The sequence below is a fragment of the Euwallacea similis genome, unplaced genomic scaffold, assembly GCF_039881205.1.
Source record: "Euwallacea similis isolate ESF13 unplaced genomic scaffold, ESF131.1 scaffold_57, whole genome shotgun sequence".
Taxonomy (NCBI): domain Eukaryota; kingdom Metazoa; phylum Arthropoda; class Insecta; order Coleoptera; family Curculionidae; genus Euwallacea; species Euwallacea similis.
Window position 1 is genome coordinate 197,459 of NW_027098682.1, and position 72,089 is coordinate 269,547.

At 37.5% G+C, this 72,089-nt stretch overlaps 3 protein-coding genes, 1 long non-coding RNA gene and 1 pseudogene across 5 annotated transcripts; 4 read left to right on the plus strand and 1 right to left on the minus strand.

Annotated features, from left to right (window-relative positions):
• Window positions 1–24,137: 24,137 nt before the first annotated feature.
• On the minus strand, window positions 24,138–29,438 carry LOC136419017 (uncharacterized). Its single transcript, XM_066405205.1, has one exon. It carries the CDS (start codon window positions 29,436–29,438, stop codon window positions 24,138–24,140), a length of 5,301 nt encoding a protein of 1,766 aa, XP_066261302.1.
• Window positions 29,439–45,802: 16,364 nt separating this feature from the next.
• LOC136419023 (uncharacterized) lies at window positions 45,803–46,472 on the plus strand. The gene is made up of 3 exons (XM_066405208.1): window positions 45,803–45,874; window positions 45,925–46,258; window positions 46,372–46,472. The coding sequence occupies exons 1-3, from the start codon at window positions 45,865–45,867 to the stop codon at window positions 46,457–46,459; spliced, it is 432 nt and encodes a 143-aa protein (XP_066261305.1). The 5' UTR covers window positions 45,803–45,864; the 3' UTR covers window positions 46,460–46,472.
• A 477-nt stretch (window positions 46,473–46,949) lies between these two features.
• Window positions 46,950–53,291, plus strand: LOC136419018 (laminin subunit gamma-1-like; annotated as a pseudogene).
• A 304-nt stretch (window positions 53,292–53,595) lies between these two features.
• Window positions 53,596–56,964, plus strand: LOC136419021 (uncharacterized). 2 transcript variants are annotated; one of them, XR_010753044.1, is made up of 5 exons: window positions 53,596–53,643; window positions 53,694–53,794; window positions 53,845–54,041; window positions 54,095–54,310; window positions 54,359–56,964. It is a non-coding gene; the product is annotated as an uncharacterized lncRNA (long non-coding RNA). The 2 variants fall into 2 exon arrangements; XR_010753043.1 differs by lacking the exon at window positions 53,596–53,643 and having other exon boundaries at window positions 53,651–53,794; window positions 54,359–56,963.
• Window positions 56,965–69,715: 12,751 nt separating this feature from the next.
• Window positions 69,716–71,630, plus strand: LOC136419020 (uncharacterized). Its single transcript, XM_066405206.1, has 3 exons — window positions 69,716–69,857; window positions 71,000–71,161; window positions 71,229–71,630. Exons 2-3 carry the CDS (start codon window positions 71,084–71,086, stop codon window positions 71,628–71,630), a joined length of 480 nt encoding a protein of 159 aa, XP_066261303.1. The 5' UTR covers window positions 69,716–69,857; window positions 71,000–71,083.
• The last annotated feature ends 459 nt before the right edge of the window (window positions 71,631–72,089 follow it).

Here is a 72,089-nt window from a genome sequence, read left to right on the forward strand (position 1 = left end):
TTCCCTCACTGTCGATACATCAGATTACGCAATGGGAGCGGTCATCGAGCAATTTGAAGAAAACATTTGGAAACCTCTAAGTTTTTTCTCTCGCAAGTTCTCAGATACCCAAAGGAACTACAGTACATACGATCGGGAATTACTCGCCATCTATTCGGCAGTCAAGTATTTCCGATATCTCCTAGAAGGCAGATTCTTTGCAATTTTCACTGATCATAAGCCTCTTACTTTTGCTTTTTTCCAAAAGTCGGATAAAGCTTCTCCAAGGCAAGTCAGACACCTTGATTTCATCTCGCAATTCTCCACTGACATTAGACACATCAGTGGCAAAAGCAATATTGTTGCTGACACGCTCTCCAGGATTACTTCAATATCCACACCTCAAGCGATAGATTACGAAGCTCTAAGTCAATACCAGTCCACCGATACTGAGTTACAAGAGATCCTCAAAAATCAGAAAGCAACTTCACTGCAGCTCAAACAATGTAACATACCAGGTTCTGATTCTTTGATCTACTGCGACGTTAGTGGTTCTAAGATCAGGCCTTTTATCACAACAAATCTCAGAAGAACGATTTTCAGCAAGTTTCACAATCTCTCACATCCAAGCATTAGAGGAACTACTAAGCTCATCACCTCACGTTTCGTTTGGCCTGCCATGAACAAAGACATCCGTGACTGATCTAAAGCCTGCACCAATTGTCAGAAGGCTAAAATCCACAAACACACTGTCACCCCATTGAAACAATTCCAAATTCCCGATGCTAGGTTCCAAGACATTAACATTGACATAATTGGTCCACTACCCCCTTCTAATGGTTTCGTATATTGTCTCACTTGTATCGATCGATTTTCATGCTGGGCCGAGGCATTCCCCATGAAAGATATGTCGACCGACACGGTTGCCAGCACATTCTACAACAATTGGATCTGTAGATTTGGTACACCCCGCAAGATCATCACCGACCAAGGTCGTCAATTCGAAAGTTCTCTCTTTGCAGCATTGTCCATACTTCTAGGTTGCTCACGAGCCCGTTCCACCCCATACCATCCTATGACCAATGGTAAGGTGGAAAGGTGGCACCGTACTCTCAAGGCAGCAATAATGGCCTATGCAACTGAACGCTGGACTGAAGTCCTGCCTACCATCCTGATGGGTTTACACGCCACCTTGAGAGACGAAATTGGTGTCTCCCCAGCAGAGATGCTGTATGGCACCTCCCTGCGTCTTCCAGGAGAATTTTTTGAGTCCGCTCCGTCCTCCACAGATCCCACTTCATTCGTTTCCCAATTGAAGCAGAGGATGCAACTTTTACAACCAGTGCCCAGCAAACACCATAGCAAAAGGAAGATCTTTGTGGCTCCAGAAATCAACAACTGCACGCATGTTTTCGTTCGTAACGACGCAGTCAGGAAGCCACTACAACCCCCATACGAAGGTCCCTTCCCTGTTGTTAGACGAGCTGACAAATATTTCTCGATTTTAATCAACCATCAGGAAGTCAATATCTCCAAAGACCGACTCAAACCAGCATTTATCCTAAGTCAAGACCCTACCTCCCATGATCATTCTTATGCCCAATCGGACCCTATTCACAACCCAAGTTAGAAGCGGGTACGATTCAACTTGTGCTAGATTTTCGCTATTTATGCCTGTTGAACTTCCAAATGTAAAAATTTGTAATAGCTTTAGGCATCCTAGTTATAAGTGACATTTTCTATTTTGGGGTTATGTAAGGCGGTACTCCGTATCTGGGAGGGGAGTATTGTGGCGGAGACAGCAGCACTGTAATGGATTACTTACTCTACAGCTATGGATTCCGGGAACATGCACCGACGAGTGACACTCACTCGAGCGACACTGGATAGGTGACAGTACCCGGAAGTGTAGAAAGGGTTGGTTGCCTTTAAAAGGAGCAACAGCCCTGTGGAAGCTCTCTTCTTCCTCAGACTCTTGATCCGACCTTCGTGCTATACACGTCGCTGCTGAACGCTTACTATTCTGATTGACTTAGTCAGTTATCTTTATTATTTCAATATATTTATTTTCGTTATAAAATAAGTGAACGATCCTGTGTCGTGTGTTTTGATCGCCCTAGCCACTCCTAGACAGCCGATCTGAAAACCCCACGTAGACCATCAGGACAAGGAGCAGGTATGTCATTCGCCTAAGCTCGTTGTCTACTGACAATAATACACATGTGGTGTATAGTTGTGTTAATGGCCATGTTGATAGTAATTGAAATCCTCTGCACTTGCCTGATAATCAGGGTGCGGGCGCCGTTCCTTTGGGTGTCGTGTTTTGTAACTTGGAGGTGTTACCTGCGGCCCGAATGACACGGATCGGTCGGGATTGACCAATAAAGTCAATCCCTCACCTTTCTGTTGGGATTCTGCCTATTGGCCACAGGTGTGAGTTCGGGGGAGCCTATACTCGTTTTAGGGGGGCACTAGCTAGTTGTCGAAGATACTGATATTAATTAATGCGTGTAACTAATGTGAAGTAACAAGATGAGGACATCTACTGTTAGCGAGTGACGTAGTCACGAGGTAGAGTAGGGGGCCATACAACCCCCGGTGAGTACACCATAGTCCTAATTTCCCTGCAGTACAGTAATCGAGAATTACACTTGTTTTCATGTACTCCCACCTGATCGGGACACCATGCTACTGGAGATGAATTTGCATTGTGATGACCCATGGAGCATTGTAAAATTGTAAGGTAATAGAGCTTAAGGATGGCTCGACTCCACCAGGGTGGAGTCCCCATCAAGAGAAGCACTCGTTTTTACAGGATAAGGTTTTGTTTCTTCTGATGCAAGGAGAACTTATTTTTGCTACCATGGCAAAGCACCGTTTTTATAAACGATCACATCAAATTCATTGTTGAGGTTCTAATATCTAAGGAAGTAGGAAACGTCAAAGATACCCACCATTTCTAATCCAGTTTCTCCGCACATAAACCAAAAGGGCAAAGGAAAGCCCGGAAGAGGTCAATTCAGTCAGACATGGAAGTGTGTTTTCACATTTATGCCAAAGATGATGGATCCTCATGCCATGTCCAAGTACATCACGGGTCTTTTTAGCCAAATACAGAGCAAGTCCAGATTTCTGCGTGTATTATTCTCGAAAACACGTGGCTCCACGTAATAGAAGTTCCCCGTCTTCCTAAGGAGAAAGATTAGTTTAAATTTGTAAGACAGCAAAGTACCAATTGGAAATTAAAATTGCCCCTTTAAAAGGAAAGTCAAGAAGGTAAATAATAACGGCCCTTATCCGAGGTATGTCGACGGAAGTTGGGCCTCAATATTTTTGTATTTAAGACCTTGGGAATATTTTTAAATTCCTTTGATCAAATTATCTCATTGACATGCACTTCGTCAAGCAGGGTTTTGATTTTTTTAAGCCCATTTGTGGTGCATTACTTAACTTAAGCAAAACAAATTACTTCGTAAGTCGTCTCGGTGTTTATCGTTCCAAGAGCCATCTTACGAATGTCGAAATAGTTTGCCCGAATCTGCAAAGAAATTACCTTCTAATAGAAATCGTAAATTGGGGATTATTTGCCGAAGGAAACCGTTCACCATAGAATCGCGACAAGTTCCCTATTTTTTAAAAGGTAATTTCATCATTAGATTATCTGAATTATTCAACCCTCGAAGTTATAAATTGTTTAACAACTTAGAGCAAATATTTTATCAGTCCTTAAGTTTGGCAAGGTAGCGATAAACTTCATCATGAGACGAAGGGTAGGCGGACAGAGCATCTTTAAATAAAGCAGCCAAGAGTGGGAAAAGTCCTCGAAAGAAAGGGACTAGCAAGTACCCTCCTTTGGGCAAGAAAGACTCACCGGTATTGGGAAAAGTTAGGAAAAAAAAAGAAATGGATAGGGCGGAAAGGGAGTCGAGTTGTAGGGATTTGCATTTCTTAACTCCCCAAATTATTAAATATTGGGAAAGTCAATAATTGTACCCCTACGTATTAATAGCGTAAGAAATTTAAAATTGGTACCGTCCCGGTAGATGTCGGAACTTTTTTGTCAAGAAATTGTCTTTGCGACAGAAAAGTATATTTTATATCTGGGGATACGTTTGCAAAAGGAAAATGCCTTTTTTTCATTTTAACAAATTTAGAAACATCGCACGTGTCGTTTCTAAGCCCGATCAGCTGTACCTGGACAAAGGGCAGGTAGTACCGATATCGCTTCATAGGTGAGATGATCCGGTCGAGTATTATCGCGGTGACGAGCAAGACCGGTGGTAACGCTCGCGGTGTTAATAATCGAGATAATCGGGATTTCTTTTGTTCTAAAGACTGGTGAGGTACAGGGTTTAACACGTTCGGTGAGTGAGTGAGTAAAACTGGAAATAGTCGGGGTTCGGAAGTAAGTCTTGATGTCGAGAACGAAGTATTTAAAAATTTAATTGAAACGGCGGAAAGTCGAATATTACTTGAAATTTAGGTTCTTCTAGAAAGTACATTAAACCCCCTTTTGGGTCGTGGCCAAAGATCACGATATCGCAATTCGAGCCGTTCGAAAGTTATTTTTGAGCGTTTTGATCGTCGTTTATCGGTGTATTCTGCAGCTTCGAGTTGAAATCGAAGCAGGGTTTAAGATTTACGAGCGTTTGGAATACGTCTTTCAGGAGGAATTAATTTCGTTTCTTTGACAGAAATTTCTTTTTTGAATTACGAAAAGTATTCGTTCGAGATAAATACTTTCGTAAATCAATCGAATAAGGAAATACGTAGCGGGTTATCGATTTTTGTCGATAGTGGCGCCACCCGCGAAGCCGGGTACGCAAGTATAGATTTCAATTCGTTTCAGTTTACAGACGTCTTTCGAGCCATCGCAGGTTTCTTTCTTTTGTGCTCGTAGCGCCAGTTTTGCAGAAACGGGTTTTCTGTGCATTATGAACGACAATAGTGCGTGACGTACGTCAGTAATCGACTCGTCACAATTTCCCATTCGTTTGTTTACTTTGTTTATGTTTGTAGTGGTTTACTTACTCTACGGCTGATGATTCCGGGAACATGCACCGACAAGTGACACTCACACGAGTGACACTAAGTAGATAGGTAACAGGAAGTGCAGAAAGGGTTGGTGTAATCACTCTTTTCCTAACGGTCTCTCAACGGCTTTGCATCCTTGTATCTAGACATCAAACTTCACACAATATGACCTCTTAATACCATTGTACCAAGCTGTGATAAATTGTGTAGTCAGTGTAAATAAAGTGTTAAGTTGGGATTCGGTGTATTTGTGTTAGGGATCGGTTTCGTTGTTGGGTTCGAATGCCGATCCCTTTCGACGTGTGCGTACAGCGACGGATCACAAGAATTACCCCTTCAGCTCCAATCGCACCCGATAGCGTACTTACACTTAATCGGTACCCGCAAGCGCCTAACTAACCCGACAATATTGACTAGTGAAATCGTCGTCGGGTCTATAGGTGCTTGCGTATACCCACCACTGGGTGTCGGTAGTACAGTAGTACGGCGTGCAATTGGAGCTAACCCGGGGTAATCCGATGTCCGGTGTACCGAATAATGACCGATTCCTCCACGCCGCGGGGGAATCGATATTCTAACCCGACGAAGAAACCTCGATCCTCGATATTAATACACACCACTCCTATTTAACCGCTTTATTTACCCAAGAATAATACCCTGTGTGCGTAAGGAAAAATTACGGCTCGAGTAGGCCAGGATTTATTTGACGACGACGACGACGACATTGATGTTTTGACTTCTCGTTTACGATTCGTTATGTAAATAGTTATCTCGTTTAATTGGTGCACTACCATTATTTGTATCGTGTAAATTTGTAATGTAAACTGTAATATACCTACTATAAGTTAAATGTAACGATACGTAACGTAAATACAGGGTGGCCCATTGAAAACGAAACAGAGGCATTTGCGGGTACTTAGAAATGTATATTTGAAAAATGCTCGGACACGTAAACTTTATATTCGAGGGGGACACATTATAAACGTATACTTGCTCCTTTCACTTCAACACCCTAGCCGGGGTGAGTTAAACCCTTAAAATCTTAAATGGAAAGTATGGTCGAGTAGCACCTTGTTTGAAAGGTCTTTCGATTCTCGTTATAATGATACCCAAATTAACTAACTTTTATTCAGTAGTTTTCGAGAAATTTGGAAAAATGTGATTAAATTGCCAACAAGTGGAATGCTCTGTTAGAATCGTAAATTAGGAAAATAATCAGTAGTGACTATTAATTGTAAACTGACCAGATTAAGTTTAGTTGTACTATTTCACCAATTGTTATTGCTTTCGAATAATAAAAAAAAATCTACTACATCCTATCAGGTAGGTAGAGGAGGCAGAGGAAGTAGAAAAAGGCGAATGGAATTTAAACTTTGAATACATTTAAAAAAAAGAGAGATAAAATATCACCGCAGCTATTGCAGTGAAGTATTCAAATGTTAGATACCGAATAAACTTCAGCATCGAGTTTAAGTGAATTAAATTTGAAAATAGGAAAAATTTTACAATGGCGTATTCTGTAGAGGAAAGAGTGGAAATAATTTCTCTTTATTTCAAAAACAACGAGAGTGCTAATCGCACTGCGGGTTTGTTCAATGAACAATATCCAAACAGACATGTTGGTAGAAAGTACATTTTAGAGCTAGTTGCAAAATTTCGACTAACCGGATCAGTACTCAACAAAAAACGGGATCCTGAACGTGAATTTACAATTAGAAATGAAGCTGTCGAAATTGAAATTTTAGGACAAATAGCTGCAGACCCAACTTTGAGCACGAGGAAATTAGCTACAGTTAGTAACATCGCTAGAACAACCATTCAACGAATTTTGAAACATCATAAATATCATCCATACAAGATTCATCTAGTGCATCAATTGAATGAAGATGATTTTGATCGGCGGATGGAGTTTTGCGAACGTATGACTGCAAGGATAGCTGCTAACGGAAATTTTTTATTCAATATCTGCTTTTCGGATGAATGTACTTTTTTCTAAACTCTACTGTCAATCGTCATAATTGTCGCTATTGGGCAGATAATAATTCCAGAATTTTTCACGCTGTCCACACTCAAACTCCCCAAAAATTAAATGTTTGGGTAGGTATTTTTGGGGACCGTTTGGTTGGACCAATCTTTCTTGATGGCAATCTGACAGGGGAGACGTATGTGGAATTACTGGGGAATACTGTTTATCCCTTACTCATTGACATTGTTGAACATGATGACCGCTATCAAGACAACCAATTAGTGTTCCAACAAGACGGAGCTCCTCCACATTATGCACGACGTGTTAGGGAGTTTTTGAACAAAGAGTTTCCAGAACAATGGATTGGGCGAAGAGGTCCTATAGAGTGGCCGGCTAGGTCTCCAGACTTGACTCCGTTAGACTTCTTGTTATGGGGCCATTTGAAAAGCAAGATCTACGCAACAGAACCGGAGTCTCTGGAAGAATTGCGACGACGAATTGTTAATGAATGCCGTCTGATAACTCCACAGATGCTTCAAAATGTTAGGACTCGTTTTGAACAGAACTTGTATTATTGTATGGAAGCTAATGGTGAACAGTTTGAGTATCTTATCAATTAAAAGAACTTTTGTTAATGTATTACTATTAATTTTCCTAATTTACGATTCTAACAGAGCATTCCACTTGTTGGCAATTTAATCACATTTTTCCAAATTTCTCGAAAACTATTGAATAAAAGTTAGTTAATTTGGGTATCATTATAACGAGAATCGAAAGACCTTTCAAACAAGGTGCTACTCGACCATACTTTCCATTTAAGATTTTAAGGGTTTAACTCACCCCGGCTAGGGTGTTGAAGTGAAAGGAGCAAGTATACGTTTATAATGTGTCTCCCTCGAATATAAAGTTTACGTGTCCGAGCATTTTTCAAATATACATTTCTAAGTACCCGCAAATGCCACTGTTTCGTTTTCAATGGGCCACCCTGTATAACATGTAATATATGAGTATAGAACATTTCTTTTTTTTTTCAATCGAGTTCCCACGCCAAAACAAACGCGCGTTCGCACACAGAAAGAATCGAAGTTTTTTCAATGCTATAACAATAGGACATAGCTTTTTTTTCGATTCAGTAACCCTACGCAAAAAAAACGCGCGTTGGTACACAGAAAAAATTGACTGAAGTTTTTTCAAAGCCATAACAATGGGACATTGTTTTTTTTTTCGATTCGGTTCCTACGCCAAAAGAAACGCGTGTTCGGACTTAGAAAAAAATCACCGAAATTTTTTCAACGTCATAGGTATAGGACTTTGCAATTAAAAAAAAAATTATTTATTTCGCTCCTTAAAAAATCGTGCGTTGGTATTTAGAAAAAGTTAGCCGAATTATTTTCAAAATTAGTATAAAAAAGTATAGGAGTTCGTAATTTTTAAAAAAATTCAACGGAATCATCAAAGAAATTATCGACGTTCGTCGATAGTGGCACCAGCTGTGAAGTCGGGTACGCAAATATAGATTTCAATTCGTTAGAGTTTTTAGAGATGTGTTTTTCGAGACTTTGCAGGTTTCTTTCTTTCGTGTCCGTGGCGCCAGTTCTGCAGAACCGGGTTTTCTGTGCATTACGAGCGACAACAGTGACGTATGTCCCGTCGTCGACGTATGGAATCCCTAGGCGTTTTCCGTTGGGCGTCAGAAATGGGATTACCACACAGAATTCGTGAAACAGGAACGTTACGTGTTTTATTACTAACTTGGAATAAACTTATTTTAACTGTGTACAGAGAGTGATTATTGTCCGTTGGAGTACGCGTGGAGGAGGCGCAAAGTCCGAAAGAGAAAAGAGACCGTTGGCGGTGTGACCAACGGTTTTATATCATTTTGGATCGAACTATCCAGAACGTATTCCCGGAAACTGTTAAGAAAAGAAGGTTTTTTCACCGTTGTTGTTAGTTCTCTACAGAACCGAGACGTTGCTCTGGTTCGCAGTGCGCTGTCACCGTCATTATAGACGGGTGACACACAATTTTCCGTTCGTTCGTTTTCTAAATTCGAATTTAAATTAAAACGTTTAGTTTGGCACAAAAATATTGTGTCTAAGGAAAGTCGAGAAGTTAAGGTTAACCTGCCACCGAAAGAATAACTAGGCACCAGCTGCTAAGGAAATTCTAATAATTCTCCACCAATTCGGTAGCCGTTCTAGTACCGATAGAGTATACAAAGTCTAGTGACAAGTTTTTGTTTCTTCTGATGCAAGGAAAACTTATCTTCGCTGGCACGGCAAAGCACCGTCTTCACAAACGATCGCATCATGTTCGTTGTTGAGGTTGTAACGTCTAAGGAAGTAGGACACGTCAAAGATACTCACCTTTCCTAATCGAGTTTCCCCACACGTCAGGCAAAAGGTAAGAAGGCCCGGAAGAGATCCATCGAATCTGAAATGGAAGTGTCTTTTCGCATTTGGGGCAAAGATGATGGATTCTCGTGCCGTGTCCAAGTACATAACGGTTCTTTTTGGCCAAACACAGAGCAAGTCCAGATTTCTGTGTGTATCGTTCTCGAAAACATGTGGCTCCACGTGATAGACGTTCCCCGTCTTCCTAAGGAGAAAGTTTAGTTTATATTTGTAGAACGTCAAATTTAAACCGATGGGAAATTAAAAGCGCCCCTTTAAAAGGAAAGTCAAGAAGGTAAATAATAACGTAAAAGTATTTAAGACCTTGGGAATATTTTTAAAATCCTTCGGTCAAATTATCTCATCGACGTGCACTTCGTCGAGCAGGGTTTTAATTCTTTTAAGCCCGTTTGAGGTGCGTTACTTAACAGCGAAATAAATTAGTTCGTAAGTCGTTCCAGAGTTTAAGGTTCCAAGAGCCTTTTTACAAGTATCGAAATAGTCGCTCGAATTTGCAAGAAAACTACTACCCTTCATTTCAAAGTTACACTCCTCGGAATTACCGGCAGATAATAAAAAATAAAAATTTATCTTAAGGTAAAGTATAACTACCCCACCATGTAAGGGGATACAGGAGAAGAAAAAGGGGAGCGTATTCAACAGATCGTGGAAATACCGATAAGTACTTCATCCTCGGATTTAGGGGCACAAGCCTTCATTTAAGTTTATTATTTATCATCTGGCAATAATTAAGGGGGGGGGGGGGGGTGTAACTTTGGAAGAAACTAAAATGGACATACAAGTATTGGGAGTTTTCTACAGGAAGAAAAGGGAATTTTGCGCTTCTAAAATTTGAACATAAAGGGTACTAATTACGAGTGAGGTGCATTAATACCGTAGAAAATTCTCTGGGTAACGGGAAATGTATATTTTATCATATTTTCAGGATAAGGTTTGCACAAAGAAACTGTCGTATTTTTCTGTTTCAAATGGAAATTGAAGCAGTGTTTGTGAGTGTTTCGAATTAATTTTTTGAATTACCGAAAAGTATTTATCCTAAATAAATAGTTTAAATAAGTTTCATAATTCAATCGAACAGGGGAATAACCGAGGAGTTATTGATTTTTGTCGCTCGCGTCGCCATCTGGGAGCCGGAGTACGCAAGCGTACATTTCTAATCGTAAGGTTTTACAGATTTCTTTCTCGTCTAGGTTTACAGGTTTCTTTCGCTGTGCCGGTGGCGCCATTATTGACAAAAACGGGCCTTTTGTGCACTAGAACGACATTGGCGACATACGTCATTTTCCGTTCGTTCGTTTCGTCAAAGTTCGAATTTAAATTAAACCGTTAAGTTTAGCAAAAAAGTATCGTGCCCAGGGAAAATCGCGAAGTAGTAAGATAAATAAGTAAGTGCAGAGGGGCGCCAGGCCACCGAAGGAAATCTAGGAGACGAACAAAGAGGTGCGACAAAAAGAAACCACTCCTCGCCAAAAGAATTTCCAACAATTCTCCACATCTAACACTCGTTCTACCGGGGATAAATAATAGAATCTAGTAATCAATTTTCGTGTCTTCGGAAGTAAAGAAAACTCATCTTTTAAACCGTGAAAAAGCACAGTTCTTACAAATTAAATAACACATCAGTAGTTATACAAGGAGAGCATGACATTACGTTATTTCGTTGTCGTTCCGTTAATGCGAGAGCTCCTTATGCATTGCGAAAACTCCCGGAGTGGCGGGAATGACATTTGTTAAGAGTGAGGTGTATGGAGTAACAAGAGTGACATCTGACAGGGGTGACGGGAGTGACAGGAGTGTGTGTTTTTTCCGAGTACAGGTCCGTCGTTAGGGGATTTATGTACCGTGGTGGTGGTGCAATCAAGAGTGACAGGAATGACATTTGTCAAGAGTGAGGTGTGTGGTGGTTTACTTATTCTACAGTGTTGATTCCGGGAACATGCACCGACGAGTGACACTTGATAGGTGACAGTACCCGGAAGTGCATAAAGGGTTGGTTGCCTTTAAAAGGAGCAACAGCGCTGGGCAAAGCCCCTTCACCATAAGTTTCTCACTAGCTCTGCATCGTGGAATTTGAGACAGTAAATCACACACAACGTCACCCCTTAGTACCGTTGTATCAAGTTGTGATAATTGTGCAACCAGGTTAAATAAAGCGTCAAGTTGGGTTTCAGTGTATTTGTGTTCAGGATCAGTTTCGTTGTTGGGTTCGAATACTGATTCCCTTTCCACGTGTGCGTCCAGCGACGGATCATAGGAATTACCTCTTTAGCTCCAATCGCACACGATAGTGTACTGACGCTTAGTCAGTACCCGCAAGCGCCTATACTAAACCCCGACAGGTGTATGGAGTAACATGAGTGACATCTGACAGGGGTGACGGGAGTGACAGGAGTGTGTGTTTTTCCGAGCACAGGTCCGTCGTTAGGGGATTTATGTACCGTGGTGGTGGTGCACAGGGGCGTCGGACTGGGGGTAAGTAAAACAAAAATGTTGTCCTAGTTTTCTATATTTATTTTTTAATATTAAGTTAACGAACAATTGGATATTTTTTGTTTAGAAGACTAATTGCTACTACTATCGGAACCAGTTTCATACGTCGATCGAAAACGAATTTTCTTAATATGAGAATGTTCATGCATTAGCTCGTTACAATCATCTTTGGACATAATTAGGAATAAGAGTTCCTGAAAATAACTCTGAGACCAAAACGGTTTCTTTTGATATACCTTTTCGACCAAATCCTGCGAATATCGTGAAATATGAAAATGTTGGTTCCGAAAACGGAATTTATACGTGGAATTTTTATTAAATATTTTAAAGTCATTGTAGCAAGATTTATAAACAAGCATCTTGATATCATAGATTTTATAATAATTTACCCATAAACAATAGTTGTCTCGCTCTTCGAAAATGTCTTCCCAATCTGAGCTGGAAAGGATGATATTTCTATACTTTACTGGTATGACCTTATCGTAACTAAATAAGTACAAAGTCAATAAGTGGTGAAGTCGTCCGATCTGCAGCACTTGCGCTATATTGACAAAACTGCTTTAACGCATACATCCTTTAGAGAATCCATCTACGAAACAAATGATGACATGAATTAAAACCAACTAATTCTATAATAGCTCTTTGAATATTGCACGTACATTTACGGATATTTTCTGAAATGAGAATTTTACTTATCTTTGTCAAGCAATTAATTTATTATAAATATATTCAAAAAGTACTTTAACATTTCTATTACTACAATTACAAGATTTAAAAGCATGGTTGTTACAATTGTCTGTGCTAGGTCCTAATTTAGGAACTTGATCAGCGTTATCGTGTTCCAGGTTAAAAATTCGTAAAACATTTGTAAGATGTTGTTTTAAAAACTCTAATTTCGCCTGTCCCTTTACAAATATTACATCAGCATCTTTCAGGTTATCTTTTAAAACATGTTTGAGTTTCTCGTATTCAACATCCCCCGAATCAAAAGGAATACCGTGAACGTTATTATACAGATATGCAGCCGTTTTCCGATCATTTGAATATAAACAAGAATAGTTAATTGGAGATTTAAATAAAAACGATTTCAAACTTTTACCATCATAGATGGCAAGTTCTTTAGCGGTAAACTTTTGGTTAATTATATATCCTTGGATGTCCAATACGATAAATTTCATTTTCGTATTCAAACTGTATAAATCAATAGGGCATTGTAGACAAGTAGTGCTTTGCGCTAGACAAATATAGGTTTCCAAAATCCGTATCTAAGAAATAAAATTTGTCGCTAATTGATTAAAAAATAATAACTACTTACTTTGTATACGTACAACTGCCCACACTGCAATACGAAGTTGAAAGTACTCTCAACTAGATAGGTTTCCAAAATCCGTATTCAATAAAGTTCATATAAAATTTTGTCGGTAGCTGATAAAAAGTAACCCCTTGCTTTGTAAACTTACGGCTACCTAGTGTAAAACTGAGGTACTATGTTGAAAATTAGTACATTTATACCAGACGTCTTTTTGGTAAAAAGAAACGAGCGGCTGCTGCTGTCAATTAATAAAATTAATCACGGTATGGTAGAATATTTATTTTGAACCCAATCAATTGAGCATCTCCTTTTTGGGGGAACAAGTATTTTCACCTTCACTTCAAAAAATTATTTACAAAGTGTGTTGATCAACAGTTGAATCATATTTTTAGTTGTTCAAATTTTAGGAAAGTAGATTTCTTGATTGAATATTCTCTAATCTGTCGTTTAATATTTCGTAGGTTTTTTAGAAATGTTTCTATTCTTTCAAGTTTACTTATCTTTCTTCGACTTGCACAACCATTTTAAACAATCTTTCAACTGAATACTAGGGTTTTTTTTTATCACATAATATATATGTTATATCATAAAAACCCCTTAACCTTGCTACACCATGCATCACCCGACCGAGACCTTCTCTAAAAGTTATTTCGCTGCGTACTCAACAACACTGGCGCCCGCAACCTTCCTACAGAAACAAAGCAGCACGTAGTAAACAATTGAGGAACCATATAAACAGACCGAATCGCAATGGAAACATTCATTATTATAATAAGTATTGTTAATCAGTTACCTAACATAAGTTCATTTCACTCTGTTACTCATCATTCTCATCTACACTGTCAAATACTCAAGAAATAAAGTTAGTTTTCTACATTAAAAAGTGAATACCCAGAAGGGCTGTTATAACATATAGGGTGTCCCGTAAACCTTCGACAATACTTCGCCTGATGAAAGGCCCATCCTTAAGAAGTCAGAAAATGAAAAAATAGCATTAATGAAAATATCATAGATGTCGAGATATTTACACTTTTTTCAAAATCGACAAAAACTGACATAACTTGATATTTCGTATTATCACTGTTACATCACTCCATATAGAAAAGCAAAATTTCCGTATTAGTTTCGTCAATGGTCATAGATCAAAAGCGTATTAAAAGATTTTATATGTATGCTTCGAATTTTTAAAAAACATCCTTATTTTAACGTAGTCCTTAGAACTCCATTTCTGTTATGTAACTTTTGCTCTCTACTATAGTAAAGGATGTACAACTGTCTTGAAGCCCATAGGCTCAAAAAGTAGCGCCATTCTTCTAGATTCTGAAATAGTATAATAAGTACGTGTTCCTTAAACAGTAAATATTTGTTAGACCTGTTAGATGAAATAAGTACAATTTTTCTACTACATTACAATACCGTTTATTTACGCTACTAATGAAAATCGAAACTTAATAATACTAATTGATGCCAAAAAAACTTAAAGCAAGTGTTCAAAATGATCCCCATTGGCTCTTATGCACGCTCGGCATCTTTGTATAAACGATCTTTTTATTGAGCGATATTGAGCTACGTTAATTTCCTGCGCTGCTCTAAGGACCTTTTGTCTTAGCTCTTCGCGTGTGTTGGCTAGCCGTGTGTAAACTTTTTCTTTCAAACAACCCCAATAAAAAAAATCCATTGGATTTAAATCCGGCGAACGTGATGGCCACAAAATAGGTCCTTGACGTCCAATCCATCTATCAGGAAAAACGTTATTTAGGTGTTCTCTCACAACTAGTGCATAATGGGCAGGACAGCCATCATTTTGGAACCACATTTGTCTTCTTATTAACAGAGAAACGTCTTCAAGTAACACTGGTAACTGATTCTGCAAGAACAGCAAATAATTTTCAGCATTTAAATTTTCGGGTAATTCTACTGGTCCTATAATTTTGTTGTTGATTATCCCTGTCCAAACGTTGATTTTAAATTGATGCTGAAAATTATTTTCCCTAAAGGCATGGGGATTCTCTATTTGCCAACTGTGAAAGTTATGAATGTTGAAAATACCACCTCGCTTGCAAGAAGACTCATCTGTCCAAAGAATGCGATCGAAAAAAGTTGGATCTAGACGCATTTTACGTAAAATTCGTCTACTAAAATCCACTCTGTGTTTGAAGTCTCTTGGAAGAAGAGCCTGCACTCTTTGGACATGATATGGGTGCATTTGATTTCGCTTTAAAATTCGATGTACAATCGATTTTGGAATAGCCGTTCGACGTTCGATGTCTCGTACTGACGTAGTTGGATCCCGATGTATTTCTTCCAACACCTGTTCATCATCAACCACGTGAGGTCTCCCTTCTCCAGCACGTCTTCCTGGCAATCTTCCTTCAGAATAGGCGTTGTGCACAGCAGTGAAAACGCGTGGTCCAGGATGATTTCGAAATGGAAATCGTTCTTGATAATGTATTGAAGCATTATTCGCACTACCTCCACATTCTCCATAGATAAAATGAATTTCTGCATATTCGCGAGAGGTGTACTGCACAAAGGGCATGATAAGGATAAAGGGTAATCCTATACTAGGATAAACTCAAAAAATTACAAAATAATTAACAAAAAAAAATTGATAGATGTCAAAATTTGTAGTTGCGTAAATAATGCAATAAAAACAATCGAGATACGCTGCATAAAGGTGATGTGATGTGCTTTGCAAGTTAATAAATTGCCATTAACCGGTATTATAATGTAGTAGAAAAATTGTACTTATTTCATCTAACAGGTCTAACAAATATTTACTGTTTAAGGAACACGTACTTATTATACTATTTCAGAATCTAGAAGAATGGCGCTACTTTTTGAGCCTATGGGCTTCAAGACAGTTGTACATCCTTTACTATAGTAGAGAGCAAAAGTTACATAACAGAAATGGAGTTCTAAGGACTACGTTAAAATAAGGATGTTTTTTAAAAATTCGAAGCATACATATAAAATCTTTTAATACGCTTTTGATCTATGACCATTGACGAAACTAATACGGAAATTTTGCTTTTCTATATGGAGTGATGTAACAGTGATAATACGAAATATCAAGTTATGTCAGTTTTTGTCGATTTTGAAAAAAGTGTAAATATCTCGACATCTATGATATTTTCATTAATGCTATTTTTTCATTTTCTGACTTCTTAAGGATGGGCCTTTCATCAGGCGAAGTATTGTCGAAGGTTTACGGGACACCGTATATAATCATTTGGCGGTAGTGGTGGTGGTGGTTGTGGTGGCGGCGGTGGGACATTTAAAGTTGTTTTACAATTTTCGTAAGTGGATTGTAACTAAATATTTTATCATGAATAATGAGACAATAGGCTGTCGTTTTACCTGGTGTTTTTTCTGCAGTTTCCTTAAAATTGTTTCATCAATTAGAACATTTTCTTGAACGTTTATATGATCCATTTTTTAATGTAAATCCTAGGGAAACAAGAAACTGCTTATTCAAAGGTGTTAACCCTCTTATGTATCTTTTCGTACTATCGAGTTGTCGCCGCTGACCGGTGGTATTAAGCCTTTTGACGAAATCAAAGTTTGTTGGCGTTCTATTATATAGAATTACCATTGTGAGTCCAAGCGTTTAAGATGAAGCCTTACTGTCACGGTTTCTTCTCGAAAATTAATCAAATCACCCTCTTGATCAACTAGTTTCACCGTTATTTTATCGACAACGTTTGCAATTACAGGAAAATAAATTACGTTTTGAGGGGCTTCAATTATTTTAAAATCGGGCGGTACACTAGGAAAAAACTGATGTATTACATGAACTGGTGTACCATTTAGAAAAGACCCTTCAGCTATACTACAATCGATATTTATAGCATTCACCTTAAAGATGTCTGCAGGATGCTCGGATACAGCCAAAGTGTTAGCTGGTATGACTTGATAATCGAACCCCAAAAGTTTTGCTATTGTTCCTTTTTCAAATTTAATTTCTGCAGATGAAACAAGATGTATTCTAAGAGTATTATTGTTTGCAATTAACTCTAATGTATCACTGTCTCCAATATGTTTTTTTATATGCTTAGTAATATCTTCTATCTCGTAACAACCAGGTGATATTGTAATATACCGTCTATCCATGACAAATAAATTAGATCCATCCTCAACATTTGGAATTGAATTAAACGTCTCAAAGTTGACTAGACCGATTACGTGTTCGAAATTGTCATCGAGATATATGGGAGGGTTAAAGTGTGCAGTGAGATTTGAAGACTTGCCAGTCAAAACAAAACTGTAAGACATGACTCTACAATATTGAAATTAGAAATAAATCTATTTGGCCTTATACACATCGTTATAAAGGAATTCTAAACAGAGCTGACCACAATTGTTTTGCTCATCGGTTTGATGCCTCGTATAATTATACTTTATATAATTCTTGAACCCATCACTCTTGAAATACTTAACTAACTCGATTGGAGGTTTTAAGTTCCCATAACTATCGAAATATGTAACGCTTTTTTCGTTTTTAGCATAACAAATCCAATGAGTCCCCTGGTTGGTCGAATCATCCAGGTTCACTATACCACGCTCGTTCTCCTTAATTTTCTTTGGTAATTTATTTCTCATGAAAATACCCCGAAAATGTGGAATTTTTAATTTTTTGATATATTTTAATAATTGAAAATTTGTTAGTGATTTTCGAGGTATTTTACTTAGTAGTTTTTTGAATATGGTTTTAGGTAAAGTCCACATCCCGATTTGTATGGCTTCAGATATAATCCGCTCCCTTTTTTACCAAGTGCTATAGCTTCCATTGTTTCGTTGTGTCTTTTCGCTTCTTCTAATTTTTGAGAAGCTGCTTTCGCATCGTTTACCGCTTTTGCAATACCAGCGGCTCCACCCCCTAATGCACCTAATGCTGATAAACCTGCAAAAAGGGGTATCAGAGGCAAAAATCCACCCGATTTAGGAATAGGAATAATTCTTGTTTTTGGGGGCGAAATCTTTCCGTTCTTTTTTGCAAGTGCTAGGGCATACTTGGCACTAGCTTTTAAGTCTTTAAACTTTTGTCCAATGAGACCCTTTCTCACGTTTACAATTGCTTTGCTTAGAGCAATTTTTTTATTTTCACCTCTTAAACCTTTTCCTGTTTTCCTCTTTTGTCGCAGTCCCATTCCAAACTTTGTTTTCACATTCATAGCTCCACTAACACCTAAGGCTGCAATTTTTTCACCGATTCCCGAATCACTTGCCTTGAACCGCGCTAGTGCTTTTGTCGCTAAGATTTTATCTGCTTCGTGTCTACTTTGTAAATCTTTGCTCTCGTTGTACGCTATGTCGTGCTCTTTACAAGCTTCATCTAACAGATTTACGCCCGTATCACCTCTAGCCAGTCTTTTCTGCAACTGTGTGCCTGGGCCGCAGTACCTGTACCCTGGAATATGCAATTCAACGGGTAGTTTGTTTATCAAAGTATTGACAATACTGGTTCCCCTTTTTTTGCTAGTTTTTGCACGAATGATGTGATGACTGCCAAAGTTAATCATTATATAACGCTATGTCGCGACTAATAGGCATTCACTTTTTATGTACTTTAAGTACCCAAAAGATGCGTCTCGAAAAACAGCTACACTCGGTAAATATTAAAGATTACGAATCAACAAATAACAACACTTTCAGGAAACGTGGCGACTTATTTCAGGGAAGCAGTGAAAGGGGTTTAGTTATTGGTCCATCAGGATGTGGAAAAACAAATATCATGATTTCTTTAATTGAGGATCGCAACGGTCTACGTTTTAAAAATTTGTATATTTATTCCAAGTCATTGTATCAGCCAAAGTATGAGTATTTGAGAGCACTTATGCAGCCTCTTAAACAAATCGGTTTCTACCAGTCAGATAATGCTGAGAATATTGTAGATCCAAGAGAAATTGAACTTAATTCACTGATTATTTTCGATGACATCGTCTGTTGTGATCAGAACATTGTTAAGGAGTATTTTTGCTTTGGAAGACATAAAAACACAGATTGTTTTTATTTGTGCCAGACATATTCTTCTATACCTAAACAATTAATACGAGATAATGCGAATCTACTTATCATATTTCAACAAGATATCACAAATTTGAAACATATTTATCAAGACCATATTAATGTTGATATGACATTTAATCAGTTTAAAGACTTGTGTTCGTTCTGTTGGAAAGAACTATATGGATTTCTAGTAGTGGATAAAGATTCAAATTTACAGTACGGCCGATATCGAAAGGGATTTGATATATTTATTTACTTATAAAAGGAGCGTTTTTCAAAGTTATATCATTTCACTTTTACCTCCTCCAATATGGATGATGCCCGTTTAAAGAGGGAGCTCGTTAAATCAAGAAAAGCAGTGAGAGAAAAGTATCAGAGTCTAAAAAATGCAGAATTTGAGGCACAAGCTAGATTAGAGCAAACCTACAAACCACTAACCCAACCTTTGGAAAAATTAATTTCAATCGTTCATGGGAAAAGCGAACCACTAGATATTAAAGCTGAAGAAGAAGAAGGAGACGACCGGTCTTTTAATGTCGAAAGTTCGGCATATGAAACTTCAACTCCAAGAAAACAAAAAAAATTCAAAGAGAGAACTGGGAAAACTCCAGTCTTACCTTCACAGATGCCCTCCTTCTTGGACCGCAGCTCAATATCGAAAAGCCAATTTCCATCTTTTCTGCAATCAACGGTGATTGGCGAAACTACACCACCTCAAGAAGAGTCTAGTGAAAAGACATTAAATTTATCGGATATTTTGGAACAATCGAAGCTGGCAATACAACCGATAATTAGTACTCCTGCTTATGACGAGTGGCTCGATACTTTCCACGAACTACCAAGAAATTACATTGATGCAAATATAAAAGATACAAAACGTAGTTTCGATCGTCAATACGGTATAATTCACGATATTGAATCGGACAAGTTCTTTTTAGGCTTAACTCAAAAACCTGTGGAACTTATCGGTAAAGATGTAAAAGTCGCAGGAATCACATACCCTGGTACTGTTGGATTATATGAACTATTGTTTAAAGTAAATCCACTCGGCTACAAAAAAGACGATTTAGATAATTACATGGATATATTGACAAGGACTAACGCTTATAGAAGGAATTATGATCCCAATGAACAAGTTCAAGGCACTAAATCATCCAAATACATTACAATAATAGCACCATATTTGCAGGAAAAAGGTATAACGAAAACTAAAAATGTAATCTCTTCCCAAAGGAGTTTCAGTAGACCTGCTCTTCCGCTCAGTAGGCCCAGAATGAAAAAAGGATCAGGACTTATTTTAAAAAATCTCAAACCACAAACGGATTATGTATATTGGAATGATTTGAATGAACTGGTTGACAGGCTTCGTTTACTCATGGCTTCCACGACAGCCGGTCACACGGGTCACAATAATGAAATAATCTCTATTATAGAAGAACTTAGAGAAGCAGGTGTCATTATATAAAACAATCTCCTTTTTCATTTGTATTATATTTTCAAGATGACTATTGATAAGTTTGGTCGACACATTTCCAAAAAAACGGTCGCTGACCATTTGGAAAAACACTCTGTTAAAATTAACAAGCCACTTTCAGATTTAAAAAGAAGGTGAACGAAATAGAACAATGGTTTACAACTGAAATGAAAGATTTGTAGTGTTTGAGCGAAGAGCTGAACATTATGGAAGTACTAAAAGAAAGCGATAAGTCGGGGTAGCTTAATTATGTCATTTACACCAAAGGAGACTGTTGCTCACGAGCTACATAAACCAGCTAGGAAAAATTATGAGAGGCGAAGGGTAATCGTTAAAGGGTTGCACGATTTGTGGCAAGCAGATCTCGTAGAAACGCAACCGTGTGCCAAATCAAATAAGGAATTTCGATATATCCTGGTGGTTATAAACGTCTTTTCAAAATATATTTGGGTAATGCCTCTAAAAAGTAAAAAAAGTGCAGATGTTGCTTTGGCATTTGAAACAATTTTACAAAAATCTAAAACTTCTCCGAAAAATTTGCATACAGATCTTAGTACCGAATTCTACAATAGGAACTTCAGTGAACTTGTGAAAAAATATCAAATTAATCATTATAGTACATTTTCTAACTTGAAAGCAAGCATCGTTGAGAGGGTGAATCGTACGTTGAAGAATATTATGCGGAGACAATTCACAATTCGAGGAAATTATAAATGGCTCGATATTTTAGAAAAAATTGCGCAAAAATATAATAACACCGTTCACCGAACTACTGGTTACAAGCCCAACAATGTCAATAATAAGAATGCCGAGGAAATTTTATCAAACTCCTACTCTCATTTAAAAACGTGGTGGATCCCAAAAAGTCAAAATTCAAAATGAACGATTTCGTGAGGATTTCTAAACGCCGAGAAGCTTTCGATAAAGGTTATACTCCGAATTGGTCGAGTGAAATATTCCAAATACGAAAAGTTCAGTTGACTAATCCCACCACGTACTTGCTGAAAGACTACAATAATGAAGAGGTTCAAGGAGGATTCTATGAAGAGGAACTGCAGAAAGTTAAATATCCCAACGTTTACTTGGTTGAAAAAGTCTTAAAACGAAAAGGAGATAAGGTCTGTGTTAAATGGCTCGGTTTTAGTAACTCAAATAATTCTTGGATTTCGAAAAAGGACATCCTGTAATAAACATATTTCTTTATTCACTAAATAAGACTTTAATTAATCCTCGATAATTTTAATATTAAACCCATCGTTCTATGTACATTCGATGGTATATAAGAGTCAATGACTTTATATAAACTTGTATGAACTTGTTTCAACTTGTATACTGACAAATTGGAAGACGTAGTGGGAGTGTTCGTTTTATAGTGTTATGGCATATTATAGTGTTACCGTGGTATTATGTGTAAGTTTGTCTTATAGTATTAACGTGCCATTATTGCAAAATGATTTCTCATCACAGTGTAAGTTCTTCTTCTTGTTCCGATACCTCCTCCCCGATTTGTTACGACCGTCAACTTGAGGAATGTCTGCAAAAGTTCGAAGATGCTGCTAGAAAAGAAACTTTTCATCTGTTAAATACAGCATATTATGCGGATGCATATCGAATTGAATGTGGTTTAAGTCCAGCGCGAACATTCAGTTCAGCTATTACATTGACGCAAACATCAAAAATGGGCAAAATATCATTCGATGAATTTGAATGGGCCACATTTTTAAACGTGCTGCAAGAAAAGCTGTGTGACTTTTTCAACGATTCCACGGTTTCAAGTGACGTGGTAACCTTTCCATGTGGCGATTTTATTGAAGTGACTAAAATGACTGGATTTACTAATACTGATGGACGTTTTGGAAAAGTATTGAAAATATTAAAACATTCTGTAAGTTTCTATTTAACGGAAAATGATGTGCATCAAATAGTTCACATTGATTTACATCTTATTCGCCCACGTGTGACCATCCTGAATGATTTGCGATTTTGTACTTATTATTACAATATTATAAATGTACTTAATTTTTGGCGCATTACAAACAATATTAATGAAACAGCGCTATTAGAATTGTATAATTTAGTTTGCGATAAATTATGTATGGGGAACACGTTACTAAGTAGCGCCCTTAAGGAATATCAATATTATTATTACGACAAGTTGCGCAGGACTTGCAAAATGAATAAAATGTTGTGCCATATAAAACTTTTATGTAATTAGTTTCCGAATCCCTTTTTGTATGTGTTGTTTTGCTTCACCCCTTCTCCCATATGTTTCCACATTATTTATTTTCTTTAAATATCGACAATTTTCCAACTACGTCAACGGTAGTAGATGTTCTGTGACTGACAACGATGGACGCAACACAAAACTTGGTGAATGTTTTAATTGGAAATACAGATATTAAACAATTGCAAAGTGAAGAATTAAAATGTCTCCCGCTTGAGTATTTTTTGAAACAAGTACGCTGCCTAGATCTTTTAAATATTTGGAGTAAGCTGCCTTATGAATATTGTTGAGCGATATGCAGGGGTTCCTTCCTTTGAGGTTGGAGACACCACCCGCGCTTATTATACGAGAGCACTTACACGCTAGCACTATTTACGACACTTGTCGGTTCGCAGTATCGACGTTGTACTCCTGGTTGCGAGAGTCCAGGACGGACTAGCTTCTTGCTTAGCAAGCAAACACGTGGGATTTCCCGAAAGCCTTGGAATTTAGGACAACACTTTCAACATTAACAAGGTTTATTTACTAATTGTAACACATAGGTATGACTAAAATTTAGATGAGGAAACACGAGATTGGACGATCGCGATTCCGGTGACAGGTACAATTTTCGGGTACGAGTGGATTGCCGAGGTATCGGGACAACCTCAACGGTTCAACGTGATCGTGATGAGAGAGAGATCCTTGCTTCTCCCAGCCCTTAAGTACTGGGAGATGCTGGTCAGCAGACATAGGCGTGCCCCTTTTCGGAGCTCATTTTAGTTGAAGAAGGCCCATTTGGGCAGGCCTTATGGCCAAGGGCAAATTATCCCGTGACCGGAATATTGCTTTCATCCTGAGTGGGACGTGACGGAACCCCCAATTACAACCACCGCCGAAAGGTAATGGTGGGGAATTCCGATACCCAAGAACCACCTCCGATGCACATTTATGACTTGATTGCCTCGCAGTTTAACAAGTACAAAGTCGAGGAATTTGAATCATAAACCATTTCGAGTGAATTTAACGGATCGCGGCATCTGGAAGGCAACAAATGTAAGATGTGCAGGGGCGCAACTTAGGGTTTTAGCTTGATCGAGGAAGATATCAAGACTCAGTTCACCAACTCTTAACATCCTCCCCCCCTTGAAAGACCGTGCTGCGGCTTTCAATGGTATGTGGTAACGATATAATATGTACAAAAGATTGATGTGATTACTACTAAACTATCCTTAAATGTGCGTAGAGTCCACAACTTAGTCTATTGGCAGCAAGGCCACTCGCGTGACGGCTCTTTTGAGAGTTCCGTTTTTAGTCTTCACACTGACCACCCTCACTGCACTGTCCTGCCCAGGGTGGACGGCCGCGATTCGGCCCAGCGGCCAGCACAGGGACGGCACGTTATCTTCCTTCAGCAGGACCAAGGCTCCAACATGCACTTCGGGATTGGTCTGGAACTGCCACTTGTTTCGTTGCTGCAGCTGATGGAGGTACTCCTTTCGCCATCGAGACCAAAAGTGTTGTCCGACGCGCTGGAGATGCTGATATCGCTTGCCGAGGCTGATCTTGCTATCGGTGTAGTCCCGTTCGGCTATGGCCGTGATTTCTTGCCCAATCAGGAAATGGGCAGGAGTGAACGCATTTAGGTCATTGGGATCAGGACTTATGGGAATTAAAGGTCTTGAGTTTAAAATCGCCTCGATTTGAGTAGTTAGTGTGTAGAACTCCTCATAATGAAACCGAGAGCCATTCAAAACTCGCTTCAAGTGATGCTTGCAGGATTTTACCGCAGCCTCGTGAAGCCCCCCCCAATGCGGGGACCTTGCAGGCATAAACTGCCATTTTATGTGCGAGTTTGTCAGGAAATTTTGAAACGTGCTAGATCTTACGATGTTTCGTATCGCGATTAGTTCGTTTTTACAGCCTACGAAGTTCGTAGCGTTGTCGCTGTAAATAGAAGAGCACAGGCCTCGTCTCGATACAAATCTTTTCAACATGCTCAAAAACCCGTCGCTAGTCAAGTCCGTGACAACCTCGATATGCACAGCCTTGACTGCGAGACACACAAAGATACAAATGTACCCCTTGATTGTCTTTCGCGACCGCGTTTTTCCATCCTTTAGTTCAAATGGCCCGGCGTAATCAACAGCAACAGCTGAAAATGGGCGCGACGGAGTAACGCGAGAACTAGGCAGTTCACTCATCCTGGGAACGAGGGAGTTATTTGGATTGGCCTTAAAACAGACCACACATCGTCGGACGTGTGCCTTCACTACTTGCTTACCATTTAGGGGCCAGTACCTTTGTCTGACGTGAGCTAAGGTACATTGGGTCCCTGAGTGCAGGGTGCGTTTGTGCTCGCGGTCAATAACGAGGTTGGTAAATGGATGTTTGGCCGGCAGTACGATAGGGTGTTTTACATCATAAGAATAGCTTGAGTTTGTTAGCCTACCCCCAACTCTTATCATACTGTCCCGATCAATGAATGGAGATAAGGCCTTTAACTTGCTCTTGGTCGAGACGCGATTTCTCGTCCTTAAGTCATGATTTTCCGCGGGAAACGATTGTGACTGAACTACTCTTATGAGTTGCCATTCAGCCCGCTGCACTTCACCTGAGCTCAGAGGCCCCGACCCCCTTTCACCCTTAGGTAGCCTCGTATTGCTTCCAAATCTTGCACAATAGGCCATGACGCGTATTAATTTATGCAGATTCGAGAATCTGCTAAATATACAGTCTTCGGGATATTGTGCTACTAGCGATACCTCCGGCACTGGCCTAAATCCGGGAATGTCGTTCGTTGGAGTCGCGAATCTCGAGATGGACGGGTCTTCAGGCCACATATCTGGTTCCACGAGGAAGTTGGGTCCGTGGAACCATAGCCGAGAATTTTTTGAGTCCTTGATGCTTGTACCGCGCGATATAATGTCCGCGGGGTTCTCCTCAGATCGTATGTGATTCCAATCATCAATGGCGGTCAATGACTGTATCAGCGCCACTCTATTGGCGGTGAAGGTCTTCCATCTTTTCGGCTCATTTGCGATCCAACATAGAACGATCGTGGAATCGGCCCACAAAAACATTCTGGTTATGGGCTGCTTTAGAGCGTGGATGGACCTCTTCACCAGTTTTGCCAACAGCACAGCTCCGAGGAGCTCTAATCGCGGTAACGAGAGGGACTTTAGGGGACTGACGCGAGACTTTGCGCACAATAAGTGACTTTCAATTTTTCCGTTTTCGTCCGTTGATCGCAGGTACACGCAACATCCGTAGGCCCTTTCGCTGGCGTCCGAGAAACCGTGAACTTCTATCGATTTCGGGTTATTGACGAGAACATGGCGTGGGACTTGCAATAGACCTACCCTTGCTATTTCGCTTCTTAAGCCTAACCATTCCGAGTGCAACTGGCTTGGAATGCTCTCATCCCAATCGATTTTTAGCTGCCAGAGACGTTGAATCAACAATTTCACGCGCACCGTTAAGAAACCCAAGATTCCCAAAGGGTCGAAGATTTTTGCGACCCATGATAATATGATTCGTTTCGTGGCTCTGCTGTGAGTCTCCGCGAAGTTTTGCGAATTATATTCGAAAACGTCAAGACTTGGAATCCACGAAATTCCTAATGTCTTGCTGCTCGAGTTATCGCTTATGAGGTACTTGTCGCTTTCGTGACTGTCCCTGGCGATGTCGTCCAGTACCTTGTGCGCGTTTGATCGAAATTTTCTTAATTCGAATCCGTATTCCGATAAAACTCGGCGAATGCCTTCTCCCAACTGTTTAAGGGAGTCGAGATCTGAGGACCCAGTCAGCAAGTCGTCAACATAGAAGTCAGTCGCTATTATGTCAGATTCGCGCGGCCGTTGTTCGGCCACGTTTTTTGAGATCTCGAGCAAACAACGTGTTGCGAGGTACGAGGCTGAAGCGGTGCCGTACGTGACCGTGTTGAGTTGATAGTGCCTGACTTCTTCATTGGGCGTATCTCGCCAGACTATCCGCTGAAGGTTCCTTTCGTGCTTGTCCACCAATATTTGTCGATACATTTTCGTTATATCCCCGATCAAGACAAAATTATGTTTTCTAAAGCGTAGTAATATCGAGAATAGATCATTTTGCATCGTGGGCCCGACCTTTAGGACATCATTCAGTGATGAGCCCTTTGTTGTTTTGCACGCGGCGTCGAAAACTACCCGTAGCTTGGTCGTCATGCTCTCCTGTTTTTGAACGCAATGGTGTGGTATATAGTAAATCGGAACCTCCGACGAAGTTGGTTTACGCGGTACTTCTGTCATATGCCCGAGGTCCTTGTATTCACGCATGAAGGTCCGGTAGGAAGTTCCGAGTTCGCGGTCTTTTGCTAGTCGTCTTTCTATCGCGTATAATCGATTGAGCGCTGTTTGCTCGGAATCACCTAAATCCGTGACGCTAGATTTTAATGGAAGCCTTACTATAAACCTGCCATCTTCATCGCGAGTAGTTGTCTTGACGAAGTGCTCTTCGCATTCGCGTTCTTCCTTGGTCATGTGACTTAAAGAATGCGAATCGACCTCTTCGACAAGCCAAAATCTCTCCAAGCTCCCTTTTAACGCGTTTTGCGTGAGAAGACAGGTTGAGACCATTGCCTGCGTTCCACGAAGCTTGCCTGATTGGCACGGGACTCGGCCGGCTATTATCCAGCCGAGTAACGTCTTTTGCAATGTTGGAAGACTTCTGCCTAGTTTCAATTGTCCTATGCAGAGAAGGTCTAAAAATACTTCACATCCCAAGAGCATGTCGATTTCAGAGGGTACGTTGAAGTCCGGGTCGGCTAGTATTAACTCATCGGGAATATTCAAGTTCGATTTATCAAAATAATTTTGCGGCGCTACCTCCGTTATTTTCGGCACGACGAGAAAACTCAACCTTGTTCTGAAGGCCGTGGTTCGAGATGCAAATGATATTTCAGTGGCGTGCGATATTCTTGTCTGTATTTGATTTATGCCTAGGACGGGAATGTCAACCTTCGACGGTGTTAGTTGCAATCGTTTAATCAGGGCCATGCTAACGAAGTTAGATTGACTAGCTGAATCCAACAGGACTCTGCACGGAATTCGGGTTTTGTGCTTGCCGTGGGTGTCTACTACCGCCGTTGATAACAATATAAGGGAATTCCTCGCGTTTTGACAGGTATTCGCTAGTATCGGATATGACGCGTGCCGTTCCCCGGTACCTTCGGGTGGATTCGAGTCATCATCGCGAGAACTATTACCGTCGCCCCGCTTGATGTTTGCGTCATCAGCCCGCGAAGGTCGTTGCGGTTTGTGTAACAAAGTTGCATGCCCTTGCCGACATAATTTGCACCCCGACGAACGACATTCCGATAGTTTATGCCCGTGTCGTAAGCAATTTGTGCATAGATTCATCCCCTTCACCCTTTCAAAGCGATTCGAGATTGATAATTTTTTGAACTCCTCGCAGGAATATATGAAGTGCTCGCCCTTACAGAACGGACATGCCGGACGATATGTGCTACTTGTGGTGGCAAATGATCTGGACTCGTTAGATTTTCTAGAATTTGACCACAACCTTGCGTCCCCCGCTTCCAATACCTGGCACCTCTGCATTAAAAATTCATTGAACTGATCGACTTTCGGCGAGTTCATGCCTTGGGAATACTTCTCCCACTCGCGCCTCGTGCTGACGTCTAACTTTGACGCCAGAATATAAATCCACATGGTGTTCCACTCACGTACCTCTTCGCCCAAGGACTCTAACGCGCGAAAGTTCTTAAAAAAGTGGTTTGAGAAGTTTCTCAAGGCTGCGTACGATTCCTTGGTTAACGCGGGGAACTCCATGATCTCCCTTAAATGGGAGTGGATGATAAATTTTTTATTTTGGTATCGTCTTTCAAGAAGATCCCAGGCAATGGTGTAATTCGCGTTGGTAGGGGCCAGTGATGCTAATAATGTTTTTGGTTCGCCTCGAAGAGATGCTTCCAGGTAGTAGAAGCGTTGAGCATCCGATAATGCGTTATTGTCGTGAATTACCGCTCTAAACATATCTCGAAATCGTTGCCAATCTGCGTAACACCCGCTAAACTCAGGTAGGGTTAGAGACGGAAGCTTGATGAACGAATTAGCCGAAACACTCGATTCACCTGGGCTGGCGATTGCCTGTAACGATGCGCTCGTTGATGGTGACCCCGCGTTTCGACTCAAATTTGCGCTGCATTGCTGTTGATTACGAAAATGCTTATCTAGAACACTTTGCGCCATGGCCAAGGATTCGAAATATCGAGTTTCAAACCTATCACGTTCTTCTTCTAGTTCCCTTTCCTTGTAATTACTGGGAAAGTCACTTATTAGTAACTCCTCGTATTCTGTTTGGATTGACTTAAACTTGTCCAATATTGATTTTGCGCTATCATACCTAGCCTGAAGCAGTTCGATGCATTCGTGCAAATCGGCCTTATTTAAAAAACTTGCGAAGCGCGTTAGCTCACCTTTGATTTGGGCTTTGCTATTTTTTAATTTCTTTAAAACGAGTTCTGGGGCAAACTGTTCATCATCTATGAGAGACATCACACTACGTTCACAGAGTACAGACTAACGTGAAACCGTGGCGATATAAAATCAATGTCGAGAGGAAATCGGTGAGGGATATGGGTTGAGGGTTGCAAATATTGAAAGACTGACCTTTAAGCTGCTGTCCACTCCTTTACGAAGGCTTTCTCGGCGTCGCTGGGAAGATCCGGCTCGAAGGACCAAATGTTGAGCGATATGCAGGGGTTCCTTCCTTTGAGGTTGGAGACACCACCCGCGCTTATTATACGAGAGCACTTACACGCTAGCACTATTTACGACACTTGTCGGTTCGCAGTATCGACGTTGTACTCCTGGTTGCGAGAGTCCAGGACGGACTAGCTTCTTGCTTAGCAAGCAAACACGTGGGATTTCCCGAAAGCCTTGGAATTTAGGACAACACTTTCAACATTAACAAGGTTTATTTACTAATTGTAACACATAGGTATGACTAAAATTTAGATGAGGAAACACGAGATTGGACGATCGCGATTCCGGTGACAGGTACAATTTTCGGGTACGAGTGGATTGCCGAGGTATCGGGACAACCTCAACGGTTCAACGTGATCGTGATGAGAGAGAGATCCTTGCTTCTCCCAGCCCTTAAGTACTGGGAGATGCTGGTCAGCAGACATAGGCGTGCCCCTTTTCGGAGCTCATTTTAGTTGAAGAAGGCCCATTTGGGCAGGCCTTATGGCCAAGGGCAAATTATCCCGTGACCGGAATATTGCTTTCATCCTGAGTGGGACGTGACGGAACCCCCAATTACAACCACCGCCGAAAGGTAATGGTGGGGAATTCCGATACCCAAGAACCACCTCCGATGCACATTTATGACTTGATTGCCTCGCAGTTTAACAAGTACAAAGTCGAGGAATTTGAATCATAAACCATTTCGAGTGAATTTAACGGATCGCGGCATCTGGAAGGCAACAAATGTAAGATGTGCAGGGGCGCAACTTAGGGTTTTAGCTTGATCGAGGAAGATATCAAGACTCAGTTCACCAACTCTTAACAAATATATTAGCAATTGTAAACTACAAATAAGACTACCATGCTTCATTCATCATAATCGACCCGAAGCTCGCGTTCATGTCGATGGTCCACCGTCATCTCAAAAGATGTGTCCGCAGTGTGTTTATAGACTCTAAGTTGTTACTCTGTTTACTTTCCATAGAGAAAACTATATCAACTGTATTGGAAATAAATTGATACAATGTAAGATGATATGTACATTTCGTCTGATCATTGCAAATATTAATTAGCCCCCTAAGGCGTTCGCGTGTTTTCATTCGGTGACTTAAGTGACACATAAAAAATGGTGATCCATTTGGCAGTATAAATATTTTAAGGAAATTGACATTATACCGATCGATTTTGCTGTATATAAATCTTTCCAAATTAGAATACATACTTCTAGCAAAAGACTTTTTCTCAATCAAAAAGGAAAACAAGACAAATATGAAATACTTAATCTCACTCGCACGATTGGAAAACAGGTATAAATAAGTTCATTTTGAATTTAGTAAAGAAGTTTACTGAAGCCACTGTAACCAATACTAGATACGGGAAAAGTATATTGCTGCACCTGGAAAGCAACCTGGTCTTCCTACCTCGGAGAGTGACCGAAACGTTTGCGCTCCAAGTACATAATTTCATTGAAGGCAAATACGCATTGATCTTTAGGGGCAACAAAGACGTTGGAAAGCCTAACCCACTAATTTTGTTTGAAATCTCTTTGACATCATCATCATCATCAGAAACGGTGAGCTAATAATTTGTAGAGCATCATGAATCCGACTGAATTATTAAAACATTCTATAAATGTAACACGTTTTAAAAAAGTTAGACAGCAAGGTGTCGCTACATTTTGTAAGAAAAGCCTTACTATTTGGTTGAACCGTGTACAAAAATTGATTACACTTTGTGATAATTTAATCGGTAAAGGCGATTTGTCATATCATATGCGTCGCAAATTGCAGACAAAAGCACAACAACTTAACGTAATTAAAAAACTACTTCAACTTAAATTACATAATATCAGAAGAGGAGGAGGGTTATCGAATCAAGAAACGAATAGAGTTGAAAGTAGGGTTTCGTGGCAGAACGTAGGCTCATGTTTCAACCAAAATGTAACAACAAACATTATTATTAATTTAACGCATAAAGATGTAAATAAATTCCTAGATGATTCTCTTCTTTTATTTGAAGAGAAGATAAAACTGTTGTTAAAGCAAAATCCAGTTCTTAAGGTAGGTTCTACATTTTGCGGGGATTTTATTTTAAAAAAAATTGATGATAAGGAAATAATTGACACTTTATATTTTAACACAAAATATGCAATCATTGATGTGGGAACAAATTTACCTAGCTGGTTTCACATAAATATTCAAGACCAAATATTAAACCAACTATCGGAATTTCAAGAACGTGATTCAGGCTTTGCTCTGCAAAAAATAAATTATTTAGAAATTAATATTAATAAATTTGCAATGCGTAATGGCTCGACTTTAATCAAATTACCTAGTGAAACTTCGAAGAAACGCGCTTGCATTAATATTCAAAACAATGATCAAGCCTGTTTCTATTGGTCAATTGTGAGTGCTCTCTATCCTGTAAACGGTAAAAATAACAACAATCGTATTAGTTCATACCCACATTACAGAACTGTTTTAAACATTGTAAATTTAGAAATACCTATGCCTTTAAACAAAATATATAAATTTAAAAAATTAAACAATATATCAGTAAATGTTTACGGCTTAGAAATGTCAACGGTTCTAGAAAAGAAAAAGCCATTCTATACAATGGTTCCAGTTAGATTGACACGTCCAAAATTAAATCAACATATTAGTTTGCTTTTAGTTCATAACAAATATTATCCTAAACTAAATGGCTATGATCCGATTCCCACAGGTGCAGAAGAAGAAGAAAATGTTAATATCACTTATCACTATTGTTGGATTAAAGATTTATTACGATTAGTATCCCAACAGTTAAACAAACATAACGGACGTAAATTTATTTGTGATAGGTGTTTAAATTATTTTTCCAACCAAGATAATTTATCAGCACATGAAGTATTGTGCGCCGAGTTGAATGACTATCAAATTTTGTTTCCCAAATATGACTTTATAGAGTTTAAAAATTATGCTTATAAACAAACAGCTCCATTTGTTATTTATGCAGACTTCGAAAGCCAATTGGAAAATGTTTCAAATGATAATGATTTGGGTAAATATCAAAAACACGTTCCTTTTAGTGCAGGATATTTCGTCAAATGTACATACGATGAATCTTTATCCCAATTCAAAATGTTTCGAGGCGCAAACTGCGTAAAATGGTTTGTTAATGAAATGATTGAATTATCAAAAATTATTTATAACGAAACGAAAAAGAACATTCCCATGAACGTCCAACTCGACTTAACAATGAGCAAAATTTGCCACATTTGCGAAAAACCGTTTTTCCCTAAAGATGAAGTTGTTCGAGATCACGATCATTTCACAGGCATTTTCAGAGGATTTGCTCATTCGTTGTGCAATTTAAATTTTCGTAAACAATTTGTGATTCCGATAGTCTTTCAGAACTTTTCTGGGTATGATTCCCATTTTTTAATCAAACTTCTATGCAAAAATGGCTGTTTGTCTGTACTACCTATTAACAAAGAAAAATATATTTCATTTACCCATCATGTGACGCAGGAAAATAACATTAAATTTCGCTATATCGATTCGTATAGATTTTTGGGTGCTTCTCTTGATGAACTCGTAAAATCAATGCACACGGAAAATTTAAAATTCTTAAAAAGTCAATTTTTAGACGTGGCGGAAGAAAAATTTAAACTCTTAACGTGTAAAGGTGTATTTTGTTACGATTACATCGATAGTATTGATAAACTTGATGAAAAGACTTTGCCATCCAAAGAACATTTCTATAATAAACTAGAAGATTCTCACATCGCTGACGACAAATATAAGCATGCGTTGAAGGTGTGGGATTCTTTTAATATTCAGACATTAGGAGAATATTCAGATTTGTATTTGAAAACTGATGTCCTACTTTTAGCCGATGTTTTCGAACATTTCAGATTAAATTGTATTTCAACGTACAATCTTGATTCTTGTTGGTATTTTACCATGCCTGGATATACTTGGGACTGTATGTTGAAGTACACTAAATGCAAGTTGGAACTATTGCACGATATCGATCAAATAATGTTTATTGAAAAGGGTATTCGCGGTGGTGTTTCTGTATGTAGCAGTCGATATTCGGAAGCAAATAACAAGTACATGTCTAATGACTATGATCCTCTAAAACCCTCTAAATACCTTCTTTACTTGGATGTAAACAATTTGTACGGCAAAGCAATGTGCGAACCGTTACCATACGGAGGCTTCGAATGGACGGAAGATGTCAATTTTAATGTGCCAACTATTTCTGACGACTCACCCATAGGGTACATTTTAGAGGTAGATTTAGAGTACCCGAAAAGTATACATGATAAGCATAAGGACTTTCCTTTTGCACCCGAACATCTTAAACTACCACATTCCAAATTGTCAAAATTAATGACCACTCTGTTTCCTAAAAAACAATATATTGTTCACTATAGGAATTTGAAGCAAATGTTAAATCATGGATTAGTACTGACAAAGATTCACAAAATTTTAAAGTTTAACCAATCGCCATGGTTAAAATCCTATATTGAATTAAATAATGGGCTTCGAACACAAGCCAAATCGACTTTTGAGAAAAATCTATTCAAACTCTTTAATAACGCGGTGTTTGGGAAAACGATGGAAAATATTCGGAAACATCGGGTAGTTAAAATTGTTAAATCTTGGGAAGGGCGTTATGGTGCAAAAAATTTAATTTCAAATCCTAGGTTTCATAGCAGATTAATTCTAGATGAAAACATTATTATTATTGAATTGAAAAAATCTGTCATCTGCTTCAATAAACCGCTCTACATAGGCATGACAATTTTAGACTTGTCTAAAATATACATGTACGACTTTCATTATGAGTATATGCAATCCATAATGGGGGTTGATCGTTGCAAGCTCATGTACATGGACACCGATAGTTTTATTTACGAACTCCGTTGTAATGACGCCTACGAGGAAATCATAAAAAAAAGATCTAACAAAATTTGATACCTCCGATTATCCTATTAATAATCAATACGATATCCCCCTGGTAAATAAAAAAGTCTTGGGGCTAATGAAGGATGAAGCAAATGGGCGAATAATTTCTCATTTTGTAGGACTTAGATCGAAAATGTACAGTTTTAAGCTTCACAACGAAGACATTACCACAAAAAAAGCGAAGGGGGTGAAATATTCTATTGTACGTAACAAATTAACGTTTACAGACTATATAGAGTGCTTAAAAAATTACGACATCACATCGGTAACCCAACGGTTTATTCGTTCCTACAATCATGAAGTTTATAGCGTTGAACAAAACAAGATTGCATTAAACCCTTATGATGATAAACGACAAATTTTACCAAACAGCTTTGATACCCTACCTTACGGACACTTTAGCATCAGTAGTAGTAGCAATTAGTCTTGTAAACAAAAAATATCCAATTGTTCGTTAACTTAATATTAAAAAAATAAATATAGAAAACTAGGACAACATTTTTGTTTTACTTACCCCCAGTCCGACGCCCCTGTGCACCACCACCACGGTACATAAATCCCCTAACGACGGACCTGTGCTCGGAAAAACACACACTCCCGTCACCCCTGTCAAATGCCACTCATGTTACTCCATACACCTCACTCTTGTCCCGTTGTCGAGGTGTGGAAAACACTAGGCGTTTTCCTTCAGGTGTCAGAAATAGGATTGCCACACAGAACTCGTAAACAGGAACTTTGTGTTTTATTACTAAACTTAGAATAAACTTAATTCTACTATGTACAGAGTCTGATTGTTACCAGTTGGAGTACATGTGGAGGGTGCGAGGCCCGAAAGAGAAAAGAGACCGTTGGTGGTGTGGCCAACGGTTTTATATGGTTTTGATGGAACTATCCAGAATGTATTCCCGGAAACCATTATGGAAACAGTTTTCCCGCCGTTGTTTAGTTCTCTACAGAACCAAGATGTTCTGGCTCGCAGTGCACTGTCACTGTCATTGTAGACTGGTGACACTGCACGCGCTACTGGCTCCGCCACACTCTTGACAAATGTCATTCCTGTCACTCTTGAGTGCACCAGTACCACGGTACATAAATCCCTAACGACGGACCTGTACTCGGAAAAAACACACACTCCTGTCACTCCCGTCACCCCTGTCAAATGCCACTCATGTTACTCCATACACCTCACTCTTGACAAATGTCATTCCTGTCACTCTTGAGTGCACCAGCACCACGGTACATAAATCCCTAACAACGGACCTGTACTCGGAAAAAACACACACTCCTATCACTCCCGTCACCCCTGTCAGATGTCACTCTTGTTACTCCATACACCTCACTCTTGACAAATGTCATTCCTGTCACTCCGGGGAGTTTTCGCAATGCACATGGAGCTCTCGCATTAACGGAACGACAAAGAAATAACGTGATGTCATGCTCTCCTTGTATAACTACTATGGGCATATGGACGTATGGGCGTCTAGTCTTAGTTTTTGTATTTAAGCTTTAAAGAAATTAGAATCTTTTTCTTCCCTTTTTGGATTTTGCGATGCTCACAAGCTTGTTCGTTCCGACTTTATAAATCTACCCCTAAGAATTCGTTAAGATAGTGTTAAGTGCTTTAATTAGCGTATTGTATTAGCTTAATCAGTGCAGTAAATGATTTAATGAAGTATTAACGAGTTTTCACTGTTCGCGAGTTCCGTAAAAACCACGTAAAATATAATCACGAGGGTGGTCTCTCGCGCCAACCAAGGAACGCACCCCTTAACCCAAACAGAGTAAGTCACTGGATTCCACATAAAAAGATATGTAAGGTTCCGTTTTTACTTAGTAGATAACTTATAAGATTACTGAATTACAATAGGTGTCTGAAAATGCACAATTCTCAATTTCGCCCTGTATTTCAAAAACCAAGAGAAGATGATAAATCTGTTTGCGGCATCGTTTGTTTTACAAAAAAGTGACACAGTTTGTGAAAACCCAACCCCGAACTGCAATAATAACGGAGATCCCCTGCAAAAGTGTCGAAAACTAGACACCCTGTACAACTAGTCCATAATGATGTTCAACGCTTTGCTTTTTGTCAAATTGGTGGCCGTAACACTTTGATTTACTGCCACTTTTTTAAACATTTCTCGCTTCGTACGTTCGGTCCAGGCACATTTTCTTCCTCTTCCTGACAATGTTACAATTATTTTCAATGTTTTTAATTTTTTTTTGTAATAGATTGGATTGTTGATCCGCTTCTACCAACAATTTTAGCGATTTTACGTTGCGATTTTCCTTTATTATTTAATTTTATAATTGATGCTCTTAAATGAGGAGAAACTTCAGAATAGTTTAAAATTAACTCGTCTTCTGTAAATGTGAATAGTACTCAGATATCACAAATACTTTGTTCAATTTATCTGGAGGGGCTTTACAAAAAAGAAATGAGGAAATACCAAATATTTTGTTGGACGAGCCAAGTGGGCGAATAATTTCGCTCCGCATGATCATGAGTTATGTAACCACAAATCTCTTTCTGGAGACATACCTGTTTCTAGACGGTCATCTGGCCGCCATACCTCCTTTTTGTTGAATCACTCACTGGTACAAGGACGCTTAATATCATAAGACCCTGGGAATTCCCAAGGGTCTACTACGTTTGGTAGCCATGCCGCTCATTGTCGGATCAAGGCCTTTATTTGGTGCAAGAACTCTCGCAGTCATAAACCGTGGGGACCAAGGAGAACGGACGATATAAAAGTTGCCCTTAGCCATAAAATATCATCATGGTCCAAACAGGTCACGTACCTAGGAGTTGCTATGGACGAGAAACTTACGTGGAAAGAGCAAATATCCAGGACCAGAAACAGGGCCAAAATAACAAGAGCAATACTCTATCCCTTAATAGGGAAAAAGTCTAAATTGCCGCTAAAAGCAAAACCACGCTTATAAAAACAGTCATACAGCCGCAGCTAACATACGCGTCAACGGCGTATGTTAGCGAGCTATGCAGCAAGGACGCACCTAAAGAATCTTCAGGCAGTGGAAAACATTGCTCTGAGAACGACTCTTAATGCGACAAGTGTCATTAAAAATCATGCAATAAAGATGTTTCAAGCGACAGAGTAACATCCAAACAAGCTGATCAAGAAGGCAACGGATTATAATCCGGAGGATGTCTTCCCGCATAAAAGGCCAAGATACCAGCTGCAGGTAAATTAACTAACAGTGGATAAATTCACGAAAAGCCAGAACAAGAAAAGTCACTCCGGCAATGTTGAGGCGAGAAAATCAAATGGCTGTTGGTTTTCAAATGTCATCATTCAAGTCCGACAACCATAGATAAAAGGAGCCGATTAAGAAGCAGAACACAAGAGGACAGCAAACGGGCTAAAGTCCCCAAATCGGCGGGGGTCCCAAATCAGGCCCTCGGGAGCACCACCAAACAGCAGGAGGCGAACTTCCCAGAAGATCATTCCAAATCGAAACGGCGCAGAGCAAGAAAGCGATAGTCCCGCTTGACTCTGACACCTGAGGTCCCAAAAGAAACCAAAAACGACCCAAAAGTCAGATAGAGGATTGAGAGCACTTGCCTCAAACAAAATTCTCCGCAAAAACGGTTTTTTTTAGTGGGTGAAACCCCACACGGGCTACGCCACGCACGGGCACCAGTATCGTCTTACCAACAAGATTTTTTATCCCCTCCCCTCCCCAAAAAAAAATATATATCATCATTTCGTATCACAATTTTCTTGTAAGCAGTTGTGCTGCCGGTTTGACCTGTGTATTAGTTTTGTGTAATAAAATAGTTTTAAGTATAAAAATCCATTACACAAAATTGAGAAACATAATTCATGGTCCAAGAAATGTTGAAAAGAACATTCCCTTTGAAAAGTCTTGCATCCCTACGTTAATTACAAACATAAATTTATTATATCCCTAATAGTATTGTTAGATATAATATAATTGGAAAATCACAATATTACGAGATTAGAATGACCAGCGATGACACCTGGCACGGCACTGACAGAAGCATTAATTCTTACCTACCTAGTACAGGGTGTTTCAGAATAGTATGTCATAAACTTAAGGGGTGATTCTGTAAGTGATTTTGAGAAAAAAAGTTTATAGGAAAAATACAGGGTGTTAAAGTTTGCTATATTTTTTTGTTTTTTTTAATATGTCAAGACTTGTATTAAATATTTTTATCAAACTTGGTGGACATAATTAAGGTGTAGACGAACTTTTAAGAGAAAAATTAATTTAAACATTTTATAATAATTTTAAAATCCGGTTTTTAATAAAATAAGAAATTACAGACATTCTTTTTCAATTTTTTTGCATGAAAACGCTTGATGTTACGAAAAAAATTCAATCAAGAGATCATTTCTTTAACAAAAAGAACTAAAATTGAGAAAACGATTTTTATTTTTTGAAAAAACAGGGGTAACATATTTTTCACAAAAAATAATCAGGGTCATGGTTTTGGGGGCGCCACTTTTTAAATTTAAAAATTCGTTTTTCTCTTATAAGACGTGTTTCTACACCTAACTTACGCCCACCAAGTTTGATATACTTAAATGTCTAATGCAGGTCCGGAATTACTAAAAAATATATATATAGCAAACTTTATCACCCTGTATTTCAGGCAGAGAGCGAGAATGGACCTAGGTTCATATAAACTTTTTTTCTCAAAATCACTCATAGAATCACTCCTTAAATTTATGACATACTATTCTGAAACACCCTGTACAATAGTTTCCCTGATCCTCCATCTTTTTGTAAATTGGTTGGTAATACAGTTCTTCTTTGTACACCTGTTCCATTCAAAAACACTCGGCAGCCTGTTAATATCTCTGATTTTAAAAACAAAATTATTCTTGTTGTAGATTTTAATAAAACTATCACTACTCCAACGAGGACCTCAGAAGGAGCGATATGTTACCTAATTGTAATCCCAAATGTAAGTTTTTGTCGCGACATAATAAAAAATACTCTAAAAGAGGAAATTTAGGTAATTTGTTATATTACTGTTACACTTACGTTACAAGATTATACAGGGTGTCCCGAAATCAGGTGTCAATAATTTACAGGCGTGGTAAACTTGTCAAAATAAGACCAATGAACAAAATAGTAATAGATCAAAAATATACAGTGACGGAACTAGAGCCCTTCGAAGGCACTCCTTGATAAATTTATTATTTAGAATACTTGTAGAACCGTTAAAGATAATTAAACGGAAGTTGGCATACTTACATAAAATTGTATACTAAATTTGATGGTGATATTCATTTGTTACCAAATATGTCAGTAGCGTGCGTTTTGGGTGGGACGCAGGGTATTTTGAGATCTAACTTTTTTGTGCGCCATCTATCGGTAAGTTTTATTTTAAATAATAGTTATTTGAACTATTTTACGCATAAAAGGTCCTCTTATTACAAGTTACTATCTCTCACCGTTTTTGAGAAAATTGCAGTTTTGTACTTGTTTGATCTAAGCTTTCACGAATAATTATACTTGCAGATTTTACGACTTATTAACATAACTGTCATTAATTTATTATTATTATTTGTATTATTTTCCAACCAAAATACATATTTTAATAATATTTTACACTTATAAAATTATGCTAAAAGCACAATTTTCCCGCAATTATTAACCTATTTTATTTATTATTACCACAATCATCGTAAATAAATACCTAATTATTGTTATCATTCGTCTAAGAATTGCCCAAAAACAGTTCTGTTTTCTTTTATGCTCAAGCGTTCTCTTATAATAGCTTGCGAAGCTCTTTGCATATGTTGCCAATTCTGCCGAATTTCAACAGAAGCGGCAAATATTCTATTGACAAGTTCTTCTCTCGTCTTAACCTCGGCGGATTAAATTAATTCAGTAAGCCGGCCCCAAAAAAAGAAATCCAGGGGATTCAAATCTTGCAAATGCGCAGGCCAATGAGTTGGCCCAAACCGACCTATTCATCGTCCAAGAAATCGGTTGTTTAAATAATTTGTAATTATTCTCCCGTTATGAGCTGAAGCTCCGTCTCACTGGAACCACATTAAGCCTCTTACATTTAATAGGATGTCCTCCAGTAATTCCGGAAGTACTTTTCGTAGAAAAATTAGATATCCCTGTGCATTCATTAATTATTTCCACGGGCCCTACCAAGTTTTTATTAATTATTTCTGCCCATAAATTAACTGAAAATCTATGTTGAAATCCAGTCGTTCGAACAGCCTTGGGGTTTTCGTCTGCCTATAAATTATTGTTATGAAAATTGAAAATTCCATTTCTTGTGAATGTGGATTCATCGGAGAAAAGTATTAAAGGTACCACGTTTACATTGTTTACGATCCAGCTTGAAAATGTTACCCTTGGAACAAAATCCCTCTCTAGCAGTCCATGGCCTCGTTGATAGTGAAATGCATGTAACCCTTACATTTGAAGAGTTCTTCCAATCTAAAGAATTTTTGGTCTTATTCCCTGCTGTAAAATTATTGAAAATTGATTCTAACACCCTTGAACCCGGGACATTCGTCTTCCTCTCTAAATTTCGAATCATAATTCCTGGCAGTTCCATAACCTCCTCGACTCCGTCAAAATTATCGTTTTGTGCTCGTCCCTGGCCTCTAACCCTTTCAAAACTTCCATGTTCTTTTAATCTCCTAAAAGCAGTTGCAAATAATCGACTATCTGGTATTCTTCTATACGGAAATCTTTGCTCGTATTCCCACCGTGCAGCAGTAGCGCTTCCATTTGTAAAACCATAAATAAAAACTATGTCGGCAACTTCTCTATACGAATACTGCTCCATTTTCACACAAACAGAATAATAATTTAACTTAAATTGAATGCAGCAAAGGAAAATAGACTTTTCGAAATAATATAACAGGAGCCCACTACAATAATTGAACATTTGGAAACTCAGTTTAATTCGCGAAAGCTCAGATCAAACAAATACAAAACTGCAATTTTCTCAAAAACGGTGAGAGATAGCGACTTGTAATAAGAGGACCTTTTATGCGTAAAATAGTTCAAATAACTATTATTTAAAGTTAAACTTGCTGATTGATGGCACACAAAAAGTTAGATCTCAAAATACCCTGCGTCCCACCCAAAACGCACACTACTGACGTATTTGGTAACAAATGAATATCACCATCAAATTTAGTATAAAATTTTATGTAGGTATACCAACTTCCGTTTAATTATCTTTAACGGTTCTACAAGTATTCTAAATAATAAATTTATCAAGGAGTGCCTTCGAAGGACTCTAGTTCCGTTACTGTACATTTTTGATTTATCACTATTTTGTTCATTGGTCTTATTTTGACAAGTTTACTACGCCTGTAAAGTATTTACACCTAATTTCAGGACACCCCGTATAGTCAGTGTTTTGTTAACGTTATATCTCAACAGGTAGGTCCCAAATTGAAAAATTTCATAGGAAAATCCCCCCCTAAAATAGCTGGTAGAATACATTGTTAAAACAATTGACCATTATTCCGAAACACCCTGTATACTACGTATGTTACTTAATCAGTAACTTTGCATAGATTTGTCAATTTTAAGGAACTACCGGCCCTACTAGACCCCCTAAAAATATTTTCTAGAGATTTCTTAGAGTCACTTCAGTAATAAAAATTTTTGTCGGAACTTAGTACTTGCTCCACTTACCAAAATACAGCCGCTGTCCATCGAAAACCGGACAGGCTGTATATGCTGCAGCATCTGATATTAATAATAACACTTTCTTACCATGTTTATCTGACCATAAAGATGATAAAGAATCATTTACAAAGCAAGCAATAGAAGCAAAGTTTGTCTGTTGTAGTTGTTTGCATGCAACTAATAGGTGTACAAAAAGAAACCGAGCAATGAAGTTATATGCAATAAAAAAACATACTTAGACACGTTCAATTCGCCTGCAATTGTAAGCAGGTATTGTTAATTTATGACTTTTTATATGATAAAAGTTTCAGTTGTTTAGGAGCTGTAGTTCAGTGCACAAAACGTAAATGGAGACATGGATATTTCCAAGCAATGTTTGAGAATATCAATGTTGTTCTGTTTTAAACTGAACAAAAATGCTGCTGAAACAACAGAAATAGTTAATTCGGCTTGGGGAGATAATTCTGTTGGTGCATCAACTATTAGGAGATGGTTTAAGAAGTTTCATGAGGAAAATTTTTGTCTTGAGGACGATCCACGTGCGGGTGTCGAAAAAAAGTTTCAAGACGAAGGACTGCAAACTTTACTGGATGAAAATCCATGCCAAACTGAAAAACAACTTGCAGAGCAGTTAGGAGTAACTCAACAAGCAGTTTTCAGTTCGATTGCATGGAATGGGAAAAATTCAAAAAGCAGGAAAGTGGGTTCCTCATGAGCTAACCGAAGACAATAAAAATCGAAGAGTTGACATCTGCATGAACTTGCTTTCTCGGTATAAAAGGAAGAATTTTCTGCATAATATTATTACGGGAGATGAAAAGTGTGGATTTTGTATGACAATCCTAAGCGCAGAAAAACATGGGTTGACCCAGGCCAGCCATCCACATCAGTTGCAAAACCGAACATTCATGCCAAGAAAATCTTACTGTGTGTCTGGTGGGATTGTAAAGGAGTCATTTACTATGAGCTTCTGGAACCCGGTCAAACTGTTACAGCTGACCGTTATCAGGCCCAAATGATCAAATTAAGCGATGCTCTGGAGGAAAAAAGACCATTTACGGGCCAAGGAAGTCGGAAAGTGATATTGCCGCATGATAATGCTCGTCCGCATACAGCTAAACCGACCCAGGAACTCATCTTCTCGTTAGGCTGGGAAATGCTCCAGCATGCGGCGTATTGTCCAGACTTGGCTCCTTCCGACTTCCACTTGTTCAGATCCATGCAGTCTCATTTAGCTGACCAACGATTCTTGAATGTTGAAGATATTCGAAAATGGCTTGATAACTATTTTTCGACGAAACCACTAAGCTTTTATCACGAGGGCATCCATCGTCTACCCAGTAAATGGCAAAAGACCATAGACAGTTATGGAAATTATTTTGATTACTAATATTTTCAATAACTACGTTTTTAATGAAGCTTAATTTCGCCAAAAAATGCTCAGTTTCTTTTTGTACACCTATTAAATATGGTACTACAGGTTCTCTTTCTGTCATTTTTCCTACAGAGTGGCAATGTATATAACAGTACTGTCCGTAGTCTCGTCAACTGAAATCCATATGTGGTCTTTATCAATATTTTCTATAATTTTTTGCATTTTTAATTCATACAGTTTTGGTAAATAATTTTTTCAAACAGTAGGTTCACTCGGAATTGTTTTTTTTATTTATTTTCCCAAAAAAACCTCTCCAAACATTATTATGGAGGCAACGCTTTGGCAAATTTATGGCCACCATAGCTTGGCACGAATCCAAATTAAGTTTTTTTTTATCCTCTTCACTATGATCTTTTTGATTAGGCGTTTCTCGTTATCTTTGGTGGCGTTTTATTTGTACATGCTGCTGTAATTGGGATTTCCCTTTAGCTGCCACTTTTTAACATAATATATAAATAATCAATTATTAATCATTTATTCATAGTAGTTTCACTGTGACATGCATATAAATCTCTTACCTGTATATTTCATACATTTCAATTTACGTGTTCTCCATCAAAACCGACACATTTCTCAGTTGTTGTTTTTAGCCACATGTGAATCAACTTACTCTTTTTATCAACTTTCGACATTTTGCAAAAATATAGTAATTGTTTGATAGGATACACTCAATATTCTCTATAAGAATAAAAATCACCATCAACGTCGAGTACTTCTATCGCAAGAAAAACAACAAAAAACATTATTAACAAAATTCCAAGTAAATATCTCATGCTTATATGCAAAAATATGAAAGTGCATGCAAATATGCAAAATATCCAAAATCTAAAGTATTGCATTTTGATCCCTATAAGATAAAACAAATTTTGGTACAATCCTCACCTTTGTATTCATTACTGCCAAAAATATGCAGTTGCATAAAAATCCATTTTCTAATAATTATAAAAGTATATGTTTCTAGGAAGAATGCTAATAAAATAATAAAAAATATTCAAATATGTATTTGATATAATGCTCTTTAATAAATTTAATAATTAAATAATTAATAATTTTCATAATTAATAATTTAATAAATATTGCTTTTTGTTCCAATGTAAAAACACAATTTATAGGACTCAGAAAAGTTTAACTAACTAACACACAAGTCTGTGGAGTTTTGGAAAAGGCTATTTTTAAGGAGATTAAGTTGATTCATTTATATTAGAGATTACACAAAACATATCAAAGACATACGGGTTCAATTCAAATAATTCCATGGCCTACTATAATATAGAATTGAATTTTTTACTTAAACAACGAAAATTACGTCAAAAAATAACAACAAAATTTGATATAAACATATATCGAGAAATGTTTCATTAACGAGCTATGGTTTTTAAAGCACGGACTGATGATGGTTATTTTGAATTTTTTTCAAAACTGAAACTTATTTGAAAACTTACTTTAAAAATGCGTCTTTTCAGTTCCTTGTTTTTTTTTTTTTTGTTTAATCGTTTTGATGCGGTTAATAGATTATCGATTTAGAAATCATTTGTATTTGTCATGCAATGCAACATTCAAATTCATTTTATTCGAAAACGAAGCGTTCCATTAATGCGAACCAAGAGTACTTTTTTTTTCTGGAAATGTACGTAGCAACTAAAAAATCGAGCACATAAAAAAATGTAACATTCTTTAATTTCGACAACCCCCGTGCAACACGCCTCTGACGGAATATTTCCGTTCGGCCACAACTGTCAATTAAGGTTTAAAAAGTATAAAATCATATCAAATTTCATAAAGTTATCTTGCACCGTTTTGGAAATATTTCGAAATAACCATAATCAGAGTTACCTCTTTAAAGCATCATAGCTCGTTAAGGAAGCATTTTTCGAGATTTGTTTGTTTAAATTTTTGTGTTATTTTTATCTTAATTCTATTTAATTTATTATGTTTTATTTTATTATTAATTTTGGAACACCCTGTATAATCACTGTAATATTTTCGATATGGCCGCGCAATCTTACAGCATAAATAGATACTATATAAGAATAACATCCCTACATTACAGTTTCCTTCATCGATCAATAATGAAGTTCTGGTAAACGATACGCGCAGCTTATTTTGGCATTTCACATTCAACAATCAAACCTAACTTTTTATTAGCTGGTCTAACGTGATATTTATTCACACCATTATGACAAAAAGTTAGTATAACAGACACGTTTTAAAGACATAATAACCTTTTCGTTTTCAGTGAACGACATCGTAGAACAGTGGAAAAAATTCCACCTAACTAAGCTACAGAAAATGCCTTACAGATGTATGTTAGAAACCTCCTATGGACTAAGAATTCCCGAAGCCATTTTAACCATAATTACGACCGAAGGAGAACGAAGATTGGAGATTTCAGATCCCGTAGGCGTAACAAAATCTATTTTATTTTTCGACCAGCTAAATGGATTTAGCCCGAATGTACGACGAGGAACTATACAATTAGGATATGGAGAAGAAAATCTCATTTTCACGCTTACCTTTTCCTCACAAGCCTTTTACAATAGTGTTTTAGACCAATTAAACATTTTTTTAAGGTAATAAAATGTTGCAACGTGATTGTAACTACATTTTATATACAGTACATCTAAAAAGTATCTTCTGACTTTTTGTATGAAATGTGCACACTAATTATTTAATTTTACTTCAGGGAAATTGGTAACATGCCTACACCCCCAAGCAGTAGTTCTGATAGTAATAGTTCTGACACCAGCACCTCTTCAAATGAAGAAGTGTAAAGTCTCATTTACATAAAACTTACAATTAGTGGCGTAGGTATTGCAATGCTTACCATAGTGTAAAAGTTTATACCAGTATAAACCAGTATACCAGTATAAACTTTTATACTATGGTTAGCGTTTCAATACCAATGCCACTAAGTTCTATGTAAATGAGACTTTACATGTAATGTTCCAAGGGTTGATGTTGCAAATCTAGAGGTAAGTATCAAAGAAAGTAATAAGTATGAGGAAGAAAACCTTTTTTCTATGTTGTTCCAAGAAAATAGAATTTTCCTCCTGGGGGAGTATTTTCCTCCTTATCTATAATAACTACACAGAATATTTGTCACAACAGTCTTTTGTCCATCTTCCTTAAAATCTGTCTCTCAGTGGATTTATAAGAGTGTTATATTACATTGGGTGTAATTGACATTTATATTCAGAGTGAAATATGGGAATTCATGATTTTTCCCATCAGTTCTAAACTTTTTTAAATCTCTTTAGCACCATGCATTTAACACTGCTTGGTATTTATAGCTTATTTTCCTCAAAATCCATTCAAACTTCTACTGCTAAAGCATCTACTGCTAGTTTGGGAAAATTCCAACACAAACTTCCCAAAGAAAAAGAAACTAAAAGTGTGGCTGCCATCACCTGCCATACCTCTAAGAAGTAAAAGCTGGGAAGCAGCGTCGCACGGAAAAAACCACCACCTCCTCCTCGAAGTAATACCTAATGGTGGTCCCCGAGGGGGGGAACAACGGAGAAGAGAGGACAGGGGGTTTAGTCGGTCGGCGTTCCCTGGATTGGGATGTCAACCCGACATAAAGTGGGCAAATTAGATCGCCTCGTGCGAGGCCCATGATGTCTGCTTACAGATTCTCCTTAACCTCTATAAAAAAAAAGAAGCGGAAACCATCTCCAATGACTGGCGCCTTGGAAATATGAGAGAACCTCGATATTGTTGACGCGATACTAAATAAAAAACCAATGCTGAGCATTGAAAAAATCTTCAACCAGCTCCAAAGCAGCTAAATTGATTTCAATGAAAGTGCCCAGGTAAGAGGAAAGGGGACAATAAGGGTAAAAGTAAAAATAACCAAAAGGAACTAAAGGGATGAGAGCAGGCGGGAAGAGAGGTGGACACAGGAAGAGACGCTAGATAAGTGTTTGATGACATTTATTAGGGAAGATGGAGTATTTAAGAGTGATCCCAACCTAAATTCTGCTGTCTGGGCACTGTTAAATAAACCAATATACCCACTCCAGGTAGTGGCTTTGCAGCCATATAAGTTCTCTTGTTGGGCGACCAATTGAGTATGTAATGGTCCTCATTGGTCAGTTCACCTTGACCCTGTGGGCAAATCCATCAAAATTAAAAATCTTTACAGGTTTAAAACGAACTTTCCTCCATCTTGTGAGCAGATTCTTTAACCGCTTTTTTTTCCCCGACTGCATTCACAGGAAAAGGCGTTTCGATTCTTTACTGTGGGATCGTCCGATTTCATTTTCACCAATTTATTACATCGGTCTTTGATATGCAGATAAAACGATTTGCAAGAAATGCAATTCTTATGTAGATTTCTTAATTTCGGTTTTTTATTAGTGTTTGGTAGAAACGTAATTGTGGCAGTTTAAGCAGTAATTCTTTTTAGTGCGCAATGATGCTACATGGGAATTTAAGGAGTAGCCTGAAAACGGGATCCATATAGGAATGAAGTAAACTGATTGAAACTTTAGGCCCACTGTTGTAGATCGAGTTTTAGTGAGCATTCAATCTTAGAATAGAAGCCAGGCCAAAGACAGAATTTTCACTTCTTGCATTCCAAACTTCTCATTGACCTCCCACAAGTTAAAAGGTATAATAAAAGGAAAAAAAGTAATTCTGTCTTACACCGTATGTAGGAAACATCCTATGTAAGTGTAAACCCTCACAAGACACGCTCTTCATTAACGAAATGTTATACAAATGTTCTAAAGTAGGTATACCTACATATAACAATTTTAGAAATACAAATACCTACTTGATAAATTCCATACCTTTTTAACGCCCGTAATTTCCACGAGGGTTACTCAAAAACTGAATCTCATCGGAAAATTTCAGAATAAACGTTTAAATTTTAACTCCGAGAACTCAGGAGTTTACGTTTCATTATCCTCAAATTTTCGGGATAACTGTGCGGAATATCGGGGTCCCGGAATTATGTTCCCAAACTGTAATTCAGAAATAGTTTCTGGTAAATAGTAGACGTAAAAATATACAAAAAAATCTTAACTCTGCAGACCACCCATAATGTATCTAATCATGGACCACTTGTAGTTTCCATCGATTACTAATGGAAAGATAATTTAATCAGCTCAATTAGAGTTATTCTTGTTGTACCGTGACAAATCCGAGGCAAAATAAAAAACTTCCATGCTTTAGATAACCACCATCCACATAAATATAAAGTTTTATTCGAACTTTGGATTCAACGTCACCTTAACCAGGTACGAGATGTGCCGTACACCTCAGTTAAGAATCAATTTACCGAGGAATCGATAAAGAGAAGATGCCCATTTACCTCGATATTTGCATCTGAATAATACATGTTAAAACAGACTCCAACGAGACCATTTTATCGCATATGGAATTTCAATATTAGAATAAGAGAGGTGAATAAAATTATGCCATCATACGTACATAGGAGAACAAGATATTTGCTTTTATTTGAACTAGAAACGATGGCTTCGTTAAATATCTGTTATTAAATGTTGTTCCCTTTAAACAACCATGCTTTTTTTGATTAATTACTATTAGTCAGCGACTCGATAAATTATCTGCTAAGCCACTTGTTTACACGCGAAGCCTGATTGCTTGTAATTACTCAAATTCCAGGTGATAATTATGACATAAAGGCATTTATTTTATTACAGAATGCAACTGTAAGGATTATTCTACGAGGTGCATGTGCGATATAAAGCTCTACAAAATCACCAGAATTGCGAGAGATGTAGACCAAACAATTACATGAGGGATGATGGTTATTGCACTGCATGTAACTGCGATGAACTTTGATCTTTATTTCAAAAATGTAATTCTGAAGGCAAATGTCAATGCAAAATTGGGGTGACTGGGGAGAAGTGCAATAGGTAAGTGTAACCTTTTAAGTTCGTACTCAGAGTTTAAAATATTATCTCATATCTGATATTTTGTAATAAGGACTCACACGCTCACGTTTAAATAAGTTTTTGAACATTTCCGTGAATGAGTTATTTGATCAACTTATGATGGAATAAGATATTCTCTGATGAATCTTTGCTTAATTTCCTAGAATTTCAGACTTTCGAAGCCAGAATTACTCGCTTAAAACCAGTGATGTAATAAACTGTGTGATTGAGACGTATTTCTATTTTATTAGGCAATCTTCAAAGTCCTTTTTTAGTTAGTTCAGGTTAGTTCAGGTTAGTTGCAGTTTCCTTCAAATTGACGAAATATGTTTTATAATGATTTCGGATTTCCTGGATAGTGGATTCAGATCATTCATACTGGTATTGTTGTAAAAAGAATTTGGGGTTTTGATAAAGGTCCTTGACTCTTCGAGTCAGTGAAAAAGTGTCACTTGGGGGGTTTGAGACAGAAATTTATCTTCGAGTCATGTTAATTGTAAACCGGTCTATCTCCAAAACGGTTATTTCTATAGACATTTTCCAAGAGTACTCTTTTTCAATGGAAGTAGATGTACCATAAGCCTATTAATAGAAAGTGGCATACAGTGTAGTACAAAAAGGTTAGGGCCAATTAAAATGTGATGGAACCCTGTATGTGGCACCCTGTATGTGGCATCTTCTATCAATAGCAAAAAAAGGCAATATTTGGATTTTGTGTCATTGAACGAAGTTACGTCTTAATTCAATTATTGCCTATAAGTTGTAGTTAGTGTGAAATCAATACACTCGGATTTTTCTCCAATAATTAGCTTCGGTAGGTGCGTGGATCGTAAATTAACGGTTACCTATACCGAGGTTTATTATCTTAAGACTGGCGCCATACGTGTTCAAAATGTAAGCCCATATATGGGCGTGCCGAAATCGCCTTATAATCTGTGGGATTTTTTTTCAACTTTACTTCCTTATCCGATATTTTAAAATATCGAAACTCCCTATAAATAAGATCAAGACGGTGTACTTTATTCCATAAAAAAATAAATCACTGGTGAGTAGCTCAAGCGTTAACTTTAACAAATTGAAAAAAAAAATCCTACAAAACGCATTTCACATAATTAATATTAAGAAGTACTCTGAACTCACTCTCAGAGGATTCATAATAATTGAGCTCGTTAAGAGTTCATTAATACAAAGTAAATTGCAACCTGGCGATTAGCAATTGCCTCTACCTAAGATGGCCGCCCCATAAGACTAGTAGGTACGTGTTATGACCTTTAATGTCAATAATTATCCAGCTTGAAACAGCTTTGCCACGTGTCTTTCGATTTACAGGAAACTAGTACGAGCACATTCTATTGTATTAAATCTAAATTGACGAGATATCGACTAATTTAAGAAAATAGAACAATGTTTCCTTTTGCAGATGTGCAGAAAACCATTATGATTTTTCCAAATCCGCATATAAGAGTCGTGGATGTTGGACCGCTAGATCTGCATTCAATACTTCTAGATGCATTTCTGGCACTGGAGTGTGTCAGTATAAGGAAAACGTGGAAGGGAGGCAATATAAGGAAACTGGAGTTTTCAATTTACACAGCGATAACGAATTTGGAGTAACACCTTGTTTTTGTTATGGGCACTCTTCTGAATGCAAATCGGCACCAGGTTAATCAAAACTTACCAGAAAATTTACGCTGTACCTATACATAAAAAAATGAAATCAGAAAAGAGAAAAACTCCATTATCTTCACAAAATCGATAAACGCACAAAGTACAGAAGAAGCTTAGACGAATTTACCACTGTCCGCCACATTCATGACGGCACAACAAAATGCATGACTTGTGATGACGAACCACCTGCCTGCTCTAAAATCCACTAAAGCGCGTCTTTACTTCTTCCTCAGGTTATTTCCGATATCTTATCGATTCCACGTTTGCAAGAGGTCCGGAAAAGTGGAAGTCTGAAGATGAGCAGCATCGTCCTCACCAAATCAAATACGAAGCTATTAGTTAAAGCATTGGCATGCATTCTAATGGGGATGAATCTCTTTATTTGATAACACCCGATAGGTAAATTCTCAATTGACTAATACATAGATTTCCCTTATATTCAATTCATTAGATTCCTTGGAGATCAACGTACAGCCTACAATCAACTACTAGATTTTTTTTAAGACTAGGGGATGGTCGTGCGGTATCCACTGCTACGGATATTATATTAGAAAGTGGGAACTTATCAATAACAAACATCATATTTGGTCAGGGCAACAAGGTTCCTACCGTTGAGGTACCTACCTGCAGTATACTGCGTAGAAAAGAAATGTTGAAGAATATTAATTTTAGACCCCGAACTATAAGTTCAGACTGCACGAGCATCCAGACTATGGATGCCAGTCTCGCCTCACTTCCAGATCATTTATCTCTCTTTTATCAGACTTGGCTACGATCAAAGTTAAGGGCACCTACGCCCCGAAGGGAGTGGGAGTTCTGGATGATTTCAAATTAGAAACTGCTTCCATAGGAGTTGCTGGGAAGGCTGCTTTGTGGATCGAGCTATGCTCATGTTCAGCAGGTATCAAAGAACTGTTAAAAGTTTTCAAAATAGTTAGCTTTTTCTAGGATATGTTGGGCAGTTCTGTAAATCACGTAAGTCTGGACACAGGCGTATTCCAGCCATCGGGGGTCCTTTTATGAACTGCATTCTATGCAACTGTAATAATCATGCAAGTATTTGCGATTCTGAAACTGGAAAGTGCATTCGCCAGTACAATACCAGTGGGGCAAATTGCATATTGTACACACGTGGGTTTTATGGCAACGCTTTGCTTGGCTGGTTAGTAGATCTAGGATGTCCATTATTCATCAGTAAGTGATTTTATTACCATAGGAACTTCCACTGATTGTCAGCCTTGCGGATGTCCAGACGGTGGCGCCTGCATCCAGATAGGAGACAACACTACAACGTGCACAGAGAGCCCTTTAGGGTACTCTGGGTTTAAGTGCGACGTGTGCTCAGTTGGGTTCTATGGGGATCCAACTGGGAAGTTTGGGGTACCCACCATTTGTCAGCAATGTGCACGTAATCAAAACATTGACTTAAATGCCATTGGGAATTGCAATACTACCACCGAGGAGTGTTCGAGGTGTGTCTATAACACTGGAGGATCGAGATGTGAGTCCTGTTTACCTGGCGAGGTAGGCCCTTAAATTACAGAGTTTTCTCTATCCTTAAGGACCTTAAGTAACCCTAAGAATTTATCAGTCGGCACAGAGGTATGGCAAAATGATTATTCTTAATGTCCGTAACATCCACATTCGCCTGCAAATCTGCTACGGAAATTCCCGTATGTCGCACGAAAATCGGATAAGTCCTAAATGGGCATGCTATTATTCAGCCTACTTTTCTGTTTGTGTTATATATATATATATATATATATATATATATATATATGTGTGTGTCAGATTAACTTGAGAAGTATTCTCCATTTTGTATTTTGTATATCGTTTTATTTTTATTTAACAGGAAAAAGATAGAAGAGACAGACAAACCAGTTCACTATTCCACGACCGCTCTTCTTCCCATCAATCTATTCACTGCCCGTTCTTTTTCCCTCCTCTCTTAACTTTCCCAGTTCTGGTCAGTCCTTTAGAACCGTGGGAAAAGTACCTGCTAGGCCCTATTACCAAAGAACCAATAATTTAGTGTCACCCAAATAATTAGCACACATGGCCACTTAAGCGCGCCGTGGCAATAGTGACCTCGTTCGACAGTGCTTTATCTTCAGATGGCCCTGCCAGCCTGCCCTTCATCTTATTGTCTATCCTAATGCTACTTTTACACATCTTAAAGACTAATAAATCTCCGACATATATATATATATATATATATATATATTTAATTCCTAGTTCTTGCTTCTGTTCTAACGTCTGTTGTTTGCGTCTCTTGCTTCTTCTTTCTTATATATTTTGTCTCCTTTTAGGATTCTTCGCAAAATGCTTTAGTCCTCCCTAAAAGACTGACTGAAAAAAGTACCAGTGCAAGAACCACATCGTAGGTAGGTACCAACTGCGACAAGCGCGGTAGTGGCTACTTTAACATTTTTAGCAGTGAAGGCTGCCAAAGCTGCAACTATGACCCTATTGGTTCTTTCAATCGATCATGTGACTTCTACACTGGACAGTGCTACTGCAGACTTGGAGTGACCGGTCATATCTCTATTCTCACAATTTGACGAAAAATAATTGGGAAATTTAAGGTTGCGATATGATCATTGTGAGGTCAGAAAATATGGATTCTCAATCGATGGTTGCAAAGAGTGCAAATGTGACAAAATTGGATCTAGAGACCTGCAATGCGATGCTTCTGCACAGTGTCCTTGTCTGGATAACGTTGAAGGTCGCAAACGTGCCAGATGCAAGGAAAATAAGTATAACAGGCAAAAAGGATGCATAGGTAAGATTGTAATGCTTCTAGAACCTTTTAGGCTTGTATTTTTTTGCATCTAGATTGCCTAGACTGCTATAACCTCGTCTAAGATGCCTACAAGAACCATATAAGCAAACTTGATAGGTTGGACGAAATTCTCAATGAGGTAGAAAATCAGCCCACTTTAATCGATGATGAAGAATTCCTAAATGAACTAGGGAAACTGGAGATTGAGATTGATGAGTTTCACGACCGGGTCAATGCTTCTACTCGGGAGAATGATGTTTTTGAAGCAGGTATGAAGTTAATCTTTCAAAGCTGGTTTTCCCATAATAACCATTTAGGAGGTGCTCAGCATGCTGGAGAGGGAAACAGACGTAGGCCGAACGTTGGAGGAAATGTGTTCACTACTAATGAGAGATCCAAAAAGACAACATGACGAGTGTTTGATTGAGGTAGAAGAGAAACTAATCAAAATAGAGGACAATTTTGAGCTGCAGGCTAAAAAAGGCGTTTGAGGCTGCGTTGGAGAGGTTATGTCTTACCCTGAAGAAATATTCTTGTTGACGCGAGGAACTACTTAAGGTCCTACCCAACAGTAGTGGCTACCTTAATTGGTACCCACGAAAGTAATCCACTTTCGCTGGGGGAATTTTTCTAATCGTCGAAGGACCAGACGGACTACCGTCATTTATTGAAGAAGGATTCAAGGGGTTCTGAAGAGTACACAAACACTGTAACTCCTTACAACACTATTTAATATGTACACTTAAGTTTTACGGCTGATATTGATATTGCTTACTCATTAAGATATACCAGATTGGAAGGTTGGGAAGAAAAGGGGGTGAGATGTGTGGCCGCGTTGTGTCACACTCGACGACTCGGAGAGAGTGCTAAACTCTAGTTGTTGGGAGAATTTCTCTTCTTCCGAGAATTCTCTCTCTAAAGTTTAGTGGTCGTCACCAATTGGTAGAAAAGATACCACCGTAAGTGGTATCGACCAATCATGAGACAAGAACCACCCTCTGCCTCGTGAGAACCTTTTTTCTGGGCGAAATTAGAGCGTACAGATTGGTTTATTGCAGCCTCTTGACTCTTTATTTTCAATGTCTTTGGTTATAAATCAGAAGTGCAATAATCCAACTGTACTGCTCACATTGGTGGAACCGTCGATCGGCACGTAGTGGTAGATCGCGAAATACACGTAAATGCCTTTTACTGCCCCATTGTTAGGGGGCGGCATTGGTCCAATCTACCACTTCAAAGGGACGGCGTTTGATGTTTAGATTTCCCAGCATTCCGGTTTCAACACATTTATTTTTTTTTAATTTGTTGGGATGACGAATCGGAGGAATAAATATGTTGGGGTGTTCCCCAACACAGGGTGTTCCAATTCAATGTGCTATTATTGCTATCTCTTAAACGGGAAGAGTTACAGGGTCGGTTAAATTGGAAGAAATGTGCCAAATTTAATACTCTTCTAAGAACCGAAAACAATGTTGCCGGATGATTTTTAGTTTTTGAGTTGTGAGTGTGAAAAAACTAAAATTAGCTCGAATTTAATTTTCTAAATGAATCGATAACTAAAGGTCTAAGGGAGTAGGATGAAGTATGGAAGCAGAATGGAACAAAATACTAGAAATAACCTACTGGCTGAGGTAAAACTTAATTTCATATTAAAAAAAACATAACATTTTCTTGCTTTATTTAGATAAATGCAAATCCTTCACAATCAAGTTATCAAGTTTCGTCTAATATGAATGTGCCACATACAAGCACCTGGAGAGCATTTAAAGAAAGTGGTTTGAAATGTTATAAAATACACATTTCCCATAAACTACATCCAGGTGACCCTGAGAGAAGAATGTCATTTTGCACTTGGCTCTCAAATAGGGATGATCCTCAAAATTTTTTAAAATACATTATTTGGACCGACGAAAGTACTTTTTCAAATTGTGGTGTGTTCAATAGAAATAATGAACATATTTGGAGTCAAAATAACCCTAGACACTTTAGAGAAGTGAGGCCACAAGTTCGCTTTTGTTTAAATGTATGGGCTGGAATTTGTAAGGATCAGATACTCGGACCTTATTTTTTTAACGGGACCTTAAACGGTGAAACATACCTACAGTTCTTGACAACCCAATTTGAAGATTATGTCGATGCGTTGCCCGTTGCCAATTACAATAGATACTGGTTTCAGCATGACGGTGCCCCTCCACATAATACTAAAGCCGTTTCTAACTATTTAAATCAAAGATTTCCACATAGGTGGATAGGAAATTCGGGGCCGATAAGATGGCCGGCAAGATCCCCTGACCTTTCAGTTTTAGATACTTTTTTGTGGGGCACTTTGAAAAATAGAGTATATGGGAATCGAAATTATAACACAATAGAAGAACTTAGGGAAAACATAATTACACAATTTAGAGCAATCAGAAGAAGAGATATTATTAGGGCTGTCGATAATTTAAATAAACGTGCTCGTTTATGTATACAAGAGGAAGGTAGTCAATTTGAGCACTTGTAATAATATTTAATAATAATTTAGTTTTGTCTCTGCCAGTAGGTTATTTCTAGTATTTTGTTCCATTCTGCTTCCATACTTCATCCTACTCCCTTCATCTAAAAGCACCAAACTCAGCTAAATGTTGATCCAAAGTTTTAAATAATGTTCTACGCGGTTGTTGTCTTTCCGGATATAACTCAAAATACATTTGAACTGTTTTCGTACTGTTCCTATCAAATTTATAATAAAGTCTTAACATATCTCGTTTCTCTTCATTTGTGAAACTCATTTTCATTGGAAATTTGCACACGCTGTAATCTCGTTTGAAAAGTTCTCTCATATCACACGAACAAAAGAAAGTCTTTCGATGAAGTCAAGGCTAACTATGTAAAAATTCTATTTATTTAAATATTTCGGCTTTTAAAAAAGTAAATTATAACAAGTTGTATATCAATGAAATTAGAATGAAACGCGCTATTTTTCTGGTGAAAAATCCAATATGGCGCCCATAAGAAAAAATAAACTTGATGATGATAGCCGAAAGACGAAACGTCGGATGGCATATCTGATTGTGTCATCATGTAGCTGAGAAAAAGTGGCAATGAAAATGTGTTTACGGATTTAACTTTCCTAGTCAAATAACGCTAAAAAAAAATAAAAACGGAATCTCCATTTTTTAGTTTTTCTCGGATATCTCCGGAACTACTCGGAAAATTAAAATTATGAAAATGGTGTTCGATCAAGCGCTAAATTACGCAACTTTGCCCCCATTTAAACTTCTTCGTATCTCCTCTAGTTTCCGAGATCCCAATGGTGAGGGTCGAATTTGAAATACCCTGTATAGTTGTTGGAGTCTTCAAGAAACTACTTACACCAGGTATTATTTTATACGTGGATATCGCCACGAAATATCAGGATGATAACCAAGAAATACACTACTGTCTGATTCAACAAAAACACTGTATTTTAAGATCAGATGATTAGAGCTAGAGTGAATACTGGACACTCAAAAAGAATGGTATTTTGGAGAGAAAAATGAGGAACACCTCTTCACGACTCGACTCCAAAAAATCTACTAGCCAAAAACATTGGAAAAATTAGCAAGGTTTTGGATCAGCCCTCTTTGCACTCCTTAGCCAATCAGAACCCTAATTAAATAGGTTCCCACGGTTTCGGGGGTGTTCTAGTCCCAAGAATTTACAAAAAGAAATCTAAGAGGTTTCTGGAACTTGCATTTTCACACATTGATTCTGGGAATCGCGAGAGCAATTTTAAACACTTACAAGTGGTGAATAGATTACGACATCTTACAAGTGCTCGTGTGTACTTGTACCTGTAAGTTCTCACGGTGAAACCAGAACATCCCTTAAGTTGATCCATTTATAGGTTTAACATGGAATAGGCGTGATGAGTCGAGTGGGTATCCAACACAGTATGTTGCAAATTAGTAGGATAATCCATTAACCACAGATTCCTTGTGCGAAAATAATTAAACTTTCCTTATACGATTTTTTTCCTTTGGCGTTTTATATTCACTGTACAGATAGTTGAAGTTGTTACAAAAATAATTTTGGAACAACATTGGTGTTTCTTGACATACACTGACTTTCAAAAAAACCGCAACACCAAGAAGAACGCATTGTATGTAATTGAAATTTTGATATGATTTTAGACTTGTAAAGAGAAAAAAAATATAAAAATTTCAAGTTCGTATTTTAATGCGATATGAAGTTTTTCTTTACTTTTTTAACTGTGACAATCGTTCTTTTTGCAAATTTTTTTACAGGCGGATAGCGATAAAGGTATTATTGTTAGTACCATATTAAATGTGTGGTAGTGCAAAATGCCTCGTGTACGCCAAAATGCAGTTTATCGGCAGTTAACTCCTTTTGAAAGGGGAAGAATTGTTGGTATGCATGAGGCAGGTTTACCTTTCCGCAAAATTACACGTAGGTTGGATCGAAACGCATCAACAGTGCTAAGAGCTTGGAGAGATTGGTCTAACGAAGGGTCAGTAAATCGTCATCGTGGTAGTGGCCGTCCAAGAATGACGAACCAACGCGAAAACCGGCGACTTCGTTGTTCAGCGACAGGTGCCCTGTTTGAAACAATTCCGTCTCTTGGTGCTAACTGGATAGCCACCCTAAATCGAAGGGTCTCCCTTAGTACGATGTATCGCAGAATTCGAAGTTTTGGACTAAATTCATATCGTCCTATGCGTCGGCTCCATTATCACGAAACCACAGGGTGGCCCGACTGGAGTGGTGTCGTCTGAGAGTGCAATGGGTGGATGAGTGGAGAAGAATCGTGTTCAGTGATGAGAGCCGATTTTGTTTATGGCGATCTCATGGACGGTTACGTGTTAGAAGGCGCAGAGGAGAGCGACTAAATTTGAACTTTTTGGAAAGGCGTCATTCTGGTTTAACACCACGTGTCATGCTTTGGGGTGCCATCCAGTATGGTAGTCGGTCTCCTCTTGTTTTCATTTATGATAGATTAAATGCTCAGAGGTACATTAATAGTGTCTTAGAAACGGTTCTTGCACCATACATGCACGACCATCCTGGAAGCACATTTCAACATGATAATGCGCGACCACATGTAGCCAACGATACTTTGAGGTATTTTGAAGCTGCAAATTTAGATACTTTGCCTTGGCTAGCTCGGTCTCCAGATTGGTCCCCAATGGAGCATGTATGGGATATAATGGGTCGGAGACTTCAACGTTTAGCTCGCCCTCCAGAGACCATAGATGAACTCCGCAAGCAGGTGCAGATTGCCTGGGATACAATACCACAGGAAGATATTGACAATTTAATTTTAAGCATGCCACGTCGCTTACAGGAATGTATTAATTTAAGAGGAGATACCACCCATTATTAAATTATTATAAAATTTTTTCACTTATTCATAATAATTTTCTTTTGATATTTTGATCTTTTTTATCTATTATCCGACCCAACGTCATGCCAGAATTTCAAACGTGTTCTTCTTGGTGTTGCGGTTTTTTTGAAAGTCAGTGTATTTTAATGAAATGTTGCAGTGATACACAGTTCGACAAGGTGCCCTTTTCCTATAATTTGGATAAACAAATTTTAAACCAAAATGGGGAAAATGGGGGGTCATGGATACATTACAGCGCCCTCCCCCCTCCAACTTTTTTGGTGAACGCCAATGGTGAACGTGTTTAATGTTTTAAACTAAATGTTCATTACCCTAGTAAAATTTTAATTTGTCGCTTACTTTAGAAAATAATCCAACATATTGCCCCTCAATACATGGCACCCATTTTTCTTTTACATTGGGAAAGTATCTTTAAATTTTTTCATCATACATGTCTACTAGGTTTTCCAATATAATGCAACGTACATTTTGTATAGAAATAAATGATAGATACACTCCCGATATAAACGAAAAATGGGTACCATGTATTCAAAAGCAACATGCTGGAATATCTTTTAAGTAAACGGTAAATTAAAATCTTACAAGAACAAAAAAATTAAGATAAAGACATTTGCGTGCTTACAAAAAGTAGTAGGGGAAAAACGTGTCAATGACCTCCCATTTTCTCCACTATGGTTTCAAATTTTTTTACTCGAATTATAAAAAAAGTGCACCTCATCGAACTGTGCATCACTGTAAAATTTCATTAAAATATGTCAATAACAGCGAAATTATTAACGAAATTAATTGTTTTAACAACTTCAACACTCTGTATAGTGAGTATAAAACGCCGAAGAAAAAAGTCGCATAAGGAAGTCTAATTAATTTCACTCAAGGAATCTGTTGTTAGCACCTTAGCCTACTAATTTGCAACACTGCGTATATTATAAAGTTATAGCATATTTCTGTCGGTTCGGAAATGTATAATTTTATTAATCGAGTCGGTGTCTTCCGCAATTTAAACGAAGGACACAGAAAATGGTTTGCCAATGAATTATTTTATAGCGCATGATTTTTTTGTATATTTAGCTGCATAATGGAGAAATCGTAAGAAAAATAAATATTTGATTGCGTAAAAATTGCACCCTGTATCTGTAGAACTGAAGCAAATATTGTTATTATTGGTCTCATTCATTAACCGATGAAGGTAGTTACCCTCATTTTGTAACTAAATAGTTAAAAATGAAACTCGTTTAAGTGGCGCAGGTATTAATTACTATAATCTGAAAATGTTCTTTTAATATTATTTAAAAAATTGGTCAGTCACTTGAAAATATGTCAAATTGTAAAAATCACTCTGTAAAATTTATTTTCAAAGCGGGCAAAATCATCATAAATGAGACAGACACCCTGTAGAAGTTCGACCATGTTCGTTATCTCGGAACGTAAAAGAGATGCAAAAAAGTTAAATACAGGGTGTTTTAAGAACAGATGTACAAACTTCAATATGTTGTTCTACATTTAATTGAAAGAAAACAAGTTCCTATAAACATAAGTTCAAAAAGGCATTGTTTAGGATATACAGGGCGATAAAAATTCATTTTGAAAATAATTTTTTAAGTATATATTTCAAAAACAGTTATTGTTATTTTAAAGAAATGTGGTCTAGGAAAATGTACATTAAAAGACATTTTTCGCAATGGAAGTAAATAAAATCTGTAAAGAGTGGCGTGCAATTGCTACAATCAACCAGACAAAAAAAAAGATGAGGCGTCACTGTTTTTAAAACAAGATTTCTTTATTTTTTAAATCTCCAATCATTTTGCTGAAACAAAGATCTTTTAAGGATTTATTTATCGTAAAGTGTATCATTTCCGAGAAATAATTTGTATCAATTAATCAATAATAATTTATTATCTACGTGATATCTAAAGCTTTATTTCTGGAAAACGACACACTTTATTATAAATCCTTAAGAGACCTTCGTTTTAGAAAAATGTTTGATGATTTAAAAAATTAGGAAATCGTGTTTAAAACAAACAGTGGCGCCCCATTTTTTATGTCCGATTCTGGCAATTGATAGTACGTGCGCCACCGGTTACAAATTTTATTTACTTTCATTGCAAAACATGTCTTTTAATGACGCGTTCTCCTCGGCCAAATTTCTTAAAAATATCAACAACCGTTTTTGAAATACATACTTAAAAAAAATCATTTTCAAAATTAACTTCTAAACGAAGTCTTTCCGAACTTATTGTTGTAGATATGTCTGCCACAAAATTTACAGCTCTTAACTAATCCTTTAGTTTTATCAGAAGCTGAAGGAAAAATACTCGCTACATGATGCCGCCTAGGGTTTCCCACAATATAGTGAATTTCCCTATCAAGTAACAGTACAATGACACTGTTCGAACCGGGAAATTCGATTATAGTGTAAATTCCTGTTAATTTAATATAGTTACATATAGGATAATTTAGAATTAAAACCTGCAATTGTCGGGCACAGCATTCTCGTGATACACCTATGAGCGTCACTAGTCTGAGATTCACTCCCGCCAAACACAGGGTTTTTATATAATATCAGCGTTTGTGTATTCTTCCATTTTGATTCAAAATTTCACTTTAATTTTGCTACTAACAGCCACCGAAAAACAAAAACGTACAACGCAAGTAATAACTGTCATTATTTCTTTTCCATGGTCAACTACGCGAAGAATAAAAATTTACTAGAATGAAACATTAGTTTATTATTATATACAATATTATACAGGGTGTTTCAAAGTTTAACAGAAATAATTAAGGATCATGTAGAAGTGATTAAAATATGACGATTTACTTGTTAAAACTATATTCACAAACTTCTCGTTACTGAGATACAGGATGTTAAAGTCTTCGTAAAAAAATTGAAATTTATTAATAGCTTTCAAGCCCCTACAGGTATTACAATGAAACTTTGCTCGACTTTGTGTGCTCAATAGTTCATATTTTGCTGTAAAAACATTAACATTAGATTCACCAGTGGCGTGCAGTCGGGCACCACTTTGAATATTTTTCAATAAAAAATTGGTACGCCAATGATTTTTCTCAAATTAAAAATTATTTTTAGAATCCTCGTTTAATTTAGAAGAGAAAAGTTCACTTGACTTTTTTTCCTCCGATGTGTTGTTTTTCAGTAAAAAAATAAAAACCGTTTACGTGCACGCCATTTAATAGTTTTTTTCAACACTTCTAAAATATGTAGACTTTTACGAGTTGGAAAATTAAAAATTATTTATTGCTAATAGAATTAACAGTAACAAATAAACATAAACTATTATAACAAGTGCTGAAAATGAAAACCACCTTCCTGAATACACATTTCACATCTTCTTCGCAATGAATTAATAGAGGTTGATATTATTTGGTTGTTGTTCCTCAACACAGAATAAAAATGCACATTTTCTAGACATGTATTAATCCGATTTTAACAAGATATACATAAATCCTAACACTAGCACTTATGTACATATATTACGTTTATATATTATCTGACACATACAACTCAAAATAATTATTTCAAAAATTTTAAAATTATCAAATACGTATTGTATGTATTTACGTACTGACATATACCTAAATAAATATCAACGAAAAGTAATTAAGAATTATTTTTTATTAGACGTGCTGGTAAAAAAATGTGTTATTTGAGTCTGTTTTTTGTTTTTAAATGCGACATCTTGCGCTTGAACCAACAATTCCTGTAGAAAAATCATTCGATGTTCAGGAACATTATTTTGTTTTGTCCAAGCAATACACGTGTTAAAAACTGACACTACATCAGTACTTGTCACCAAACGTGGAATTTCCGAAACATCGTCAGAGTCACTATCAGAATAGGAATCTTCATCTATTTCTTGAATGATATAAGCCTCAATCGATGAGTGCTTTGTCGTGTACTATCCACTTTTTTATCTCTTCTTTATTTAAGTTTTGGTCAATCTTTCTTCCCAAATCCACAATCTCTTCTAGTCCGTTATTCAGCTCTGTGGGATTGGGCTCATTGATTTGTCTAGCTAACCTAGCTAATGGAATTTCATCTTCCTCGTCACTGTCACAAGCGTTTGCTTCATACGGTAATATCTTACTCCATGATTTTTGTATTAAGTTAACACTCACATATCTCAATGCTTCGTCCAAAGAGAAAACAACGTCCTTCATATTTATGCTTTTCAGTGATTCTAATATATCACAATCAGAGTCGAAAATTTTTTTCAGCAACTTTTTGCGATAGAACAATTTTATTGCTTGTATAACGTGTTGATCCATTGGCTGTATCAACGGTGTACAATTTGGAGGAAGAAAAAGTGCAAAAATTTTATCATCGTTGCTAGACAACTGAGTGGTATGCCCAGGTGCATTGTCCAAAATTAAAATTGCTTCTGAACTAAGGTCGAGTTTCTTCATTTTACGTCTAACTGATGGTACAAACTCATTGTGAAACCACTCAGTAAAAATATCTTTAGTTACCCAAGGTCTCCGTTGCCTTCTATGACAAACGGGAACTTCAACGTTTCTAAACGCACGGGGTTTCACACTCTTACTTAGAACCAATAACTTTAATTTGTGAGATCCAGATGCATTGGAACAAGGCATAAAAGTGATCCGTTCTTTGTTTACTTTTCGCTCGGGGGCAGATTTTTCTTTGAAATGGGCTAAGGTTTTTCTTGGTAAAACTCTCCAAAAAAGTCCGCTTTCATCAGCATTACAAATTTGATGCGGAACCAACTTTTTTTCCTTTATCAATTCTATAAGTTTTTCCACGAATGGCACGACAGCGTCATAGTCGCTAGATAGTGATTCTCCACAAATGCTTAACTGGTGAATACCAAATCTAGTCTTAAATTTATGAAGCCAACGAGAACTTGCTTTAAAATCATCTTTTGTGTACTTTCTTTATAGAAAAACTGAGCTTTCGCGCGAAGAATTTCTCCAAAAATTGGAGAACCTGGAAAAACAAAGGGAATTCCTATAACCTGTATTGAAAATATGGAATATGTATAAGAATTTACCTTTTGTTCTTTCTTGCATAAACCACGTAAATAAAGTCTTTTCAACTCTAAAATTTGAACTGAACTTTAAAGTTTTTCTATTTGAAGGTCCAAAATCATTTTCATGGAGGTATGCCAGGATCTTGTTTTTGTTTTTTTTTTAATATCAGCCACAGTAGCTTTTCCGATGCCATATTTAGATGTAATTCTTGAATAGTTTGCACCGACATCTATATCTTTTAACACTTCAATTTTTTTTTTTAATCGAGTGTTAAGTGCTTTCTTTTTGACATTTTTCTTGGAAGCAAGCCCAAACCAGATCTCTTACTACCCGCACACACACATTAGGGGCGCTAAACACAATGATCTTTATATTCAAAGGTTTAACTTAAAACAGAGCGAAGGGACTCCCCGATGGAGCGAAGGGAGTCCCACATTATCAACGGTGGTGCCGTAATTCAAGCAGTGACAACCAGCAACTCTTTTCTGATTAACGTTCGAATTATCGAGGTAGCGTTCGGACTGTAACTCATGATTTCGCCGTTCGGATTATCGTGTGTGTGTTCGGATTAAAGAGGTTGCACTGTATTTTAGAAGTGTTGAAAAAAACTGTTAAATGGCGTGCACGTAAACGGTTTTTATTTTTTTACTGAAAAACAACACATCGGAGGAAAAAAAGTCAAGTGAACTTTTCTCTTCTAAATTAAACGAGGATTCTAAAAATAATTTTTAATTTGAGAAAAATCACTGGCGTACTTTTTTTTTTTTAATATTCAAAGTGGTGCCCGACTGCACGCCACTGGTGAATCTAATGTTAATGTTTTTACAGCAAAATATGAACTATTGAGCACACAAAGTGCGAGCAAAGTTTCATTGTAATACCTGTAGGGTTTTGAAAGCTATTAATAAATTTCAATTTTTTTACGAAGACTTTAACATCCTGTATCTCAGTAACGAGAAGTTTGTGAATATAGTTTTAACAAGTAAATCGTCATATTTTAATCACTTATACATGATCCTTAATTATTTCTGTTAAACTTTGAAACACCCTGTATATATTTTATTAGTATACATTAGTACTCGTTTATCTGAATACTCGATTATATGAACTATCCAATATAATGAACAATAAAATTTTAACATGGTAAGTTCTATAGATTGAACAGCGGCAACCTCGATTATATGAACTTCTGGTAGTTCACCGCAGAGGTTTCGGGAACCCCCGAAAAGGTTTAATAATGTATTATAACGGTATAAAATATGTACTAATAGTAGTTTCCACAGCAAGCTATAGAATATAACAGGCTTATTTGATCCGCCGAGTTGCGTTCTGTCGTCAAAATATGAAGCGCAAAGTATTGACATTATCAGACAAAAGTGATATTATAAAGAAGTTGGAAAGCGGTGAAAGTGTCACAAATCTCGCAAAAAAGTATGGTATTGCAAAATCCACTGTTTGTCTTATAAAAAAGAATCGAATTAATATTTTGAATACTTCATCCGAGTGCTATGGTTTGAGTAAAAGAAAACCTTTAAAAACTGGAGAAATGCCTAGAATGGAAAAAAAATTATATGAATGGTTTTGTAACCAGAGATCCAGAAACCTTCCAGTAACAAGTGAGCTATTAAAGATCAAGGCAAAATCGTTAAATGGGATTTTAAAAGAAAAAGAATACTTTAATGCAAGTGATGGTTGGTTGCAAAAGTTTAAACGTAGATTTGGCATTAGATTTTTGAAAATATCCGGTGAAAAACTATCAACGAATCCTGAACTTGTACCCCCATTTCAAGAAAATCTTCGTTCACTTATAGCCAGACTTAATCTTACAGATGCACAAATGTATAATGCAGATGAGGCTGGTCTCTTTTGGAAGTTGCTTCCCGAAAAAACGATAGTAAGGAGAGATGAAAAAACTGTTTCTGGGAGAAAAAGTGAAAAAGTTAGACTTACTTTTCTTGCCTGTACAAACGCTACAGGAGATCATAAAATTAAACCCCTTGTAATAGGGAAAGCAAAACGTCCACGATGTTTTACAAATTTCTCGTTGCGCAGGCTGCTGATGCAGCGTCTGCCTGTAAGCATCTGGGATAATATGACACCTATACGTCATCATCCTACTCGTCATATGTTGTGCAAAGTGACTTTTTTAGGGAAATAAAAAAAAATCGGAATAAATTTGCTTAATTTTCCCCAGGTAAATACCTGGGGATTTGAGAAGGTTTTTGATGCTTTTGCTTAAAAGTTTTTCCAATGGTTTGTTATCGACGAATCTCCGGAAGAAAAGAAAGACTTAAATCTCCGACTGAATTTATTAATTTCACGTAGAAAATAATTGTCAGAGTTAAAGATATAACGTCCTTTTTAACCGCCGGGACAATATTGCCCTCCATCCCGGGTTCCATTCCTCTCCTTTCACCAACACCGCCCCGCAACGCCAACATAAGTGGGTACGTCTGTTTATTTTCTTCGTGGTTTTGCTGGAACCTTGCACGTTGATAACAGGTTTAGGTGAGACGAAAAGATTAGTGCGGTGGGTTTTTGGCGGTGATTGGGGGCTAGATAGGTATCTGGGGGTAAAGGAAATATGGGTTGGGAATAGGTGCCAAATGGGTTATTTTGGAGTGTGGGGTATAACAGCCCACCTAGTAAACATATTGTACTAAAAATCCTGCCGTCTTCCCCTGCTGACCCACAATCTCAGGAAATAATTTGAATAACAAATTTTTGGAATGATCTCCATTGTCACTTGCCCATAACAGTTGCTTTGCTCAAGAACTATTGCTATAGCTCGAACATTATTTTGAAAGAATAGATTTTCTTTATTGAAAAAAAATTAAGTGGAATTTATATTTTCTGTATAATTTTCCTTGAAAACATCATAACGTTTTCTTATAGATAGCGAAGTATCAAAGTAACATTAATAAAATCTCTCAAGATAATGTACAACGATTAGTACAATTCTACAGGCTCACATAACCGTTGAAGATATCTCAAGTCTGCGTATAGCGTTTGCGTAGTATACTGTACTATTAAACGCGTTAAAGTATACATCATAGTTAATTCTCTTAAGTTTGCTTTTACCTCGTGAGTTTACGAGGTTTAGTTTTATAACTCACAGCAAAATATTGTTGTTGGGTTACGCAACGCATAGTGAGGGTAACTAGTGCAAGCAGGGCCAGCCTTGGCAAGTACGGCGCCCTGGACCGTCGTCCAAGTTTGCCCCCCATAAAGTCGGCACTGAGTGCAAAAATGAAAAAACTCTTAAAAACTCCAACTTATAGACGGTTCAGAAGCTATTTACAGCCACGTACATACAAATCACAGCACAATTAAGCTTTTTTCCACTCGCAACAATAGTCATTTGCGTTACAAGAATGGAAAATTTTTGTAGGGCGAGCCAACGAGATCCTCAAATGAACAGCAGGCGAGTCCCTAACAAGCGGAAAGCTCTTCTTCTAAACAAACACATTATCGGTCCTGCTGCATTCTAACATTTCATCACTCATTTTACTATAATAATAATAATAACCTAACAAAAAAATAAAAGTTTAAATTTACCGGCAAAAATTATAACGTAAAGCACAAAATGGGGTCAAAATACAATTGTAATGGAACTCGCGTAACAAAACTTGGGAACACTTTGGTAGATTTTTTTATTCCGCTAGTTATGATACACACAACCCCTAATCGTTTACAAAACTAAAGATCTCGAGATTAAGCTGACATTTCAATAGAGAGAGCCAAGAGTAAAATTGAGGGAAGTGACAAAATTCCGGGAGCGTCGAGTTATATTATTATAATGGTTATGGTCAATATAGTTATGGTCCTTTTACAAGCTTCGGGGTATCTTAAGTACCAAATCTGGGGGTCAGTACCCATAGGCGTACTCCGGTTTTAGGCAATTGACAAGACAATCCACAGATGGTAACTTTCTAAATCCTTAACCCGTAACGTTAAGATAATGGTAAGAAAAGATTATTTACGGGGGTGTTGCAGCTGTGGTGCGATTTTAGCAAAATGTGGATATTTTAGACTTTTGTCTTGACGAGGAAAAGGAATGAAAGTGAAAGTTTTTTATGAAGGGTAACCTTTATTGGAAGATAATGGGTTCCCAACATATGGCCATCCTGGACATACCACTAAAGTGGTGGAAATTCATAGGCGTAGCCTAAGGGTACATTACACAAGGAACAACTTATAACTAGCGATTTCGAAAATCTATCTAAGAGAAATGTACATACTTCACAGGTCACCGAAAAGTAATGAAGTTAACATAGAAGTTACGACACGTTGTATTAACTGCTCGCAGGTGTACTTCAGGAAAATCAAACGGCTGGATACCGGGCGACCCCACATTGTTGTTCTAGGGTTAACCAAAAAACAACTTGGGGAAATAATTAAAAATTTAAAAACCAAACCACAAATGTGTTTGTATGTAACTAAACATCAAATATGCACAAGAAAAGGACGAACTTAGAATTTTTAATGTTGTATTCATAGTTAATTTGGCAACAAAGAAGTTTTATTTTTAGAAAATTCATTAAATAAAATTCTACATCGCCATCTAACCGCCGTAAGTTGTGTTTAGCGTTACGATTTTTACTACATAGTAAAGATTTCTTTCAAGGCTCGCGCATGTGCAGCAGAAAAACTAACCAACAGCTGTTACTTAATAATTTAGTCAGTAGTCCATTTATTTAATCTGCTTCTGCTTTCAACAAATAAACGTAGGTGTGCTATTCTTATAATTCCATGGGTACTACATTGAACTTGATTAATCTAGGGTAAGAATATTAATTAATTATTAATTTATTTTATTTAAAGCATAGAGAAAGATAACACTCTTATTTACGTATTAACTGCTTTCAAGAAGTTCCGGTTGACCTTCTAGTGCGTATGCGTGTATGCACGTGTTCATATTAAAATTTTGTATAACTATTTATACACTGCTCAAAACAATTAGGAGATATTGCAAAATAAAACCTAAAAATTTTTTTTTGTTACAGGAAATACTCCAAAACAAGTTTTTATTTGCATGTTAAGTTTTCTTGAGCATAGTAAAAGTGTTTTATACTGTACAGGCTTATTTTGACCTCTGGAGACAATATTTTATAAAAATGTGTACAGTTGTGTATTAAAAGGTCATGGTTTATAAAGGTAAATAAAACTTTCTGTTTATTAATTTGATAAAAAAACTAAATTTCAGTAATGAGTATGATCTCTTGCTGCTAAGAAAGCTTGGCACCTTGATGGCATTGACTCAATCAAGTTATTGAAGATTGCTTGGGGAATTTCATTCCATTCTTCAATTAGGGCATTTCGAAGATCTGGAATGGTTCCGGGTGGCAAATTTCTACTGGCAACACGTCGTCCTAAAGTACCCCAAGCATGTTCAATTGGATTTTCATCCGGAGAATTGGCAGGTCATACCATTCTCTCTATATTTATTTTTTCCAACCAGTTGTTCATGATGTTACCACGATGTGGACGAGCATTATCGTCCATAAAAATAAACTGATTGCCTATTGCCGCAGCATAAAGCATTACAATAGGTTGTAGAATTTCATGAAGATACCTATGGGCATTTAAAGGACTATTGTCGATGAAATACAGATCTGTATGTTCATCAAAACGAATTCCTGCCCATACCATTACGCCGCTGCCTTCAAAAGCAGATCGTTCTCTTACAAAATAGGGATTGTTTCGTTTTTCGTGTTCACACCAAATCAGTACACGGCGAATATCAGGTTCCAGAGTGAACCTGGACTCATCGCTGAACAGGAACAGCCCCAGTCATTATGGCTCCAATTTCTGTGGAGCTCGGTCCATTCTTTCCTTGCTCGTTTGTGCTGCACCATTAATGGAATACAAACCATAGGCTTTCGGGCATAAAGTTCGATATTATGCAGCTTATTCCTGATGGTTTGAGTGGACACAAGCCTTCCAGTGGCATTAGCATACTCGCCTCTTAGAAGTGTTGCATTGAGATTGTGATATCGCCGAGTCAGCAGATGAAGAAAACAGTCTTCCCTTTGTGTTGGGAAAGATGGTCGACCTTGTCCAGGTCTTCTCACATTTCCCGTTTCCCGAAACCGATTCCACAGCCGCGAAATCATACTTTGACTAAACTTTTATTTTTATTTTATATTAACTCGCGGAGTGAATTGGGGTGGGGTAACTAAAACGTGCTTTCGTGCATTTTAGGTTATTTTAGATCGTTTAAGTAACTCGAACGCTCTTAAAATCCAATAAATCTTTCGCTCTTTACTAAAAATCAGGATATTACACAAAAAATAACCCGACCTAAGCTGAACTAATCTAAAATGCGTCAAAAGAACGTTTCAGTTACCCCACCCGGCACTCCGATTCGCTCCCCAGGTCCCAAAAGATCCTTTACCTATTGGAAATAACACAAAATAGGCAAATTTTGAATTTTTTTGCCCTCGCACTCGGTATACTCTAAGGTGTTTGTTTAAAAAAAAAGAGACGCAAATTCTGTGGTATCCGAATCGAACGAGACCGTGGTAAGATCTTTAATTGTTTATGAAAAATAATATATTTTCAGGCAGAGCACGTGTATCAGCAGATCGTGAGCCAGCTCCCTGAGGAGCACAAGGCAATCATAGAACTGAGGTGTAAAGTCATCCTAATGGAAGTTGAGAAAGAACAAATGGACAAACAAATAAAACTTTTAGAGTTAAAGTGCAAGCATATGAATGATACTATAGTAAGTTAATGTGATTTTTGACTGTTGGGGAATTAATTTAAAATAAATCGTCATTGTTATCTTTTAGGAAAAGGCCAATTGGGAGAGATTGGTAAAAACTAATTTGTTAGACGTACGAAGCTTCATCGACTATTTTGATCGGAACTGCATAACTAACAACTCAAACGAACGAAACAGAAGATTTACGCTATTCATACAAAATGAAGACGAACAACTGAAAGAGTGGGGTTTACCCCAAATCAAATTTACAAAAATATTCCCCCAGTTGTATGAGAAAGTCTGCAAGGCAGCACATCCTACATTCTTTGCAGAAAATGCATTAATAATAACAAACATAAGCTTAGAACCAACGGAACTCAAAATTATTGGCTTTTTATGGGATAAGTTAAAATTACCAAAAGAAAAATTACAAGTTAAAAATGAAAACAAATTATCATGTATATTTGAAGAGTACAAGAATAAAAATTAATTTGAGAATTATCTGGAAGTCTTTGTTAATTTCGTTTTTGATATTTTTTGTTTTTATGATTTTTTTTGTTTATGAGGCAAGGTAACGTAAAGGTGTAATGTAAATCCTTTTATTTTACGAACGATTTCACCCGTATTAGTCTCGTTACGACTCTTTGGGCCTGTTGGTACCCAGTCAACTATCCGTACGCCCTTACCTAATTCGTCGGTCCAATCTCCCCGTAGACATCCAACAACGCTATCTGTATCGTAATATATGTCGGATTAACTTGAGAAGTATTTTCCATTTTGTATTTTGTATATCGCTTTATTTTTATTTAACAGAAAAGAAAGATAGAAGAGACAGACAAACCAGTTCACTATTCCACGACCGCTCTTCTTCCCATCAATCTATTCACTGCCCGTTCTTTTTCCCTCTTCTCTTAACGTTTCCCAGTTCTGGTGAGTCCTTTAGAACCGT

Bases quoted from the DNA above. Each gene is read 5' to 3' on its own strand.
- LOC136419017 (XM_066405205.1), bottom strand. From the start codon at position 29,438: ATGTCTCTCATAGATGATGAACAGTTTGCCCCAGAACTCGTTTTAAAG.
- LOC136419023 (XM_066405208.1), top strand. The intron at 46,259-46,371 runs GTAATAAAATGT...ATTTTACTTCAG, and splicing joins CAATTAAACATTTTTTTAAG to GGAAATTGGTAACATGCCTA.
- LOC136419020 (XM_066405206.1), top strand. From the start codon at position 71,084: ATGGAAGTTGAGAAAGAACAAATGGACAAACAAATAAAACTTTTAGAG. The intron at 71,162-71,228 runs GTAAGTTAATGT...GTTATCTTTTAG, and splicing joins AGCATATGAATGATACTATA to GAAAAGGCCAATTGGGAGAG.